Below are 71,026 nucleotides of genomic sequence, written 5' to 3'. Positions count from 1 at the left end.
CTGCTTAGGTTCACATTGCACACCCGGGACTTGTCAATACAACAGCCACATTGTTTGGCACTTGAGAAGCTGCACTGGAGCAGGGGGCACTTTTCGATTTAACTGATGACCTTCTGGTAACAATCCCGCCACTGGAGTAACAATCTAAACTTGAGATGGCATAGAGTCTGCTTGTACAGAAATGATTTGCTGATTAACTGGTTCCAACTATCTCTTCATAAACTGAATATCTTTCAGATTTGTGACGGCTGGTTGGACAAATCAAACTATTTCAAGATTTTGTGGAATTGTGGACACTGTAACTACTTTATGACATTTAATAGACTAATTGAGTCACTGAATAATAATCAGCAGATTATTTTTATATACACAGATATGATTTCATAATGAAGTAATTGTTTGTTGTAGCCCCAGGGATACACAACCACACACAGACCAATGTCATTCAAAAAGCATTCCCTATAACAGAACAAGATGTTTATACCATGCACCACTGTTTGAAACTATACTTAGTTTCTGACAGGTTACTTTTCCACAGAATGATAAGCATTCTTCTAAAATAAATGCACAAACAACTCTAAAACCAACCAACAGAGCAAAACCATGGTTATCTATCACTGTAAGATGTAGGCTGAAAATGAAATACAGTAAACGTCGATATCTTCGAAAATAAATAGACTGGAAAACAAACCATCTCCCAAAACTTGCTCTACAAGCTCTATAAAATCCTGTATTGAACTGGCCAACATCCAAAGATTACAGTAGACTTTAGGCGTGGTAGTTATCCCACACATTTTGCTGAGTGGATAGATGGGTGTGACTCCAGCAAAATGCCATGCTGGGGGCTAGGGTACATCTATAAAGTTGCAGTAGCTCCTTGGACTATTCTGTCTTGTATCCTGTATTTCAGAACATTGGCATCATGGGAACAAACAGTGGTAGGACTTCTGATGTCATTCTAATCATTACACGTGGGCACACTCAAATTCTCCCAGTGACTGAGACTAAGTCGAGAAAAGCACATTTTGATTGTGATGGCTACAAACATCAGCGATTCTTTAGAGATTATTAAATGACTGGCATGACTTCCGTGAGAATCTATTTTGGGTGAAACAGACTGATACTGTAGATGCAGCGTGTAGGCTTCTCCTAATTACACTGTAGTGCAAAAGATCTGAATCCAGTGGACTCAGTCAGCATAAAATGCCAAGTCACCATGGTAACAGGGGATGCAACGCGGTTTGTAAAGGATGGAGACAATTCACCACGAGCATCAGCGCGGGTATCTATTGCAACTGTTTAAGATGCGGTGATTAAAATACACAGATAATGCTGAACAAACCGGATATCCCATCCCATTTTGTGCAGCACATCCAAAGCCAAAGCTTGGGCTACTATAGGTCACGTCGAAGCTTCTCACATTATGTAACTGCATTGAATTACAGTGGTAGCAATTACCAAACGCTGACGAAATCCAAATTCACACGTGAACATAAAGCTGTAAAAAAAAAAAACCATGATGTTTTATGCCTGAACCCCTTTTTGCGCCTGAAACGTCAAGTACCACCAGCATTAGTCCAAAGTTGCATTACATTTCACAATCCCCCCCCCCCGCGCTTTACAAGAATATCCAGTCATCCATTAATAAATTTTGGAGGGATAAATCTAACAGCGAAACTATAAGTCCACAAGAATAACGGGCTGTAGGGATATAGTGGCGATTTTTCATTCGTGTTAAACAGGAGCGTATCTTAGCCTATAATCCCCCTCTCAGTCCACCCACATGACGACATCTGGCAAAACATCAAACAGGAAGATCTGGGGGCAGCATGGATGGATGTGCGCCTACCTGTCCGCAGGTTGAAGGAGAGTCGGGCTTCAACAAGATATGGGGTATCGCTCTTGGAGCGGAGTCTCCTTATCGGTCTGCGGTCTGTGCTGCTGTCTGGAGTGGTCGCCATCAATTTGAACCAGTGTCCAGTAATGACTGCTGGCCGGCTGGGGCAGACGCAGAACCACGGCCACTCACACACTGGGAGGTAGCTATTGATGGAGGAGGAGGGAATTCACACACATACACTTACAGAGAGAGAGAGAGGGAGAGAGAGAGAGGGAGAGAGAGGGAGAGAGAGAGAGAGAGAGAGAGAGAGGCAGTGGCGGTTCTACATTGAATTACTCCCTGGGCGACACCCCCTCCGAGCGCCCCCCCCCCCAAAAAAAAAGAAAAGATATTTAACACAAACAGCCATGTTTTAACAATATTTATATTATAACAATTTCCAACTTCAACATTGCCAAAAATATTTAGAAATTAAAGTTATCAGAAATTAAATAAATATAATCTATATATATAAAAGCAAAAATATACACAATCACACATAACAACAGCAGAGAATAACAATAATATAGAAACAATATAATTTTATTACTTTAGAATAATAAAGAAAATAAAAGAATAATATACTAAAAAAATATAGAATAAATATTCTGAATAGCACAAATCCATCACACAAATGAAAACACACTAAAGGAAATCGAAGTATAACACTATTTTTAAAAAAACTAACAAACAAAACCTAAAACCTGACCACTTTCATCATTTCATCATTTGAAACTCGCTCTTTATAACACACAGCTCAGAGTGAGTTTCCCCCACAATGCCCGCTGCCCCCCATGTGATGCCGCCCCGGGCAGCTGCCCAGTTCGCCTGTGCCAAAAACTGCCAGTGGAGAGAGGCGTTGGTGGAGCATGGCATGGATACGGTGTGAGGAAAAAAAATCAAGATGGCAAAATATGGAATAAAGTGGGCTGTAACAAACAATAAAAATGAAAAATATAAAACAAATAAATGTAATTTTAAATCCATACATTACTTGTCGACAATCAAATTCAGAATATTAAATTAGGCTACATTTTTAGCTTGATTATAATTAAGTGCTGCCAGTGCTGTACAAGGTTTATGATGTTTATAGCCTAACGAATCAGAGTTAATAATGTGAACGAGTATGATCATATGATTATCAATGATTAGTAAAAATAAATAAATAAATAAAAAATTGTAAGAAAAAAAAGGCAACAAATAGCTTGAACATAGGCAAACAAATAATAATGGAGACAAATAGTTTTACTCTTAATTCAAGCGGTGAGAACGAAGAAGAAAGAAGGGACATAAAATCAAAAAGAGGAGGCAGATTTTGAGACAGATCAGTACAGTTTCTTCTTTCCTGTGACATTTTTCTTCTTATTTATCTATTTATTTATTTATTCATTCATTCATTACTGCCTTTTTCAGTTTAACTCAGATCCGATCTTTAGTGCCCAACATGAAAAAACTTAATAAACAAACCAAATAAACAAACAAAAACAGATTCTCATATATTGGTCTTGGGAGAAGCATCGAGTGCTGCTTTGTCTCTACCTTGAGGAGGAGAATGAATGAATCATCCTGAATGAATCACACTTACAACAAACAGTCTACCACCAGGCGGCTCTCTGAAGCACTTTTTTTTCTCCTAACTGCAGTTTGTGTGCATTTTTCAGAGCAGGTTTTACGACAGAGTGGTACGTTTACGGCCTCTCGTGTTAAATGCAGTCACAGGGGTAAACAAGCAAACTCGGCGTGGCTTTCTTGTTCGAAAAAGGAAATAACATCGAGTGTGGTACGTACTATAATGTTAGTAAGGCAAGTTTATTTAATTATGCACGTAAAGGTCCTGGTTTCTGCTGAAATTACTTTGAGAAAAGTTTGACCGTACGTTAGTTCCTGCTTATGTGACATCGAGCACGGCGAGATTTGGTTCTTAGCTAACTTAGCTCACGACGTTACAAACAGTGTTATGCTAACGTTGTATATTTTAGTACTTTGTAAGGAACTGTGCAACATGTCAGCTAAAGTGAGCTACTTGTACTTTAAAAATGTTCTCCCTTTGGACGTTAAGTGGCTGGTTGTTTATCTCCAACATAATCAACAGCCCATGCAGTGACTGCAAGTTCGCTGTACCTTAAGAAAACATGCAGAATTTGTACAACTCTTTGACATGCCCGGGCAGCTTGTAAAACCAGTTTTGACACATTTAGATTTGTGTATGTTCAGCCTTGTGGGGTTCGCCCAGTTGCTTTTTTGTTTTCAAATTTATTTTATACGTATTTCTTTGCTTATCAGTGATAAAAATACAGGCTATCACAGTTGTTGTTTTAGGGTATCATTGCTCTGATTGCAAACAATTGGAGTTGTGCAACAATTGATTTTCTTTTCATGTTGTCCTTTGTGTTTTTCCTCTTTTCATCTTTTGAAACAGTGGTGACAATGCTTCTTCAGAGTCGAGCTGTGTTTGCCTTTGGTCTTCGGATGTGCTCCACCCATGTGACCAAAGGACCTTTGATAGACATAGCAAGACCCAGCTCAGGTAAAATGAAGGGTACTCGAGGTATGCAGTGTATAATGTTGGTTTGCTTATTTCAGGTCAGGTCAATACAAGCTCTGTATTAAACAATGGATTAACAAACAAGTAGACTGATTGCTCAAACTAATATCTACTTGAGACTCATGCATTGTCTCATAGTAATAGTTATGTCACAGAAAGTCCTTTTTAAAATGTCAATACACTTATAAAGCACTTGATTATTGGTTGCTTTTCCTTTTATTTTCCCAGATTTGTCTGAATTTCGCACGGTCTTTTCCAAAGCCAAGCACATAGTTATCATCACAGGTGCAGGTGTGAGTGCAGAGAGTGGAGTACCGACCTTCAGGGGAGAAAATGAGAAGTGGAGGAAGTGGCAGTCCCAGGTAATTTATATACAAAAAAGCAACACACAGGCATACTTGTATGTGACTATATTATTTATTTATTTTTTGTTTTTTTTATTTAGGTCAAAGTCTTGTGTTTGGTCTGATTTCCAGCTGCGGTTCAGAGTTGTTGCTGTGGAGTGGGTGTATTTTATGTTTACATCACAGCTCAGTGGATTTATCTCAGCAGCAACAACCGCAAGAGAAATGGTGTTTGTTACATAATCTGAATTCATGTCGTGGGCTGCAGCAGGATTTACCTTTAGGAAAGATTCAAGAGTTTTACTTAATTCAAAAAATATAATCTCCTTTCTTAATTGAGGTGCTTAAACTTCTTGCCTCTGAAAATGAGACTTTTGATTGTTATGTTCTTAGAATTTGAGCTTTGACCTCAAACATTCATATGTCGATGCATCTTCAGGACCTGGCTACTCCAGAGGCCTTCTCTCGCACCCCTTCTCGGGTTTGGGAGTTCTACCATTACAGGAGGGAGCTGGCATTGAACAAGAAGCCCAGTGCTGCCCATCTGGCTATAGCAGAGTGTGAGGCCCGGCTGAGGAAGCAGGGACGTTCCGTGGTTGTCATCACCCAGTGCACAGATGACCTTCACCGCCAGGCTGGGTCCAAACACGTACTCAAGATTCATGGTATGAGGCAGACTTGGCCCAAATCTAAAAACTACAATGTGTCAGATTGAAATTGTGAAACTTCAATCTGACACATTGTAGTTTTTAGATACTTTTTTTTTTTTTTTAAGTTTTGAATTAGAAAAAATCCAGAGGATTCTCTACAATGTTTGATAAAATGTAAGTAAGCAAGTAAGTGAAATCCTGAAGTTGCTTCTCAGTGCTTCCTGGAAACTATGACAGCATCATAATATGAACATGGTGAGCGGAAACATTTTGTGATTCATAGTTTTTGGTCTCTCAGACAAACATCCCATGAGCCCACAAAATCACTAATTTAAGGTCAGTGGACTAACTGAAAAAAGTGTCCTGTGATGACATCAGTTCAAGTGTTGATTCAAGTGTTTTATTCTTAAACAGACAGTTTTGTCTGGCTTTTCTGTTTCTTAACTGTTGGATTAAGGCTGGATTAAGGCATCTGTACATAGTTCTTTCTATGTTGATGTGAACCCACTGAATTGAAAGCAGGGTCCTGGCACCTTATTGTAGTCTCCATTATTTTATTTCAGTTTGAATAAAATGTGTAACTGTCCCAGTACTTACAGTCTGGAGTGTACGTAAAAGTCAGGACCGTCATTGAAGGGGGAGACATTTTCTGTGACTCTAGTGGGCCTAAATGAAAACCAGCTGTGTTTTCTGTGCATGACTGCAGGCAGCCTGATGGAGACACGCTGTGTGAGTTGTGGACATGTGACCGTGAACAAGCATAGCCCCATTTGTGCTGCCCTAAAGGACAAAGGGTAAGAGCCAGCACCTCTGGAGTATACACACACACTGATAAACATGCAGGATTTGTAGCCTGATCTCTTCAGGTTGACCCCTGTTTGGATGAAGTGCTATTTAGCCCACTGTGTTTTTTTTTCTGTGGATGCACAGTTCACCTGACCCAGATGTTGCTGATGCCCAGATTCCAGTGGATAAACTGCCAAGGTGGGATTAATGTCGCTTTATATTAATAACGTTGAGGGTCAGACTTGCTAAGCTTTCTGTGTTGCTCCTCAGATGCAAACTGTGCCTGAATTTTTCCTTTATTAAACAGGCGCACTGGCCTGAAAACACAGTTTATGTGCCCTCTTAAATGTGTTCTACATGTCAGCACTGTCTCTCTCTCTCTCTCTCTCTCTCTCTCTCTTCTCTCTTTTTTGTGTGCAGGTTTTACATAGACGATTCTCTGTTTATAAAGGGCAGATGTAGTTATGTTAAAAAGGAAGATAGTGGTGGGAAAGAACAACATGAATCTCATTAAATGCTAACTCAGTACTTAAACTGTGGAATCTCTGTATGCTACCGGCTGCACTCTTTAGACTCTTAAGACTATTTTGAGTGCAGTTACTTTGATGTTCTTGTGAGACATTAGTTGTACTAACCACCATCCCCACCCTCCACCTGCTCTGCTTTGAGCTTCTGTTGGACCTGCTGCTCCTTCCTGATCAGTTCTGTCCCAGCTCTCCCTCACCACCTGTTGCACTGGCTTATATATAAGTTGTTAAAAGCAATGCTGCAAATCTTAAGTCACCCTGGTTCTTTTTCATTCCTTGTTTGAAGTTCATTTTAGTGACTGTTGCATTCGGGATATGAAATGTAGCATCCACGTATGGTAATTTCTTTCTGAGCTTAATAATATCAGACAAATCCCACCATTGAACTGTGCCAGGAGGAACATGGCGTTCCTCCCTGGATTTGAGTCTCATGTTAAAATCAATAGTGAAGTCATGGCTTCCACTTGGGGGCAGTGGTGTGCTATGAATATTTAAAATTTCCTCTCAGACTTTTTGCTAGCAAGCATTCCTATAAAAAAAAAAAAGAGTTGCACATTGAGGAATTGAGTTTAAATTGAAATGCACATATTGTCAACAGCAACACTGAGAGTGCATGCAAGGAACACATATACCTTATACCCTATACACAAATACTTATAACTTTGAACTATAAAGAGCAATAGAAAAGTGCTTTTTATGGTAAACACAATTAATTATGTAAGGACTGTTTGGTGCTGCTGTATCAAGGTGTGAAGACAGTGACTGCCATGGACTGCTAAGGCCCAACGTGGTGTTTTTTGGAGAAACTCTGGACTCCCATATCCTGACCAAAGTGGAAAAAGAGATGGAAATCTGTGACCTCTGTCTGGTGGTGAGTTATCATCATTTTTGCATACATACATGTCACATTCTCCTCTTGTGTAATATTATTATATAACACAATATTTGTTCAGAATCTCTCAAGGACTGGAACTGAAATGCAACACTGTACTTTAGATTTCACGTTGACGCTGGTGTCATTGTGTGTGCTTTACCTATAGGTGGGAACGTCTTCAATTGTTTACCCAGCAGCCATGTTTGGCCCCCGGGTTGCATCCAGAGGCGTCCCAGTGGCAGAGTTCAACACACAAACAACACCAAAAACTGAATACTTCACGTAAGTCAGCCAAGAAACTGCATGCATGTTGAAAAAATTAAAATATTATTAAATAATAAGTGAAACCAGAGCAGTGGATAATAATGCATGTGTGTATTGATATTTAATGCCATCCACTGGCATCATGGGCAATACCCTGGCCCCTTCACAATATTTGTCAACCTTGAAACAGTTGCCCACTCAAAAACTCCAACGCAAGGGGTGTTAACCTTGTAAACCTTGAATCAGTCGCCCAATCAAACTCAAAGAGTGACCTTGTACCCGTTAACCTAAAATTCTGACCTTCAGTGTCTCCTTGTTTTTCTGTGTGTGTCATGTGGCACAGGTACCATTTCCAGGGTCCATGTGGAACTACACTGCCTCCAGCCTTGGCACGACATGAGTCAGAGGCTATTTACTGACTTTATAGACAGCAGTCGGTGGCTTGTTCTATAGTCTAATGCAATCCAAAGCTGTGGGGTTTCGCAGTATTTTTTCCATATCTTTGCCTTAAAATCAGTTTAGCTGTTAATGCTCGGTAGAGGGAGAGCTGTAAATAATTTAGCATTTCGCTAGACTTCAAGATGGATCTTTTAATACTTGAATATAGAGCTCACTATACTGGAAATGAGATTTTGAATGTTTTACATATTTGCTGCTTAGAGTTAAGCAGGAACTATGCAGCTCGATATAAGAAAGGGAATGCACTATGTATGTAAATCTTTGCATAGGAAAACATTTCCTCAGTCCTCAGAGATCGCTGTTCTTCTTTACATATTAGATGCTGGGGTGGGATTGTTATATTTTAGATATACTGCGCTCTAAAATGTTTCTGTAGAACAGAACAACATATTACTCCTTGTGCCAATGGACCACCAAATGAACAGATGTACAGACCATAACATAATCTTGTGCCTTTCAGAACTGTTTACACAACCTTGACCAAATGCTCAGTTTGTTTTCGACCAAGGACAGAAAAGGTGGAGAGAGGGAAAATGTCTTTTCAACCCTATCTTGAATCAGCATTATTTCATTCTCATGCTCTTAGACTGTTTTGTATGAGGAAAGTTACATGTCATGGATTATTCATGACACACTTGATACATTTTTACACATTTTCAGTGTTTGTTTTCAAAGAAATATATGTGTTCAATTACTGTAGATGGAAATTGTCTAAAAAATGAAATCAACCATATAATATTTAACATGATCTGTTTTTTTTAACAACTTTTTGCCCATAAGCATCACGCACAATTTCTTATGATGTATTCTCTTAGAACTGCCAATGCAATGAAACAGAACATAATAATTAAAACACTACATGTACGTTTGTTCTTTTTGTGTCATTGTCCGCAGCGGAAAAAAGCGTCAATGGCTTTTTTTTTTTTCTTTTTTTTTTTTTGGAGATACAGTGGAGTGGACTGTATTGCATGTACCCAAAATGAACAGTAGATGCCAGCATGTAGCTTTCTATCCCAGATGTAGCCTTTACTGTAAGATATACTGTAACTGGGGATATACTCTGAGAGGGACACAGGAAACAACCTCGTATCCACTCAGATTATGGAGGAGGAGTAATACCATCAGTGAACTCAGAGTTGTCACAGTTGAGCCGAGCAGAGTAAACAGTTTAAGGCTCAGTCATAATGCCACTGAAATGGAAACAGTTTGAGGTGGAGAGGTGGTTAACAAATCAGCTGGGCCAAGGTGGTCTCTCTTGGCCCAGCTGATATGTTAACAGGGATCTTGAGAAATCTTGTGTGTATTAACCACTGTTATTTCTGTGTTTATGTTGTTTTTTAGTTTTTGATGATTGCTTGAACAGAAAAATACCTTTCATGGCTGGAGTGTTATTTATTCTATTCTCGTTTTATTTTTTAGGTTGAGTTCTAATGCAATGTTTCCTAGCTTTTTTGGCTTACGACTACATAAACTGAAGCAAAGTCAACATTGCTTTACGTGTTTACCAGCTGTGACTATGCAAAGAGGGACTTGTTTTTTGCAGTCCTACAGAATTTATCCAATGATTAACAGGGAAAATGGCAAAGATTATAAGAGTCTTAAAATGTTTTGATGCAGAAATATGTTTTTGTTTCCTTTCCTCTCCTGTTAATCATCCTATGGCCTCTCAGACTTGCCCCAGTTTTAAGAAACACTGGCCAAGTGCATCCTAGAGGCACAAGCTCCAACTCCTTAAAGGTGTTTATCTTCATTGATTGACTGGGCTAACATGGTTAAGTCATTCAGTGGAAATGAGAGAGACAGAGGGCCAGGAGTCATACAAATTAGCTGGGGAAGGTTATGTTCATTAGACACTGTTATGATAATGCAATGATAGTCATAAAGGAGTTATCTCGAGAGAGCTTACCCATGTGAGAGAGGCACACACATACACACAGACACACAGGTCCATAATTCATCTTCGGTGTCTCAAGGGAGTCGCTTGGGGTTAGTTCATTTCATGCCCACTGTAGTTTCATCACTCCCATTATAATTTTTTTAGTCCATACAGTATAGCAAGACCACACAACAAAACCAGGGACACACTGCAGTTGGTCCATGTTTGGTGAAACAGCACATGTGCTGGGAAAGTACTTTCCTCTCAAGGGTTATTTGGTCTCCACTGTGGCGCCTCACCATTTGCGTTCTTTGCTCTGCAATTAGCATCCAAATCAAATCCTTCTGTCTCCCATAAAGTATCTCCACCTGTTAATGTATATCATCATCATTGCCGTGATTAGATTTCCTCATTTCCTCTTCTATTACCGCTGCCTCCCTTCAAGGAGAGGTAAGGCCAAGTCTCACTTGTCATCAGGAGAAAAAGTACATGGAGGGGCACTTAAGAGAAATCTTTGCCGTCTGATACAGTCATTTCTGCAGCTGATGTGAACAAGGCTGCCAACTCCACTCCTGCAGCTCATTCATGGATGTAGTAGGGTGGGATGAAAATAGTGAAAGTGGAAAGGTCCTTGTCTGACCCAAAAGCCTTTGGGTTAATAGAGTCATCATCACTGGTAGCAGCTCTACAAATATCGCTCTCTCGTCTCTTTGAATGAGGAGGTAGATTGACCGGGTGTTTGTGTGTGAGTGTGTAGGCATATATTGGTTTTGGTGTGAGTGTCTGTGTGTGAGAGACTGACTCTGAGTTATTTTGTTGGAGTCTCTGTGTTTGGGAAAAGTCAGAGAGTGGTCTTTTATTGCCAGCTGGATAAGTGTGCATTTGTGTGACTGTGTGTACGTGTACTTGCACCAGGGGGAAGAATCTGTCTCTCTGTGAAGTGTGTGTGCATGTGTGTGCCCCTGTGTGTTTGTGTGTGTTTGTGTTGTATGTGTATTGGTGTGATTTTCCTTTCTGTATGCAGACTGGCAGAAGTGTCAGACCAAACCAGGTCAGGCTGAGTGAGGAGCCGTGAACATTACACAGATACACATACTGTAGCTTTACAGTTACACAGAGCTTGTTTAGCATGTCTGTTTGGCATGGCTCATTCTGTCATGTCAGGAGTACAGTATCTCTATTTCAAAATGGCCAAATTAAAAAAAAAAAATTAAGTATCTACTGTTTGAAAAAGTGTCACAATATTAACTAGAGCAAGTTTGAAAGAAATATCTACATTTTAAAGTGTAGATAACACATGGCATAAAAAGCTAAAGGGACTCATTACATTGCTGCCAGATGATGAGAAGACGGCTGCTCTAGATTGGATTAGATTTAGATTAGATTAGATTATTAGATTCAATTGTGTTGTCGTTACACAAAGTACAGGTATTGAGAAAACAAAATGCAGTTAGGCATCTAACCAGAATGGCACAATAGGGCTAGAAAACATCCTATAGTTTTTTTTTTTCATTGGTCAGTCAGTTAAGATACTGTTTCCAAACGAAGCAAAGGGAAGAATTATCTGATTGTTTGGACGTGTTGGACGTGATCAGTGACTGGTGCTTGCATAAGTAAACTGTATTCTTTCAGAACAAATTTGGGTTCAGAGTCAGCCCTGGTTGACTCAACTGATCAGGTTCAATATGAACAATGGACCTTAAGAAGGCATTCGACACAATAAATCATTCAGTGTAATGTAATAAACTGGAGGATTTTTGGTTTGATAATTAGTTCATGCCTAAGTAACCATAATAACAAGGCCCTTACTCTTCCTAATACATGTGAATGGTTTGAATCATGCAGTTTATTCGTCAGCTTTTTCTGCAGTCAGATGATCTGGCTTTGTTACTGAGCTTGAAATATGTCTTTGACATGGACAACACAGCCAACACACACACAGTCATTGCAACCAACACATACTAATCTCCTCACGGTCCCCTCTTCCTAACCTTTCCCTGAACTCTGTGTTTAACTTGGAACTTGGCTGTGACGATGAAGGTTTACAGTTAATCCCTCATTTGCCATGAGAACCTCTGTGGCAACATCACTTATCACCCTCCCCACACCAATCTTAGAAAGACCCACCTGTCCCTACCCCACAATACATTTCTGTTGCTTTATCTTTGCTCTTCTGTGGTGATGAAAGCTTGATATTCTCACAATGGGATGAGCAACAAACAAGATGTGAGGAAAAGCCAGTTTCATATACTGAGGTGTCTATCCACAACCTACAGAACATCCCCGATTTATGCTGATCCTGGTGCTTCCAGGTAGTCTGATTGGAAGGGACTTGTTGTTTGAGAAAGGCTGAGATAGGGGCTCAGGTGCAAGCTAATCTGCTCTAACCCTGCACTAATTAGGATCAAGGCTAGCTGCCACTTTCTCGTGGTTATTGATCACCGGCCCCACCTCGCTCAAAGAAGTATTTTTGCTCCTATGAGAACAACAGCACAAGGCTCACACAAGGGGAAGCTCTCCCCTCCTTGCCTGCTGAATCTTGTTTGTGTCTTTGAAATTCAATATCCAGTTCCTATTCAACATCAGGCATTTCCAAGTGTTGTTGAGTCTCATCTGTTAAGCCTCCAATCAGCTTGCTCTGTTTTCGTCTGTTTCCTAGATCGGTACTCTTTAACCGACCTCATCTGACCCACTCAATATTCATTGTCTAGGATGTCTATTGACCAGCATCACAGGTATTTCTATCTGCCTCTAGCTCTCACTATCTCTGATTTCTACCACCATTACTTTCTCACTTTAACCTAAAATCGGCTTTGCTATGACAAACACTGTTTCCTAAGCTATATAATTTCTTGATAGTTGCTATTAGCCCTCCAAGAAGAGCTTTATGGATATATTTTGCATTTTTGTTGTCTATATTTACATTTTAATTGATCATTTAGGTTAAATAGTTGCTTTTGTAAGGACATGTAAATTACAGTTGAGTTTGTTAGTGAAACATTTGTTAGAGAACATAAGTCTTGCATTCATTGATTCTTTTGGGCTCTTGCACACAGTACAACAAGTAAAAGCAACCCTGACATCACTTTACAAGGGTGATATGGTCAACATGTCATCAAACAGTTGCCCATATACACTTCAAGCAGGTATAAAGTGACATTAGCATTAATTTGGAACTGTGTTTCTAGCCACTTGATGAATGTAAGTCACATTGAGTGAGAAAAATTTGACTTTGCATGCTTACGCTGCATACTTGTACACACACACATTTTTCCTGTGTAATGAAGTATTACCATTAGTTTGTACTCTAAATTGTTAGCCTTCTGTTTGTCAGGCTGCTGGTGCTTCTTGCCCCTGTAGGATTTTAAAGAGATGCTACTGTCTTCCCAGATGTCATCAAATATTTTGGCCCAAGCTGTAATAAATGATAATTTAGTTTAAATCTGGATTTAATAATACTTACCACTCTTCAGCCAGGTTTCATGTTCTAGTGGAGCTAATTTCAGTGCCTACATAGTTGTAGTTACTGCAGTGTTTTGCATTATCACATATGTAAGTGAACAGATTTTTTTGGAGACCTCTCTCTCCCTCTCTGTCTCCCTCTCTGTTTGTCTCTCTTTCTGTCTGTCTCTCTCAGCTACCTCATGTGCAGCGCACTGAGCACTTTAAGCACTCAAATTCAGTGGAGCACGTGATACTTTGGAAGACAGCCATTGTGGGAGGGGACAAGGCACATGTACTGGACTCAAACACACAGACACAGATACACACTCACACATTGCCTCTCCCAGATTACTTGAACTATCAGAAGCTCTAAGAGGATTTCACCATGGGAGGGTGCTGCACTTGAATCTCATGCACCTGATGGCTATTGATCCACCCTAAGCTTGCACACAGACACACATGCAAGACAGGCACAGTTGTTACTTTTTGTCATTGTAAACAAGCTTGTGACCTTGCTTTTTTTGTTTTTCAGTGTTCAGTGTTGGTTCTAGTTGGTTCTAGGAAGTTCTAGTCTGTGAACAGTAGTCTGCTCCTTTGGATTCAGGAGCTACAGCACATACAGTGCAAATAGCATAGCTCCAATCCGTGTAAGTGACAAGAGTGAGCTGTTGGACAGGAGGCATCCAAACAGTAATCCACACCTGTCACTTTCTTTACACAATCCCCTTTCCATCATAGCATGCAATTGAAATAAATGTGTCCTTAAACAGTATACTCTAGCTGTTGGGTTTATTAGCAATGCTAATGAGAGTGGAAGATTCGAAGGGTGGTGTTGTCTTTAATGGAGGAGACACTGAACAAGTGTGTTAATTGTATTATTTCACTATTATGCAAGTTTCCCCTTGTTCAGTAACCTTGGACATTTTATTAATATATTCTGGTTGTACAAAATTGGTTCATTTGCATTTATTTCTGAAGATATTCTGAATTATGTACTTGAAATTCAGGGGTGCCAATAATTTTGAGCAGGACTGCATGTAGGCTGATAAGCAAAAGGCCGCAATCAGCAAGCTGGCATGTGAGAAAACAGGATAATATCCCTTATACTGTTTAAGGAAAAGAAGAGACTGACTAGGTTGTTATAACAGAAGCTCTCTAGAGAGGACACTGAAAGCAGCAACAACTGGCTGATAACATGCGTTAACGTGCCATCAATTTTCTACCTGAGAATGAGTCTGACAAATACTCGTTGTCTCTCAACTAACAAACTTGTCAACTGTTGGACCAAGATTTAGTTTTCTACAGTTTTTAGAACAACAGATGAATTACATTTGAACCATGGATTCATAGCTATTTATCTGTTGTAACCATACAGTCGATGTGTTTTGGAGAGGGGACCAATCATTCTCTGTGCTGAATGAAGGATAAGCTTGTGGATTTTTTTTTTCTCCTGAGTCCAGTTTTGATTTGGTAATTATGTGTGCATTATGTTTTCAGCCCTGACAAATGGGGTTCTGCAGGTTCCTGCTCAAGGCTGGATTTGGACTCATTTCTTTTAAGTTTATGAGAAAAATAGCTGACTTGTGGCCACATTTGATTTATGCTTTCTATTCTACTTCATAAGTAAAGGAAAAGAAACAGATTTATCACCGTGTTATGAAAGTAATATAACAAAATATCATGCATATTCTCAAAGAGTTCTCCATCTTTTGCAGCTGGTATGTTTTTTTTGTCCTTCCAAGAGGTAGCCGTTCCTCTGAGGGAAGCAGGAGCCACACACCTGACTGACAATCATGAGAAAAGGTGTGTTTTTTTTTCCTTAGCACATTTTAATTAAAGCTGACATTAGCTAATTCACAACATGCATTGCAAGTCTCTCTTGGGTCTCTCTTGGCTGTTTCATTTGCTGGTGTTGAGCAATGCTTTTAACCACATCTGGACACTGGTGGGACTCTCCGGATGGTGGGCTATCATTACAGATGATCACTTGATGACAGCAAATGTAAAGCACTATTTAGATGGAGGAAGCAGCTCTGAACATTCTTTTTGATTTGCTCTTTTTTTTTCTTTTTCATTCATTTGCTTTTTATCCTCATGTCCCCCTCTTGGACCAAACCACTGGTGTGTGAGCCAGCTGTTTCCAGATTCAGAAATATCCTGCTGGTTGGAGAATTAAAGGCTGTGGAAATCTTTTTGAAGCATTTTTTTGAGAGGGAAAACAGAGTGACATTTCTCACTGCTCTGTTTACACGAGAAGGCAAATGTGAGACATGCACCAAAGGCTCTATTTGAAACAAATTTGGTTGCTAAGATCCCCTATATGCTCTAGATGAGCTGTTGGAAAGATGCTATACAACTGACGTTGTGGAGACATTTTTAATTGCTTCAGAGAGCTTGGGCTTTTGAGTCATCAAGCTGATATTCAAATAACAGTTTTACAATGTAAGTATATGAGATACATAATCAGCTGTTTTACATCATTTCAGATGCTCAGCTGTTTCATGTCTTTCCATCTGAGAGGTTTTTTTGTGTGATGAAAGATCAAGAGACAGAAATAGAAAGACAGACACAGAGGAAGTGAAGATGATTTTTTAGTAGAGAGGCACGCAGCAGGAAGCAGGCTGCTGTCTCCTTGTCCAATGCCCTTGGAGTGCCGCTTTGTGGTGCGAACTCCCATAAGACCTCTCTTTGTTCTCCGAAGATGAGGGCTGGCAGAGTGTGACCGTGCACTTACACCTGAAGCCATCAAAAGCAGAGGGAATAACACTTTTATACCATACGATGCCTCTGCTCTTATCCCCCAGTGTTCCCAGGCCACAAACAGGCCAAGAGGTCCTGGTGGAAAGGCTGCACAGCTTCACACAAAATGCAAAGAAACCAGCTGACAGTCAACAGCAGTCCTAAAAAATATAAATAAATAAAAAGTACAAATCTGCATGTGCAGATACATAAATGGCATTTTGAATGTCAGATTTTCATCTTGTTTGAATGCACAGTTTGACATTTGCATCAAAGGAATGCGAGATGTCTGAGATGTCTTACAAAACTGAAAACCACAGCGCTAATTATTGAGATTAATTTAGGAGCTGTTACACAAGAAATATTGAAATATTGATTAAGGCGACGACAGAAAATCAATGCCAGATTAATTACACCCTGGACTGTAAATGACAACACTGTTTTGCTTCATTTCCATATCACCTTTGTGAGAGCCTTGCTGCACTATCTCTGTCAATGACAAGCAAACTACAATAACACATCGTTTGTGTGTCAGCTAATAAAATCCAGTGATAAGTGACAAGAGTTAAAAAAATATCTTGTAGATAAGACAGAAAACCAGCCTAAAAGCAATGTGTCCTATATCCTGTGTCCCACATCTTTCTCTCAGAGGAGCAGGGATAGATAACATAGAGGAGTGAGACTGGCAGGCAGACGAGAGGGAAAGGTAAGGGCCACTGCTGTGGACACATAGAGCAACAGAGCTGTATCCTGACAAATCATTTAGTGTGACAGCAAGCAAGTGATGATCAATTAATAGATTTTTTTTCTGTTAAACTCCACCTCCACTCAAATGCCTTTGATTATTCTTACTTCACTTGGATGTTTGAGCTTCACTGTGCAGACTGATGTATGTGCAGAGTCTGACACTGGATGATGTTTTTTAAATTAATTTTCTCTGTGCTCACCTTTAATCTGAGTGTGTATGAGAATGATTTTGTGACATTGCAACTGGTCTGGAAGTCAATTGTGGTCCAACATGCAACTTAAACAAGTGCAATGTGGAAACTTGTTTAGATTTAGGATTTTTCAGTGAAGGAAAAGGAGTAGATGTAATTTCAATGATTTTTAGGTAGTATAACTTTTTTATTTTCTGGAAAAAAATATATGAGACACAGAGACCAGAGTTTGTTTGGTGCTACATTTTTGTTTGATAATTGTATTTGAGCTATTTGTACTCAGAGAAACTATTTATGATTAATATCTTGCATGTTCACATGTACCCCCCCACCCCCCATGAAACACTTCCTTCTCTGCTTCTCCGCCGACAGGCTGATCTTTTACAAAGCACTGCTTCTTTTTTGTTGTCTCAGAATTTGGTAGAGTGCCAGATACTTTACATCCCTTACTATTTTCACTACACCCCATCTATTTCTCTGTCTTTGTTTACCTGTCACACTCTATAGCAGAGTTAAATCAGTGAAAGCTAGAATACTAACAGCTGAGAGAGAGAGAGAGAAAAGGAGAGAGGGAGCCAGGGAGGGAAACAGAAGGCATGTGAGTGTCCTGGTAGCATGGCAGAGTGCTGGACTTTGGCATGGGCCATCCATCTGTCACTTTCTTACACCCTCCCTGGCACTGACGGGTCATGGCAACGGCAGCCTGTGACGGATGACTAATCTTCCCCTGGTAATGAATGAGACACCACCCTCTGAATGCCAAGAGGGTGCTGATGGTAAGGGTGGCTGCCTCATTGGCAACATAGAAATCATATGATGAATGGTATGCAAGCATGCTATTCCATGTCTGTGCCAGCCAAAGAGGCTATGTAGCTGCCAGATTAGAAGAATCTCTAGTGAGAATTTCATGAATCACGGTCTGACAAACACTGCTGTGCAGCACATCTATTAATTTCGCCTCTTTCCCTCTCCTCCTCTGTGTTAATACACTTGTGTGAGAGAAAGGGACAGGAAAAGGAAGGGCATAAATGAATCACTATTTGTAAAAAATTAGATTGCGCAGGGTGTAATGATGGAAACATGTCATGTGTAGGTGGAAAAGAAGGGGACATTGCTATAATGGATGATGCACGCACTGTCCTGTTAGATTGGTGAGGGACGCTCTGCAGCCGCACCAGTCAAATCGTCTTGACTGTGTGTTGAGTAGCTGAGACCTGTCTTATCTTCACCTCATAATGCGCAGGCGTGATCCTATCTGAGCCCAGCAAAAAGCTGTTACCATCTGAACTAGACGTCGTGTGCGCTGCTCTTCATGTGGCGCTCAAGCGAATGCTAAATATTTTTATTTTATTTATTTATTTTGATAAATATATTTTACAGATCGTGTGCAAAGCAAGCTAGGACATGAATGTTTCATTGGTGGCTGATCTCGCCGAACAACACAATCCAACCTGTGGATAGTGTGGAGCGCGTCTGTGGCCACCGGCCAGTCTCCGCTATCTGGGACGCTCTGCCTCCAGCCTGCTGTGCGCGTCTTTTACCCGTTGGCTCCGGTCTGTGTCGGCGTGGGATCCGGTGTTCCGTTCAACCTAAGCTGTGAGCAGGTATTCAGTTTATGAATGGCACTGACATGGAGGAAATACCGTTTCAGAAAGTCAAAACCAGGCGGAAGAGAAGTCACTGCCCACCGGGTGTCCCTTTGACCACCATCGTGTGTGAGGACGAGTTCGACTGCAAGGAGCTCGAGTCCCTCTTCCAGAACTACAACCTGAAACTGGAGCAGACGTCCACTCTCAAAGCCCTGGCCGTGCTCATCTTCATGTCCTCGACACTGGCCGTGGTGGAGTTGCTGTCCGGCCCCAGCCTCACCATCTCCAAGGGGTCCCATCCGGTCCACTGTGTCATCTTCGTCTCCCTGTTCATCGTAACTAATGTCAAGTACCTGCAAGTGACTCAGCTCCAACAGATTGTTAACCTGACGCTGCTCTTCTGCTTCACCTTCTCCTTCCTCTGCTGTCCCTTCTCCCTGGGCGCAATGGGGATGGAGCCCCCGACGTCCCCGGAGCAAGGGATGTGGCAGCTCATCCTGGTCACCTTCGTCGCCTACGCGCTCCTACCTGTGCGGACACTCTTGGCCGTTGTGGTTGGAATAATGGTGTCCATCTCGCATTTGATAGTGACCGCCACTTCTGTCACAGTGAAAACGCAGAAACTGTGGAGAACGGTACGTACATACATTTATACTTTTCCCATCGCCTGTAATCATCATCATCATCATAATTCAACATCATCTACATAAAAATACAGTGTTATAAATCTAACATGGGCCCTTGCAGTGAAACAGACTATTTGGACTTCAGTTCAGCACCAAGGACAGCTCCATGTGGTTAGACTTGATAGGATTTGCTCAGGCTTTGATCAAATTTGACTAAAGTATAATTCTGCCACGACCTGTTTTGGTTACAAAAATGACAAGTTAGTTCATGTCAACTTAGCCACTGGGACAAATTGTAAAAAAAAAAGTCATAAAGGAGAATTGTAGATTTAGAAGCTTGGTCTGAACATCTGGTTGCATTTGGTGGACAAACACAAAGAAACTGTGAATTTCAGCTTGAATACTTGAATACTACTAAATATAAAAACAGTGATTTAAAATAGCTCATTTACTGAGTTTGATAAGTAATAGTGAAGTACTCTATAGGCCATAGCTGTGAAGCTGCATATCTGTAGGCTCAGAAAAAGAAAACAAACCAGGAAGGGGGGGGGGGGTAAATACACAAAGTATTCTGTCTGCCCATGACTGATTCCCCTGGGATATGATTCAGCCCTAAAGGAGGCTGGGACCAGAAGTAGGGCAAATCGGAGGGGCACACACACACACATGCTCCACACCACACTGTATGCTTCACTTATGAAAAAGAGGGCAAAGTCATGCATGTCATTTGAGAGCTGAAATGGAAATTGGTACACCACTCTCTGTACATTTATATCTTTGTACCTTTTTCTGTCACAGTGAAACACACACACATACACACACGTACACACTCACATTTCTGACTGTCATCAGGTGTGAGGAAAGAAGATATGTCACATCAGTCAAACCCTCCAGGGGTAATGGAACATTTCTGCCTCCGTGCAACACATGACATGAAGATTGTGCATTTCTTGGAAGCGAAATTGAGATTTGATCAGTTCATCAGACCCTCAGATGATGGCAGCGTATTTGCCGAGGAGATTGTTTTCCTGTACGCAGGCTATGAGATACCTGCGTAGCCATGTGAAGGACAGTGTTAGCTGTACTACCAGAGATAGCTAATCCATTAAGCTTAGAGATGAGCTGTGTGGCATGACCCTGCACAGCCCAGGCTTGCACCAACCACCCACCTAGGTCCCAGGCACTCAGCCTACAGTAGCGTCTGCTTTCATGGCTCAATCTATCTGAAATATCTTATTACTGAGGTGAGTGTGGAATATAACTTGAAAAAAAAAAGATTATTACAAGCTCCCTATGCAGCTGTGAGTCTTGTTGTCATGTTCTGTAATAAATGAACATGTTTTAAATGTTGTCTCTCAGGAACATAGTCTCTGTTATTTTCAGTACCACATTTTATTCATACATCAAAGAGTTGTAAGTTATAAAATGTTATTTGGCACTAGTCTACAACAATGAATGTCTAGACCAAGCTTAAACACTGAACACATTTTGTATTTGATCCCCAGCATATTTACATCATACACATCCAAGAACTACAATTATAGTAGCCAGTCTCAGAGAGTTTGCCTTTTATATTGCTGTCCATTAACATCAAGTACAATAGTGATAGCATGCATATTAAATGAAAAGCCTGTATGTTCAGGTGTTAGAATATACTTATAGAATATACTTGTTAGAGCAGGCACACATCACCACCATAAAGCACCTTCAAAATAATTGTTTTGCAAAATAAAAGTTAACGTGAGGCTTGTAATTTCCTCACCGTGTAAAACTATAAGGATCAGTCTTACTAACCGTCAATGGTTGAGATAGCTGCTAGAGTGAGTACAGTGCAATAAGGTCAATTGCTATCTGAAGGCAAATTGGGGTTACCACCGCAGATAAGCTCAGGAGTGAGTGTTTTACACCACTTAACCCATTTACGTACTGGAGGCTACAAAGTAACTTGAGCGCCATTTGAACATGTTGATGCTTGCCAGTACTTCTGCCAAGCACAAAGACTGACTGCTGCTGCCAAAAACAGCCTTTTCAAGACAATCTATTATTCATTGGACTGGAAAACATGCCTGTCTGTGGTGTCAGATGTTTGTTAACTATGAGAAATCGTGTGTATATCATATGACAGTGTATTTATGATGCTCACTAAAACATAAATGCCCTGAAATGGCACTATGTTTTTTATGAGCAAAGCCTAATTTGTTATAGCTTTTCTTGAGGTCAAATACTCTGCAGAAAACAATAATGATGAATGACCTAAGGTGCGAAGAGAATGAATTCCTTTATTTTTATGAATATATAATTATTGCCCAGAGTGACAGTTTTCCTATGTGCTAGAGGTGAATATAGGACCTTGTTTGGTTTGTGTACAAAGTCATAGCCAGCCAACCTAGGTCAAGTAGAAAAAAAAAAAAAGAAAAGCTCTCTATTCTTTGTGTCCTGCACAAGGTTGAAGCAGTCATGCTGCTGTGCATTTGATGTGATGGATGAACCAGTGCACAGATTCTCAAAAGTTTTAATGTCACAGACGCCCAAATTAGAGAAGCACTATGTCCCACCATTCTCTCACCTGTCTCCATATGTGAGAATGTTTGCCGGGCTTAATTTACTTTTGATATATTTTCCACCGTACACATAAGGGTCAAAGAGGTAAAAGTAAAATCTGTGATGAGAATACTTATACATAGCCACATACAGGGAATACTCCAAAAGTATTACTTTAAAATGGGATAGTTTATAGTGAATTCATTCAGTTAAATTCAGATTAATTTATCTCGAAGACTGTATTCAGGCAGGTTTCAAGCAATTGTACGCAGCAGTACACAGAACAAAAGATACACACACAATAGATGGGAAAAGAAAGAAAAAAACTTGAGCAAAGTTAACCACAAAGCTAAAAACAATTAAAGACTATAAATATAAAAAAATACGTGGAATTGGTAATAAATACATTAACAAGTAAATATAAATATCTTAAAAAAGAACAGCTAAAAGACAAACGAGGTACTGAGGTTGTACGTTCACAGCAGCTCTTCATGATTTTCTTATACTGCATGTTTTTTTATTTTATTTTTTACAACTGTACTAAAGAATTTAAACCATGTATCACGTTTTTCCCTGTTTGCAGTTGGTTGCCAACACAGTGCTGTTCACCAGTGTCAACTTGTCAGGGTTGTTTGTGCGCATCCTGACAGAACGAGCCCAGAGGAAGGCCTTCCTGCAGGCTCGCAACTGCATTGAAGAGAGACTCCGCATGGAGGACGAGAACGAGAAGCAGGTACAGGCACCCGTACACTGCTGAAACAATGGGTAAAATTAGATGTGTGTCTATGTTTTTTTTTCTTCTTCCACCCCCCGCCCTCTTGTGCTGTGAGTCATTTCGACACATTATTCCCTTCTGTTAGATTTCATACCTTTTTGTCTAGCACATTTCATTTGCTACTAACACTTTGCCCTATAATAACTTTGCTGTGTTTGACTGTATAAATGTATATTTAAACTTATTTTATCTTTCCTCTCTCTTTCTCCCTCTCTCTCCTGACCACACATATGTGCACATACACACATACACACACACACACTCAGGAGCGCCTGCTAATGAGTCTGTTGCCCAGGAACGTAGCTATGGAGATGAAAGAGGATTTCCTCAAGCCCCCAGAACGGATCTTTCACAAAATCTACATCCAGCGCCATGACAATGTCAGGTAGGATCCTCACATCAGCCCCACACAACCATAAACCAGCCACTGTGATATTTAAACTCCTGCTTTTAACAATGGCATTTGAAAATATTCTATAATAAATGATGTCTCAGTGCATTACAGTGCATGCTAAAAAGAAGCTGAATAACTGGACCAAACATGTCCTTTGGAGAGCACACTGAAGGCTACACAATATAGTGTAATCTGATCCAACAGTATCCTAAAACATTAACACTGCCACAGGCTGCAAAAACTGAAATATTTAATTCTTCACACTACCCGCTGTCTCACTTGTTTATTATCAGTCCTGATAAAGCTGAAACCTTGGCAAAGATATCTGTTTAGTATGGGTGGCAAATTTTGGAGCAATGACAGAGTTGTGCTAAATGGGCTACAAGGAACTAATCCAACACCTACTGATGTCAAGGTCAAAATCTGATCATAATTTTGCTGTGCTAAGGCTAATATGCCAGTGGTGCATATGCCAACTTCTGGGCTATCATATCCCAGCAGTACCCAGTGGGATGGTGGTGGTGGGGGGCGGTTTGGGGATTAGGGTTACTTCTGGGGAAATAGAAAGGCAGATTAAGCAACACTAAGTGAGGAGGAGATTCCTCTGGTATTCACACAGTGTCCTGCATGGTTGTCAAGCTTGCAATTGTTTGCGAATGATGTGCTCTACCTTTAAATCATTACTTTTTGCCACAGATTAATGGCTGGTGAATCCCAGATTAACTAAAATGTGTCAAATACAAATAGGTCTGCACAAACTGGCAAATGACTTATCTCAGAGTGGGTATTGTGAAGTTTCAAGCTGTATGAGGCAAATTAATAGACATTTTCTCTGTGTGCCTCTACCCCAGTGTTGCCCTTTGAGAAGTTACAGCGTCTGCTTTTCAGAAGACTGTAGCTATAATACAATGTCAAAACTACAGTTTAGGTTACAGAACACATTACTGGAAAATTACTGGAAAATTGGCACTGGGCAGCAAATCCCCACCTAAGTATTCAGATCCTTTGCATATGAAAAATATAAAACCACAATGAGAGAGGGAGTTCATTTTTACTATGTCATATAGTACTGAGTAGTTTAACCCAACTGATTGTGAAATCTTAATCTGCAAAATAAATACAACTGTCAGATAAATGTAGTGGTGTAAAAAGTACAATGTTGGCCTCAAAAGTAAAATGTTGAAGTATGAACTTCATCAAATGGAAATGGCAAAGAACAAATACCTCAAAATTTTTGTACAGTGCTCGGTTACAGTCCATCAGGGCAAATCTGCATCTCGCTCCTGCACTTCTTTTCCTCCTGACTCCTGCAGCTGTACTTAGCTGTGACCTTTTAACCCTTTGTCAGAAAAATGTAAACAGTACATCTGAAAACATGACGCTCGCTGCTCCACCCTCTGCAGTCTCTAAGTCAGATTGCATTAGTTCTTCCTCTCATCGCCCCTTTTAGTCTGTGTCTCTTACTGTATTGTTAAATCTCCCTTATCATGCTCCAACATTTCCTTGTTTCCTTTTCTTATCTTCTCCTCTTCCTCCTTTCCTCTGTGTTCTCAGAGCAGCAGGGAGGCTTGAGCAGGAGAGTTTGCTTAGCCCCAGGATTAAGTTGCTACAGGGGATTAAATGCAATGGAGACTAAATTCTGGTTGCATAACGTTTTGTGTGTGTGTGTGTGTGTGTGTGTGTGTGTGTGTGTGTGTGTGTGTGTGTGTGTGTGTGTGTGTGTGTGTGTGTGTGTGTGTGTGTGTGTGTGTGTGTGTGTGTGTGTGTGTGTGTGTGTGTGTGTGTGTGCGCGCACGCGCTGTGGTTAAATATGGACACATCTCAGTGGAGCTCTGCTGATTGCTTTTGTGCCTTGAACTCCTTCACAGAGCTCCACCCTTTGAGCGTGATCTAGACTGGATGCAGACCTGATTTATGTGATTTGGGTGGACTGTAATTAGAAAGTAAACAGTGTGCTGCACAATTTACTCAGTTTTCTTTGTTTTGCTCTCAGACTGTGGGCAGTGTTTGATCTGATTAAAATCCAGCCTGGGGAATATTGTAGTAATCAGTCACAAAAAAAAAGAATATGAGTCCGAAGTGACAAACCTAAAGTTTGTTTAACATGCCATGTGTAATATTAGAGCCCCATACTGACATAAACTTTCAGGAGTTAATGTAAAGTCACTGACATAAAGGTATAATAAAAAAACAGGAGTGATTTCTGTAAAGAAATTGAAATAAAATTGTTTCTCAATTTATCTAGTCACCTCTAATGAATTCGTATTTTTGTTATTTATATGACTAATAATGCAAAAACACTGATGAATTATGAGCGTGCACTCTTTAATATCACACTGCTCTTTTAATTAAAGAGCTTTCAGATTTATCATCGCTTTATGATTTAACACCCTCTTGAATACGACATGCATTTTCACTGCTCTTTATGATTGTTTTTTTTTAAATCCGCAAGCATTTCCATCATGTCTATTTATATCATTTCAATCCACCCCCACACACACAGTAAATATGCACTAAATGCTGGTTAAAGACACATTTCCACCAGTGAAAACATTCACTTTACTAAGGAGATATAATGTTGCTCAGTTGACAAATACATATAATATAGGACGCTTTTAAAGACTTTGCAAGAAGTTGCGTTGAATAATTCTTAGAAAATCAGCTGATGGGGAGAATGTGACTTCCTACATTGAATGAGTTCTCAAAAGTCAAAGTTTCATTCTCTCTAAAGAAATATGTTGTAAGTACTGCACTCTCTTCTGTGTTACCCTCTGTATTGGTCAGCACATCCACTGCCCACATACTGTAGCTCCGGAGGGACCCATCCAGAGTTAACCCTTCAGTTGCTATGTTGCTTGCGTCTTCCACTATGTGATTACATTTAAATCACATCTACCAAAATAGCTACAGTAATGCCTCCCACAGAGGGAAATAAGAGATTAGCAGAGTTGGAGGAATAACTTTCCTCTAATATGTGCCGTTGGAGAGGAAATGATGGATGAGGGTGCGAGGGAGGTCGAATTAGACAATATTAGATACTAGAAAAGTTTCAGTTTCCACAGGAATAATCATGTTTGTATTACGTGGCTCGTTCATGTGAACTGTAGCACTTTATCTGCTGTAGATGATGAGCTGAGTCAGAGGCTTGAGTTGGGAATGATGTTTTGACCTTGAACAGAGAGTATGGTGCAGTATAGTAGGTTTTGTCAAGGCACATTGTGAGGCTAGAGTAACTTATAGCTGTTGCCAAGAGTGCCGAGTTGTTTGTTTTGAAGATTTTGCCGGAGGACATTCAAAATCAGATACAGTAGTTCCCAGATGAAATCTACAGTCTGCAACCTCTATGCTTTTCAATGGTCCGACTCATAAATGCACGATGCCTTTGAAGGTCTGAGTTTACTCAATGAAAATGATTCTCAACACAGCTGCAAATTCTGTGTCAAATATCTACCCACACAAGTAGGCACAGCAACCTACCTACACAAAGTCCACACTAGTTTATTTAAAGTCTTAGTGACTGTAAATGCAGCTTGAAATTTATGCACTTGTGCGTTAAAATAGAATTTGAACCATGTTATGCAGACATATATTAAAAGTATGCTGTGTAGTAAAAAGTGAGCCCTAGATGTTTGTGATATTAACTGCATGTTCAGCACACACCCTGCACTCATATTTGTATTTGTCTTTATGATTTAGTTTACCTGTCCCAGCACACGTGGACATGGGTACTAGTTACTGAACAAGCACATGTGTTCTCCTATTTCATGCACACCTCTGGATTTATGTTCCCTTCTGATGTGCCATGTGGAACAAGTTGCTCCTGTTGGTAACACACTTAATCATAAAGATATTAATGAGCTGAATATGCAGTGGCTAACACAAAGATACAACTAACACAAACATATGATAATGTTGTTCTTCTTTTGAATGTACCAGCATCTTTTGACCCACTTTACATGCTGATTGCTAAAATGGTGCAGTGCAGTGTTTACAGACTATACCACCACAATGACTTGACAGTAGATCTTTTTCTAAAGCTGGGACTGAGGAATCGTGTACAAGTTTTTCTGCCAAGTGATCTGATTTGAACAACTCTACTGTTAAAACATGCGTCTTCAATGGCACACTAGAAAGCTGACCTGGGCTTTGAATGGGACCATGCACCATGGTGTGCATGTGGCTGAAATGAGGTAAACACAGCCAAAAATAACTGAGTGAGGCGAAGTTCACATTAGGTTACGAGACATTGGGACCATGCACTCAGTGGGGTGCTCTCTGCGGAACGTCATAGATGGTTTACGCTTCATGCACAGCCACACGCACAGTAGGAGCCGAAGTCATACTTTCCTCAAGACAGAAAAATGTATTTAGGAAATGTTATTATATTATTTTACCTAAATCCTCCAACAAAAGCATGACCAGACTTTGCCTTTTTGGGAGAAGTGGATGTGAAAGTTTTAGAGACAATTTATTTAGATAGCAGACATTTGACTGCTTGCTCAGGGATATTAAATGATTTGCATTGTTAGTCACAAGAAAAACTTCTCTAATAACTTTCTCTAATAAATGCCAGCCTATGTAAAAACACATAAACGAGTGTTCATGAGTGCAAACTTTCTCTCTTCACTCAACTGCTCTTCAGTTAAAGAAGAGTTCAGTTAAAGACTGAAATTCTGACCAAAAAAGCAGTAGTGATTCACATCTTTAAACAAAACAGAGACAGTTCATTGATCATCCTCACGCCCACCATCATTATACTTGTATAATGATGTTAGGTGTAGTAGGTTGTGAATGATTGTTACAGGTGGGCAGTGAAATGATGATTAATTTAACAATCAGGTTTTCTAAGTTTACATGTCAGTCCTTTTAAGAGAATTGCAAGGTGCTAGAGACTTACGGATTAAGTTTCTAATCAGCAATTTAATTTTTAAGAAGGTTTATTCAAAACTAATCACAGGGAAAACTGACGCCGTTTCAGCTTTTGAATCCAGAGCAGTCAAGAAAGAAAATGTGATGTGTTAGTTTAAGGGATTAAATAAGTGGGCATGTGTTTTGTAGGCTTATCAGTCAAAAATCAATTTGTTTTTTTATCCAGCTCTTTGGTCTATTTTTGGGTAATTCCCTGCACAAATTAAAGCTACTTCAAATGTATCCATACACCTACTAGGTGTTTTATCTGAAATACATTATGCTGCATAGTTCAGCATAGTTCAGTCAGACTTTCAGTGAATTAAACTTTAAATGTTTACACTAACACAGTATTTAACGTTCCAAATATTTGTCACTCGCAGATGGTTGCCGATTAAAACGTTCACACAAATTGAATCCATTGCCCCTCATTACGGTGACATCTGTGAGACAACAAAATGACATTTAGCAGCTCCCCCTTAGAGATCCAGCACTCTGTCACATTGTGAAAATTCCAGCCCACATGAAGACAGCAGCCTGCCATCAGTGCGAGAGTCGCAGACATGCAAGTTGTTCAGGACAGTCAGAGTTTGATGACTAATCCCCTTCACACCCTCTGTTGCCTCAGAGCACTCAGGGCAAATCCTTCACGGGAAAAGTTCCTGCTCTGCTCTGATGCAGACTGATAATGAGTCGTCTCTAAGGGGCATGAGGACCATATTAAGATACCAGAGTTTTCAATACTGGTAACTGTTGTCAAGCTATAGTGAAACGTGACCAATAAGATAATAAGCACAAATCACATCTGGGCTTAGTGTATGTAAAAAAAAGTGAAAATAATGTCTGCCAAAGCAAAGTTAGAAGCTGAGCTGAAGTTTGAATTGTTCATTCTTTTTGTGTAGGAAGGAAATATTATCAAAAATGATGCTGCGGCTATTGTGCAGAATTTTACATTTGTCAGAAGAGAACCATTTTTGGACATATTTGTGGATTTAGACATCTGGGGCGGCGTTGCTAGGAGATGCCCTGTCAGTTTCTGTGCTGTACTAGCAACTGGAGCATACCATATCCCTGTAGTCCATGAATGTTGATCCAAGACAGTTTTTTCCCCGTTTAAATTTTTTGCTTTAAAATGTCTGACCCATCGTGCTGTTCCCACTCGTGTTAGTTGTCTGTCCTTGTCAGGGCAAAAAATGAACAAAACTTTGTCTTCTTTTTGGTAAAAATATCTTCTTCTTTTTGGTAATGAAAGTTTTGACCACATGTGGGCATGAAAAAAAAATATCTGTGTCATATACTCTGAATTACTTTTGAGTTCAATTTTAAACCTCAAGCACTTTTAGTTCTATGTACCAATTGTCTGAAGGGAATACAAGTTCACGTGGAGATGGTGACAGCACCTTGATGGCTGCATTATATCCTAAAACGGCTTTTCTCCAGCTCCAAACAGGACATGTCTCCACCTTGATCCCCGTGAGAATGCTCTCGCTTCTATTTTGAGTCGCTCAGCTTGACTGTGCTGCTGGCCAGTTAGAGAATAGAACAGGCTCTCTCTCTCTCTCTCTCTCTCTCTCTCTCTCTCTCTCTCTCTCTCTCTCTCTCTCTCTCTCTCTCTCTCTTTTTTTTTTGCTGCAGGTCATTAATTTGAATGTTTTATTAGTTTGCTTCAAACACATTGTCCAAAGAGAATGTTCAAATTGACTTTGCCATCCTAAATATCATTTTAAACAAATTCCTGAGAGCTAATCTGATCAGGCACCCAATAATCTTGTTTCGTTGATACAGTATAACATGCTGCTATAAATAACTTGCATTGACTCAGTCGCTTCTTTTCTCTCTCTGTTACAGCATCCTGTTTGCAGATATAGTGGGTTTCACCAGCCTGGCCTCCCAGTGTACAGCCCAGGAACTGGTTAAACTACTAAATGAGCTGTTTGGAAAGTTTGATGAGCTTGCCACGGTAAGTCAGTTATCGTTCCTTGGACAAATACAGTCACTGTTGGCATAAAAAGCTGCTCTTTTTCTCTGAGTGTACACAAACTTTAACACAGCAAGGTTTTGTGTGTGTGTGTGTGTTCTGTTTTGGCCACAGGCTGCTGGCATGTGCCACTGTTGTACCAGCTTAGCATGATGTCACAGTGAATACTGGAAGCCCATATGATGCTTAATATGATTACCCAGTGCTTCATTTGAGGAAGAGTTGACAGACCTCTTTAATCTAGGCCAGATTTACCCTGGGCTAAACCTCGTCTCCACTCTGGTTGTGTGAATGAACTGAATGAAGGCGGCCACTGAGTTGCACTTGTCCCAATCTCTCTCAGTTGGCATGTGGAAAAGATTTCAGCTCCCCCATCTGTCAATATTTCACTCTTTGTGATTTCAGGGATGAAAATCCGCTCAACTTTTGCTGTGACTTTGACCGTTGCTGTCAAACTAGTCGCTTTGAAATGTGACGCTGTCAACGCTGGTGTAACAAAATCTTCTTGGCATGCTTTTACTTTAAGACAAATTAATCAGTATAAACGTACCCCTAAAAAAAAAAAGTATTGTTATTGTTCCGTCTCCTGTGGTGTCACTTTGGCTGACACATGCAATATATTTGTTTGGTGAGAAGGTTGAGGCCCTGAGCCCCTGCAGATCACCCTGCCACAGCCTTATCTACATGTAATCTGGCCTCTATTACTTACACTAGGCACATGCCCTTGTCAAATCCATTAATCCATAGGATTACAACTAACCCTTTTTTTGCTTTCATAGAAGGTTTTACTTGGCCGTGTTAAGAGGTTCTATTTTTATCTTGTTTGTTTACACTGCACAAAATTAGAACTGACAAAAAAAGAGAGTGTCTCTCATTCGACTTGTTACTGTCAAATAAATGTCATTGCCTTTCCAGTTAATCTTGGATCAGTTGCTTTACCTGGCTCTTGCTGTTTTGTATGTCAGCTGCAGTCTGTCGTTATCTTACAGAAAGTTACATTTTACCCTGAGATGCGAATAGCCAAAAAACAAGATGATTCTATGCGTTAGTGATGGCAACAAGTCAGTGCACTTTAATTCAAGCTTTTTTTCTCTCTTTCTCTACATTTCAAAGACCCTACATTTAATTTAGCTTCGGATGATACATTTTCACTTTCATTACCCAAAGTCATTTAGCTAGAAGAAACGCTCTCTTGAGCTATGTCAATTTTCTTGCTGTTGTGATTTGAGCTGTCTCATTCTTTTAGTTACAACTGAATAGATTGGACCGATGTCCGCTTGGCTGCTAGCTGGGAGCCTCGTATTACTCTGAAAGGCTGTCCCCAGCCATGAAACATGTCATCAAATGTTCTAGCCTTGCCCTGACCCAAAGCCCCACTCATTCTGATCCACTTTGGCAGGAAGTGGCAGTGCCAGTGACTCATAGTTGTGGTCACTGTGGGCACGCAGACTCTTTTCGTTCCATACGAAGAGCGGGCGATGCCACATGGCCACTGGTTATCATCTCATAATACCATTCCAGCACCATCCCCACACCACCTGTCCACTCTTTGGACTTGTCAAGCTGCATGGGAAGTGGGCCAGGAACGCAGTGTTCTCCTAAAGTGCTGCTGATGTAGTAGACCAAGTCTCCTCTCCTCTTCTCTCCTGAAGCTATTAGGCACAGTTTTTAATATAAATGATGATAAGACAGCAAATATGAACCTAGCTATCTCAGAAAGCTTTCATTCACCCTGTCTGATGACAGTCTCATCTCCGTTTTTACCTAATGATATCAGCTTCTGAATTTCATACATGATCACTTAATGTAATCTTAGGCAGTTATAGACATTTCTGTATTTGCACATTTAGAACCAGTTTGCCACTTTTCAACATAATATCCATTATTAGTCGTTTCTAATGCTCACAAAAGGAATGTGCTATTTCTGTTTACCCAACCTGTGTCAAAGAGAGAAGTACATGTGCTTCATTAATCTTTAATTTTAATTAATCATTAATTTTTAGAAATGAAATCCTTCTCTGAACTCAGGATCTCACCAAATTTACATCCGGTATCACAGAAAACAATAGTCTTGCCTTCTTGGACTGTGCCGTATCAAGTAGAAGGGGGGGGGGCGTTGCTTGAAAATTGAAGTTTACAGGCAACCCACTCACACTGATCAGTATTTGTTGTTTGATTCCCACCACCCACAAGAACACAAGCTGGGAGTAATTATAACTCTTCACCACCAGGCTGAGAATCTGCCGACCACCGCTGAGACTGAAGACAAGGGGCGCAAACATCTCAAGCTCTGAAACCTTATCACTACCCAAACTTGGTCCTCTTTGAAACAGTGTGTGAACATAACACCAGACTGACACACAAAGCAGACACAGTGATTATTCTATTCATGGCCGAAGTGTCCAAGTTTACTGTAGCAACATGAAGTTTTCTCTGTCAGTAGGATTTTTTTCATTTGGTAGCTTAAATTTAACTTAAGTTTTAGAAGAGGGAGAAGCATTTTAAAGTGGATGATAACTAGCACATAAATGGACACACCAACCGATCATCTCCAGGCCCCCTCACTCTATAAACACTTCCTCTCTCTGGCTGAGTTTCCAACAGTCTGTCCGGAACTTGAAACAACAGTTTCTGTTTTGAGAGAGACTCTGTGATTAATTGATGGTTGTTGTGATGCTATATAACATTAATAGCTCCGGACTGGATGCACTTTTGTGCCTGTATGCATGTATGCATGTGTGTGTGTGTGTGTGTGTCATTGCTGTTTCCATGGCAGAGATTCACAAAGCTTTTCATTCTTGTCTCTCTTTTCTCTCCTCTCGCAACACCTCCCTGCATCACAGCTTTCAGACTCCTCCGCTCCTTGTCTCTCAGCTTTTTGATTGACATGCAGCAGCCTACTTCCCTCAACTGTGTCTTTTATGCCCTGTGGTTCTCTGCACTCTCTTCCTCTCTCATGTTTCCATTTTTAGGATAGCTCAATGATGTATCTATCTACTGTTTCTTACTTCCTCGAACAAGTCAGAGTTCCCTTTTTACACATACATGACTGTGAAATCTCTTGTTTTTTTCCCCACTATTTTTAAAAGATTAGCAAATCACCCAAGCAGCATATCTGACATTCAGTTGTCAGAACTATTATCCCCTGTTTAAACATTACACTGTAAGTACTCAATTTACTGGGAGAACTGACAAAGCAAATACTCATCTAGTCATAAGTAACCTTAGATGCAATTTCAGTCATTTGTGAGGAAGCTATTTCTTGTAAAGATTCCCAAAACAGTGGAAGAGATTGATTTTATAATTATATTCCCAAGGAAAGTGTTATTTTGCCCAAAAAAAAGAGAAGAAAACAGAAAAAGTTATTTTTGAATCTGTTTAAAAAACCTTATAGATAATTTGTATTTCTGCAGGTTTACATAATAAAAAATCTCATGCCAAGAAAAATGTAGGACAAAAGTAGTACCACTGGTTAAGAAAAAAAAAAGTATTATATTTAGATTAAGCACAAAGAGTGTTCACTGCCCACACTGTGATAGCTGCCTGCCAGAAAACTAAAGTCTGGGTGTAAACACAACTCAAATAACCCTGTTTGGGTTTGTCTCATGAGCAGTTGCAAGGATCACTGTCAAGTCCCTCAGATGCTCGTGTGCTAAAAACTGTGGACTGGAGCAAAAACCCAAACCAAACAAACTAGCTTAGTTTTTTGATAGAGGGGTAAAAAAAAGAAAAGATTTTGGACATGAGGTAAAATTTAGATTTTTTTTTTTTTTTTGCATCATTCCAAAAAACAAAACAAAACAAAATAAAACAAAACTGGTTGCTCGTTGCTTCCATTTGTGAAAAATAAATAAATTGTTATTATAAATTTGTTATTTGTCATATCTGTTAAATATATCTACATGAATAGGTTAACTTCACAGAACACCCGTTTGCTCCTACCCACCAGGTTGAGGTGGGTGGAGGAAGTGTTGATTTATTATTCATTTATTGTTGCACATAAATTACTGTGCATTAATTCAATTCAATAAGAGAAGCCCAACAGAAGCCCATTGCAATGAATCACTGTCTGCCCATATTGATGAAATGAAATCCTTCAACAAACCGGCAGATTGGAAAAATGTTAGTTTTTGCCAAACATATGTAATAACCTGATAGAAAATGAATAAAATAGCATGATTGCTTTTAATTAGAATGAGGAAAAATTGTTTTCAGCTGGGTTGTGCTACTCTACAATGTATGAGCCAACAAGGGCGCAGATTCAGAGACAGAGAGTGGCAAGCACACATTCTGCCTCGTGTCCTTTCAGCTTCCCAAAGTTGCAGGAGTGGAGGGGCCTAATCTTTAGCCCCATCAATAATGTGTACACAGCGCTGATCTTTGTCTTTGTATCAAAGACTGCCTCTCTGTCCTTTGGAGACTTGTAGGAAATGAACTGCTGCTGCTCTCAGCTGGTTCATCTTTTCCTTCGTAATAATTTACTGAATGTTCCCCTTCCCTGCATTTGTCTCTTTGTTTTTGTTTTTTTTTTTTTGTTTGTTTTGCTCTCTTTGTCTGTGTGTACCGAAGCATTTGCTAATTTGCATCCCCGCAAGCATATGCAGCAGTTACCGTATGTAAGGTGCCTGGTAATAAAACTACACAACACTTTTGAGGGTTCTGCTCTCAGTATATTCTGACCTCCCTGAAAACATGACATAAATCATCCAAAACAGTGCTCTTAAAAATATTCTTTCTTGTGCTTCCTTTCTAATGGAAACTGAAATAGATGTCACAGTCGGGTTCAAGTCCGTACTACACTGTACCCATCTTTCTTCTGATGACCACCCAGATTGCCCACAGTGCCTCAGTCACATGACAGTGGTAATCCTGCTTGGGTCTGAATCAGGCCTCCTAAGCCCTCACAGTGCAGATTAGCACAGGAAAAGTACAGAGTAGGAGACTCTGTAAGTACCAGGGCTTTCCCTGCTTCCTGTAGCTTCAGCCATGCCATGTAGCTCCATCTGTCACCACTCCACTATGACCTGAGTTACCACAAAGAGAAATCATTGGCTCCCAACAAAAAAGTTTTTATTGAAGAAATGAAAATAAGAAAGACTTATAGAGGATAGCATTGAAATGAATAGGGAACCTTCTGAATCAGTGAATATATTAATATTCAGCTCAAGATACCAAATTTCAGTTTTTAAGTAGTCTTGTCTTTTGAGATCCATATGGGACTCACACCTTGCTACATTAGATTACATCCATTCTAAGATGTCTATTTGAAATAGAGCTGTCTGCACAGAGGTCACAGAGAAAAGGAGTCTTGCCTCATCTTGAGTATGATGGAGTGAAGTAACTCAAAAAAGCAGCTCCCTTCAAAAAGAAGCTCCCTATTTTCAGTGTTTCAGTTTTCAATTACAGAAAAAAAACAGCTTTGAAGTAAGGTATTTTGTTGTTAATTTTAGCACCCAGCTCATTCCACTGACCATAAAGTCAGTTTTAATTTCTTTTATTTTAAGAAAGGATTAAATAACTGTTTGATCTCCAGTAGGGAAATTAAGTATTACAGGACCACAAGAAACCAGGGAGATAAGAGCAAAATACATATAGATAGAAAAATATACTGTATGCAAATACATCTAATGTGGAAAAACAGATGTGCATAAATGTTCAATGGAGCAGTTTTCTCACATCACAGAGCAAGGTATCATGGTAAATGTATATGACACACACACACATGATATTCATATGTGTATAATTATATGTGGTGTAGCTTTTTGTATCTCAAATAATTTTGAATCCTCATTTGAGATCAAATAGTTCCTACTTCAAATTTTAAATTCAATATTCAGGACAACATTTTAACAGAACACATCTCTCTCAAGCCAAAACTATATAGAGCTACTCAACAGTTTATACTTCTCTCCGTATAGGTTCATTCATTGCTGCTGAGTGCTCTTTCCTTTGTACCTTTGTGTCCAAGAATATATTTTACATGAACAGCACATATGCCTCTTTGGCACTGAGCACTCAGAAAGCATGACCACTGCATGTAAAACTGCACGATAGTAGTAGCGGATAGTTGTCGCTAACAATCCCTAACTGTCTGTCTTCTCTGAAACTCACATGGCTCGCATGTTAAAAATAGAGCATCCGTCTTGTCTTGTGCCCACCGATGTGCATAATTATGAGTCTTTGTGCTCTTCACATGCATGGCCAGCGATCCCATTACCTCCATGGAAACAATAAAGGGTTATGAGAAGGCGTCCACAGTAACCCGGTCTCCCTGGTAAAATGAATGTCTGTTGCTCATATCCTCTAATAATGGGTTGTATTTGTAAGCCGCCTTTTCATGCCACCGCGTATTGTCCCTAAAAAGTGAATGTGACTCACCTTATTCCCTAAAGTGAGACTGATCTGTTGATTTAGGGCTGAATTGTGGGAACCATTTCTGTGTTGGTGTAAATTCAAAATCCCAAGAGTTTGGGATAATGAACATGTAAAAACAAATATTAATCCACATGCACATTCACAGCATATATGCTTTATTTTATCTGTCTTATCTGACTTTCACATTGATTTGTATACTGATTTATTTGGCTTCATGGGTGCCTCCCATACATGGAGTCCATCTCAGTTCATCCTTCACTTATGTATGGCTGTCAGCCTTTGTAGATAAGGTTGGGTACATCCATGTAGCAGCAGTGATAAAAAGCCAGCTTTATGTTGCCTCCACCCTGTCTGATTTGAACTATATGCCCGCTTGGCAGGTGATCTCATTTGGATTTCCTCATGTTTTAGCACACTTGCACAAAACACTAATTTGATCCAGGGCCACCTATGAGTAGTCAACATTTTATCCTGTAAAACTGCTTTTCCAATGTAAACAGTAGTGGGATGTCTGGTTGCAATACTTTCACTCTAAGAAGAAGAAAGAGAAACAGGTCAATATTTTTTGTGAAATACACAAATTCACATTTTTTGCCAGCACCTGCTTAGCTTAGCTTAGCTTAATATAAAGTTTGGAAAATATTGTTATGAAAAGGTGGACAGGATCCCATTTGACACTAATACACATGAACAGGAGCTGTTGTGTTCATGGGAACTTAAAGCTTAACCAGAGGACTTGCTACCCTGAGTTGAATTAGGATTTTTTTTTTAATACTGATTTTGATGAGAGAACTGTTTTGTTCCAATTGCAATTTCTTTTAATCTCAGCCATCACCAGTGTAATTTGCCTAAAATGCTGAGGGCTGACATATTTTCACGCATCATAAACATTACAGTGTTATGATAAAAGTTTTACAATTTAAAGTAAAACCCTCTAAGTTTAAAAAGTCATCACTCCTCCACCATTAACTCAATCAACCTTGGGAAGTGCAGCAATGGATAGCTCGAAGCTATACTCACAAATTACACTGATGGATATGGACCTGTGTAATGGATAACCTATAATTAAATGTTCGAACACCACTGGTCTCAGACATCTCTTTTGCATCTTTGATTAAACGGGAGGAATGCTGCCTTTTTTGCACTCTGTTGTGAACAATTACTAAACTCAACATGATGACTAAAGGTTCATTTTTCATACGTAAAGAGGGCAGAACCACTATAGCACCAGTCTGAATTTAATAAAATTATGAGGTAAAGATGGATTTTTTTTTTACTGATTGGCTTGTAGTGGCTCATCATTCATGCAGGATGACATGGAACCACTGTTTTTCTCTCTTCACTCTTGTCTTTTTGACTGACAGGAGAATCACTGTCGCAGGATTAAGATCCTGGGGGATTGTTACTACTGTGTGTCTGGACTGACCCAACCCAAGACTGACCATGCCCACTGCTGTGTAGAGATGGGTCTGGACATGATTGACACCATAACGTGAGTGGTCCCATTTGTCGATGTAATGAAATAACATTGATTTTTCCAAGTGTAAATGAATGAAATCATCACTATCAGTCTAATAGAATATGCTTCCAAACATGCACTGCAGTAGCTGGAAGAAAGTGTAATCTTTATTTTATTTAATAACCAGTGTTTAACTGAGTCCATGATGAGAGATCTCCTTCAAGTAGGGCAAACTGCAGCCTGATTAGCCATGTGTGCTGTGAGTGAATTCTAACACTGAACATTTGAGAGCACAGAACCACAGTTGGCCGAGAGAAAAGGTTTTAATGGAGAAAAAAGTGTTTGTTTTCCTCTCATTCCCCTGCAAAGTTTGGAAGTGGAAAAAAGGACCAAAAGAAAGTGAGAGATTGAGATGCATCACAGGATTAAATCGGATAGTTTCATGACTCGACTTGAGGTCTGTTAATTAAGAGTAAACTTTTTCTTCAACTCTGATTTAAAAAAAAAAAAAAAGCTCAACTTAGCAGTCTCTTTTGTTCTTCAGTCTATTTTGGTATGTTAAGTAGCAAAGTAGAGCACTTTTGAACAACTTGTGCTTCCTGTCCACTTCCTGTCAGATTGCCACGTCTCTTTACAAAGAGTGCTAGTTACAGATTGTACATTATTCTGAATTTAGGGTGTGTTGGTCACCTGTGTCTAACCTCAGTCATTATACACACAGTTTTACTGATTTAAATGTTTGTCTGTACATCTACTCAGGCAAATTTATCAGTAATATATATATATGTCTTTGTTAATTTTCAGTTTTTTTGTACATCTTCTGTGCTGCCTTATTTCTTTCTAATTATAGAAATAGAAATAGATTTAGCTTTAGATACCAACATGAACTCACCCCAGCATTTGTGTTCTTCCCCTGTAGGTCAGTAGCAGAGGCCACAGAAGTTAACCTGAACATGCGCGTGGGCTTGCATACAGGTCGGGTGCTCTGCGGAGTGCTGGGCCTCAGAAAATGGCAATACGATGTTTGGTCCAACGATGTGACCCTGGCCAATGTGATGGAGGCTGGAGGACTACCCGGGTCAGTACTAGACATTTTAAATTCATGCAAGCCTCAGCAACTATGGACAGCAGTTTTCTTTGACTATTCTACAGCGGTGCCTTGTGAATATAGTGTATCTGTCTTTTTTTTTCTTTATTACAATGCCCACTAGCTTCCACAAAATAATTGCTAATGTTTTGCTAATAGCAAAAAAAAAAAAAAATCACCAATTTAAAAATAACACAGAACCAATGGAACAACGGATCTTATTTTACCCATGTGGATTTTTCAAATGTTATCCAATACTTATGAGACTTATTAGCCTTTTTCTGATGCGAGTGGTTTAAATATTGGTAATTATCAATAAACAAGGCAATCTGCAGTGGAAACGAGTACACTCACCTCAAACATACAGTCCAATTTTTTGTTGTTTACAGAAAAAAAAAATGTCAGAACTGATCATGAGCCAAATGATGCTTTTCACAGCATATTAAATGGAATAACTGAAAAACAGTAGTTGGTCTTTGTATATACTCATATTTGCAAAATCCCATCAGGAGCAGTTTTCCAGGCCTTATTTTGACAGTCCCCTGTAACACTTGACTCCTCTGCAGATGACCTGCAGAGAACTGTTTGTGCCAAATGCATCTAATGGCATCAGCTGCAGTGGCTATGAGACTAGTTGTGCTGTGTGTTATGCCTGCCCTGTCTGTGCCACAGGAAAGTCCACATCACCAGATCTACACTGGAGTGCCTAAATGGAGACTATGAGGTGGAGCCTGGAAATGGTCATGAAAGGAACGCCTTCCTCCAAAAACATGAAATTGAAACCTTCTTTATAGTGCCATCTCACCGACGGAAGGTATCGTATTGTTATTCTGTACTGAGGAACAGATATTCTAAACACTGCATGTATTTCTTTTAGGAAAATAAGTAAGATGACATAAATCAGATATATGTTAAGATGAGACTTCCTATTAGCCCTTGCCCTAGCTGAACCTTTTAATACCTAGACAGTGTCCTCTACACATTAGCAAAGCTTCTGCAGGTCGTGTGCTAATCCATATTAATGGACCTGTGTGGTAAATCAGAGTAGGCGAGGTTGAAAAAGTAGGCTTATCTTGACCAGTCTTTACCTCTGTGCCAATATGTACAATGAAACCATCCTTCAAATAGAAATATAGTGTGACTACAGCATCCAGCAACATATGATGGAGCTTGCACACATTTGTTGTTGAGCTAATCTCACTTCCAGCCTGTAATGGATTGGACTGGGCTATAAAGAGAAAGAAAAAAAAACAGCCCGTGGCATCTATCAACTCCAATCTGCACTGTCCGACAAACTTACAGAGATATGTGTGTGTGTCAGTGCTTACACATAAACACGCACATCTCCAACAGATGTGCCACAAGCAGCTGGAGAGGGAATTTCAGTCTTGTTTCTGTATACACCAGGCCTCCTCTTCCTCTTCCTCTTCCTCCTCTCCTCTCCTCTCCTCACTCCTGCCTCTCCTCTCCTCTCCTCACTCCTGCCTCTCCTCTCATCATAATTTCTTGCAGCAGGTTTCATGTTATGCAAGATAAGGCTTGCACATAGGTTACATGGGTCCTTATGTGAACCTGTAACGTCCCAGTTGCGTGTATTTTTCTTTGATATGCGAGAGACTTTGCTAATCCTCTTAATAGAGCTGATGGTTAGACTTCATCAAAGGCATGGCTCAGAGAAAGATGTGCCCTGACTAAGCTGTGCTGGATAGGCTGCTACTCTCCCTGCTATAGTGTCTTTAATTACTCCTACTTAGGGACACACTTCCACACTTTGTGTACTGAACAAAACATAAATTTCTTACTACAGATGACACACAGACATTTCCACAAAACCCTTTAACAAATAATTAATCTTGATCATGTTTTTTAAAATAGTATTATAACAGAGAAATGAAGCCGGAAGAGTAATAAACTAATAAAGTCACGTAAGGGGATTGACCTGCCGTATTTGAACCACTTTCCAGTTAAAGTCCTGAACCTGATAATAATGATTGCATGCGTGTGTGTGCATGAGCATGTGTGCACGTGCATACTGTCCAATGCCTGTGCATGAGTTATAGACCCTTACATAATATATATTACTGTGTGGGATATCATGACTTAATCCTTGTTCCCATTTCTTATCTGGTGACAGATATTCCCAGGATTGATTCTTTCGGATATAAAGCCCGCCAAAAAGATGAAGTTCAAAACTGTGTGCTACTTACTAGTGCAGCTTATGCACTGCAGGAAGATGTTCAAGGCTGAGATTCCCTTCTCCAATGTCATGAACTGCGAGGACGGTGATAAGGTATAAACTCTCAGTGTCTGTGTTGACGTTTCTGTTTGTTCGTGCTGTGATTTAAAGAAATAGAGACTGAAAGTAAGAAGTGGTGTTTCTTCATGTGAACTCATGGACATACAGTAGATATTAACAAGAAAAAGTCCTGTATCCATTACTCTTATACCTATATACTTTGTTCATTAAACATTGTACATTATTAGCAGAAATCTTTGAAGTAAAGTCAAACCATATTGTTGCATGTCAGGAGTTATACAAGATCTTTATGTTATAAGTTATCTGAATTTGCTGACCGCAGTTTAGGAGAAAATAATTCAGAATACCCAGTAATTCGAAAAGGCTTCAAAAGCTTGTTGTTGCAGCTGGATTTCTTAGTCAGTTAATAAATATATGGCTTTCAGGGGACGTGTACTATATCATAAGAGGGTGGGAGGTGATGGTGAGATATGTTCAGGGTGTACGATCCCATCAGCTATAATGACCTCAGCATGTTGCTCCTGCCAGAGAGCAACATGCCATTTCCCTCTCATATACTCTCACTGACACTGGCAATCTGGTTAAATGTCAGAGAGCGTATTTGACCTTGTGGGCCTGGAAAGAATTCCTGTGGCCTGGCAGCTGTACAATTCTTGCACCAGCTGTTTTAATCCAGATTTGCAGGTGTGTGTACGTCTCTGTGTGCTTGCGCTATGTATTCATTACATTGTGGGAACATAAAACAGGCTCACACCTTTCACATACAGGGACTCAATTCCCCCCAACCAAAAAAATAGTCCCCCCACACGATCAATCATTTATACGACTAAAATTAGGGATGTAAAGCATATAGGAGTTATGGTTAAAGTCAGGACAAACATCTGGGGGAATTAATTCATGTCAAAACAATGTCCTCATAAGTATAGTAATACAGGTGTGTGTGCATGTGTGAAGCACACCCAGTTTTGGATAGAATCACATCAAGAGGGTGTTACATATGTGTCAAGAGCTGTTTTGATGGAATTTTAAACATCTGATTAAGCACCGTCTTCCCGCTTTTATTATGTTGCCCTCAGATGCTGCATCTAGTAGATATTTTCCTCACACTACATATTTGTGTCTCCCCTTATGCCTGCATTACCAGTAATGACAACACCCTCACAGCATAGACAGAAAGCAAATTAGTATAAAACAGACAAATGGAAAAAGGAAAAGGGGTGACATGTTAAGTTATACATACACCTTCCACTGAATGGTAATTTCACATTCAGACCACACACTCTTCATCCATGTGAAATGAAATATGCATTCGAGGCACGACTGGGGAGCAATATGAGGGACAGGGGATGAATGAATAGGATTTTTTGGTGCAGCAGACATGTCTGCCTGATGCGTCCTGTGCTACGCTGAGCACAATATAGAACATAAGGGGAAGTCAGTGTCTGCAGGCCACCGTGTTGCTGCCGTATAAACGACACAAAACGATAATGTGAGAGAAGCACAGGGAAATAAGGGATAGAAATGGGCAGAGGAGAAAGAAGAAGGACTAGGTGGATGGAGGGAAGACAAAAGTGAAAAAAAGGAGAAAGTAAGCAGGAAAAGATGAAGCAGGGACGTAAAGAAGGAATTGGGGAAGAATATGTTAAGTGGGGAAGAAAGTGAGAAAGAATATATGGAAGCAGGGAAGAAAGGATGTAAAGCACACATGGAAACAGGAAAGGAAAGAAGGAAAACAAGGAAGAATATATGGGAGCAAGGAAGGGACTAAGAATATATGGAAATAAGGAAGGAAAGAGGGAAGGAAGAAAGGAAGAATATATGGAAGCAGGGAAGGAAGTAAGGAAGAGGGAAAGGATGTAAGGAAGACTATGCTGAAGAGGGGAAGGATAGAAGGGAGAAAGGAAAAATATACTGAAGCAGGGTGATAAAGCAGGAAATATGGAAGAACAGACTGGGGAAGGAAAGGACAGAAAAAAGAAAGAAAAAGAAAAAGAAAGGAAGAAAGAAATCAAGAAAGTCAGTCAGCTTTACGCATTCATGTCATGTCATGAGCTCATGAATACTCTGGTGATCCTTGCTCACCCTTTGCACCCCTACTATGCTCATTGAGCTACACAGTTCATCCAGAATGCTCACTTACATGTACCCACACCCACCTACACACACACACACACACACATGCACGCACATGCTGTATACACACAAACATCCATACTGCCATGTTAACTCTCTGCCTTTGCTTCAGTGCCCAGTGTTTTGCAAAACTGCTCACTTTGGCTGCCGAAGACACTTAGTCACAGCGGGGTGCATTCAGTAATGAAGTAAAGTGTGAAGGCAATATCCTGATTTGAAAGTATAATCAGCTGCCTGTGTTTATTGTTGACTCTTGTTCACCCTTGTTCCTAATATGATAATACTCCTTCTACTGCAGAGCAAACAGGCTATTTATCACACTGTTGTTTTTCAAGTTCTACATTTTCAGTGAAAACTTCCTTTTCGTCCCACCAGCGGAGGGCCATGCGGACGGCTCCACAGAAGCTGAGGAATCGTTCTAACACTAACCAGGCTAACGTGATCCAGAGCAGCCCGAGAACCCGGGTCAACCGCTACATCGGACGCCTGATCGAGGCCCGCCAGACCGAGTCGGACACGGCAGACCTCAACGTCCTCACACTCATGTATAAGTGCTCTGAGCGCGAACAGAGGGTGAGACAGTGCAGACACAGACAGTCCTGTATCTGTGCAGTGAGATATTTTGGATGAAGCCTCTGAATGAACGCTGTTGTGTAATGTTTGTCACTCACTCCCATCTGATCTCTGGTATCACACAGTACCACCAGGTTCCTGATGAGTACTTCACAAGCGCAGTGGTCCTCTCTCTGATCCTAGCTGCCTTGTTTGGCCTTGTCTACCTTCTCATCATACCACAGTATGTACAGTGGATTCTGTTGTTTGTCCTTTCTTCTCTTTCCATTTACCTCTTTAATTGACACATTCACTTACTTAGATCCTTGATTTTCTAACAAACCCTGCCATCTTCCTCTCTCCCTTTTTTTCCACTCAGGGGCACAGTGATACTAGTCCTTCTCGTCTTCTGCATCTGTTTCTTAGTAGCTTGTATCATGTACCTGCATATCACTAGAGTACAGGTAAATAAAGGTGCTTTCTTATCCTCACCTGACCTGAGTAAATGGCAAATGTCATTCTTTTATTATTTTATTATTCACTTTTTATTCCTGCATCAACTTTTACTACTGACATTTCCGTCTTCCTTGATTTGGTTCTTAACAGAGTTAGCAAGTTTAACTTTTTTTTTGCTGACCAAAGGGAAATATTCAAATGTATTTTATAAATCCTTGCAATAATAATTTAATACTCAGTGGCTTCAAGATTACTTTCTAAACCCCTATAATGAATTTAATTTCAGATGGCCAGTCTATTAATTTCAGCTTTTGTTGAGGTTGATAGTCATCCTCAAAGCTCCTGACCACATGAGTTTGAAAGTTTTTTTTTTTTTTACAGTTTTATAGATTCTCTCTATCTATTGCCTGTTCTTTTCTCACCTTACTAACCTCTTTATGCCCCCAGTCTCATTGTTTGATTTCAAGGTTTTTTCCTTATACTATTTTTACACCTATTAATGCTTTATCCTATTGTAATCTTGCCTTTTGTGAACTTATGTGGTATTTTATATGTACAGTATAAATATGTTTTTCTGTGAAATACAAGTGAATGTTCCTCATGCTGTCTATTCGTCTATATTTTCCTTCTTTTGTCTCTCAGTGTTTTCCAGGGTGCCTGACCATTCAGATTCGCACTGCTCTCTGTATTCTCATAGTGCTCTTAATCTACGCTGTGGCCCAGGCCTGTGTGGTAAGTGGGAAAGGCAACAGTAAAAATGTCATCTGCCACAAATGACCCACCTTACTGGCCAACCAGTAAGAAAAATGTTGCCATGTTTAGAGCTGTAATTGTAGGAATGCTTTTTATTCCCCACTTTCACATCCTATCATCTTTGTGCTCATGTATCTTCCTGTTTGTCTCTGACAGGTGGGCTGTATGCCCTGGTTGTGGGGTAGTGCCAACACCAACAGCTCCATTGTCATCATTGATGTGGACAGCGGCGCCAACCACACCATGGCGGAGCTGCCTTGTGATGGAGCCCGCTACGCCTTTCTTTCCTGCGTGGTGGGCACCCTCACCCTGGCACTTTTCCTGCGGGTCTCCTGGCTGCCAAAGATGGCGCTAATGCTCCTTCTGGGGGTGCTGTATGTCACCGTGTTGGAGCTCAGCGGCTTTCGCAAGACTGCAGGGTGAGGATCACAGCACAACATGACACACACAACCAGGCAAAAGACTTCAACTTGTTTGCACTTTTTATTTCTGTCATTTCCTGAAGTTGCACGACACTGGCACACACACATCCCATGAGAGCTTAAAGTGAGAGCCCTCCGATCCAGTTACAATCGTGCATCATTCAAGTATGGGAGGCAGTGATTGGCCGTGAATGTCAAGTATCGGTTTTGTGTGCATGTGATGCACAGAAGGAACAGATAACCAGGAGTTTAGAAGAGCATTTACAGTACATGTGCTGAGATGTATGTGTGTGGAGGAGTCTTTGCTTGTTTTCAGCCCACATACTCTTTCATTTTCTACCCTTTGAAGCAGCACATGTGCTCATTAGTTCCAAATCAGAAGCCTGAAAGGACAATGTGGGCTGGATGATGGGAGCGTGTTAGCTGTTTCAGCCCAGTGCTGAGGGCCCAGGCCAATTTTATTGGAGCCCAGATCATAACTGTGCCCCTGAAAAATGATTATGTTGGATATGGAAAGGTTATTAAGATAAAGGATCTCTTGAAAAACTCATTTTGTTTAGATAGTCATACATCAGTAAATGATATAATGCTGCATGGTCCAAAATTTCAAGCACATTTAAGATCCTTAATTCATGAGTTTAATTAAATTTTGTTTTCATCTTGGCCCTTTAAAAAATCATTGTTTTCACAATTTTAGAAGGAAAATTTTTTACTTATGATTGCTCTTGACACTGTGGGGGGTCCATTCTACCCGCCTGTGTAGTCTTCTGTGTGGTCCAATCCAGTGCTGACTTATATGTTGGTCTCTTCCACAGTGGGGGGTCCTTCCACATCCGGGGCTATGAGCCCATCCTGTCTCTGTTGCTCTTTGTCAGTGCCCTGGCCCTCCACTCCAGGCAACTTGACCTCAAACTACGCCTGGACTTCTTATGGGCTGTGCAGGTCAGGAAGTGTGTGACTCTATGTGTCCGTGTATTTGACAAAGGCTGGGGAGTTAGAAAGGTTTAAATCTCGTTATCATAATGTAAATTTTTATGTTTAAAGTGCGCTGTAGAAATGCTGCCATTACAGCTTTGATATATGTAAACTGTTGGGTTATGTATTGAGGCTTTGTATTTTTAGGCTGCCAGCTGTCTGTTCTTTGGCAAAAACAAGGGTAAGAAGCTTGTTTTTGCTTGGTTTCGTTTGGCATCAGAAGTGTAAAAAAGGACTGTTTTGCATAGTGGGACTGAGGTGTTGAAGCAAAAGCTGAATTTTAAGCTATTTAACCCTTTAACCAGCAACATTAATCGTGTAAATTGCCCAAGTCTGTTGAAAATCCAACTATGGCACAGACATTGGTTCATGTTGTGAGGTTCATAAGGGTTTTTACTGACCCCATGTGGTGAAAATGTGGAATAATCTGCAGTTCTCATGTCTGTATCTGTATATTTTGTGTGCGGTCTATGCTGTCAGGCGGAGGAGGAAAGAGACGGCATGGAGAAAGTCAAGCTGGACAACAGGAGGATTCTCTTCAACCTCCTGCCCGCACACGTGGCTCAACACTTCCTTATGTCAAACCCCAGGAACATGGTGAGCCTCGCTAATAGACAGGCAGGCAGACAGGCAGAAAAACAGGTAGATAAAAAGGCAGAAAGCAAAAATGAAAACAAGAAGAACACCAGAACACATAAGAGGACATATTTTATACTGCTGTACTGTTTGTTTTATTTTTCCCTTTAGGATCTGTACTATCAGTCCTACGCACAAGTAGGTGTCCTGTTTGCCTCCATCCCAAACTTCAACGATTTCTACATCGAGCTGGATGGGAACAACATGGGAGTGGAGTGCCTCAGACTCTTGAATGAGATCATTGCTGACTTTGATGAGGTAAAATTCTGGTTTTCTTTTTCTTGACTTTGAACATACCCTTCTGAGGACATTCGGTTTGGTTGGCACTATAGCTTTGTGTGTTTATTTGAATGCATGTTTTGCAGCTCATGGATAAGGAGTGCTACAAAGACATAGAGAAAATCAAAACCATTGGCAGTACATACATGGCAGCTGTGGGCCTCGTCCCCACCATTGGTACCAAGGTGACATGTCTTTTATGTTTCTGTGTGTGTTTCCATTTGCCCATGTGTAAACGGTACATAGTACATTGTAATAAAGAGAACAGGTACTAACTCTTTAATGTATTTCCACTCTTTAGGCCAAAAAATCTGTTTACGACCATCTTAGCACAATAGCAGACTACGCCATTGAGATGTTTGACGTTCTGGATGAAATCAACTATCAGTCGTACAATGAGTTCGTCCTGAGAGTGGGTACGTCTAACCGCGTATTGAACTGTTTACAAAATCACAAATTAAATCAAAATGTGGCAATGAGGAACCTCAGTTTGACATTGTCTTGTATTTGTTTAACATTTTTATGTGTTTGAACAGGCATCAATGTTGGTCCAGTGGTTGCAGGGGTGATCGGGGCACGGCGACCTCAGTATGACATTTGGGGAAACACAGTGAATGTGGCCAGTCGGATGGACAGCACTGGAGTACCTGGAAAGATACAGGTACCCAAAGCATCTGTACAATGTTTGTAGGAAAAAAATGAATTAAAAAACTTCAAAACTACAACTTCATGATGATAAAAACTCGAAAATATTACAAATATGCGATAAGTGAAGATAAAGTGAAATTGAAAGTTCTTCATCAGTAATAAAATACTGCATAATTCTCTTACCCACCCCCATGTCTGCAGTTCCCACGGCTCAGATTCTTGCCAGATTCACTGACCAAATGCAAAAAATATAACCCTAAAATACTGCAGATTGAAATTTAAAAAGATTGATTTAAAATAAATATTCAGTAAAATAAATGTTTCAAAAGTAGATCATGGAAATTAAAAATAGTTGAGGAACAATAAATGCCCACAAGATATCATAATTAACATTACAGTTTTGGGAAATACACTTTCTTCCTTTCAAAGGAGAGAAAATCAAAATCCATCAATCCCAAAATTTCCACGTTTGTGTACTAAATACAGAGCTGGAATCACAGGCTTGGCATAAAAACTAGAAGCAGGGGGAGACAGCTCGCTTGGCTCTGTCCGAAGATTAAAAATACACCTACCAACATCTCTAAAGCTCAGAGTTGGAGCTACTTCTAGATGAATGGGAATCTATATTTCTCTGTCTCTATTATTCAGGTGACCGAAGAGGTCTATCGCCTACTGAATACCAACTATGACCTGGTGTGTCGTGGCAAAGTCAGTGTTAAGGGTAAAGGTGAGATGCTGACCTATTTCCTGGAAGGGAAGGTTCAGGGCGTGGGCACCGCAACCACTTCTTCAGTGGTGCGTTCCGCCAGCTTGGCGCGTCGGATCCACTCCTGTGGGAAGACTAGCGTCCCAACCAATCTGGGCAGCGTCTCCTCTGCCGCCAGCCTGACTGCTCATGCCAGCATGGGCAGCAACATTCAGATGAACACTGCCAACAGCAGCAACAGCCAAACAACATGCCTGCCCTCATCCTGCGTGCCCGCAGTGGGCGAGGAGGACGAGGAGGAGGGCATAGAGGTGACAGAGATTGAGATTGAGGCTGTGGCAGCTGTTGCAGATGTAGCAGTGTAGGGAGAAAGATAGGACTTTAAACCAAGCTGAAAAAAGGAAAGAAAACCCTGGTTGGATTCCTAGAGAAGACAGGGCTGTCCAGGTATTTCCTATAAATCCTGAGCTACTGGAAAAACCCAGAATATGCTCATTCAGGATGTGAACTTCCGGAGAAATGACACGGTGATAAGGACAATCACACTTGCTTTTAGGGATTTTTAACTGCTTTCCACTCTTGGAAGACAAATGTGGTGTGAAGAAAGAAAGATACCTGGAATCTCAAATCCTCTTTTAACATCTCTATACCAGATAATTAGATTTGTTGTGTTCCTGGGTTCTCTCAGATCCAGGTATAATGTGCATCCTCATTTTATATGTACTGCATATTCCGTGTGCAAGGGATATGTGCATTGATATCCAGAATAAGACTGATCATGCTATTGCTTTTGCACTGTCTTTCTGATTATGCCAAGGATACATTGCATTATTTCCAGTGTAAAATGGTGTTGTTTCTTTTTGGTGTATGTGAGCATGCATGTGTGTACTTGTGAGTGTGTGTATGCATGTGTGGTTAATTCTGAATTGTAACGAAACAGCACAAAATCCTTTTTTTATACTCAGAGCTCACTGGATGAAATAGGCTTTTTCTGAGGCATATTTATGGTTAATAGTGCATGACTTTTTAAGAGTTGACAGCCATAGCAACTCCTGTTGAACGAAAACCAAAGTACTGAGCTTTCAATAGATCTTTAGTTTGACTGCATATATTGCCTCACCTTACAAGAGAAGAGAAAAGGTGTGGCTGTAGGTTGAACATATTTGGCGCATGTTACTCTCTTTCAGTCATCGGTAGATTTGAAGTGTCTTTTTTGAACACAAAATAAGGGTTCCTGAATACCTGATGTTCTTACATTGCCCTGATTCATGATGGTTTATTGTAATGTGGCACGTGTTAACTATACAAAAAGTCAGCGGTGGCTTTGATACTGAATCTGCAGTAAAGGTCAATGAAAGGAACAGAGGAAGGTGTGTAAACCTAAAGAGCAATTCTACTAGTTGGATGTGTGCTGCTATGGAAACTAGTTAATGCCAAAACTGGACCAGTCGCAAAGTATTGATGACAAATATGTCACACAAAGGACCAACACACATCTAAGAATGGTGCAAACATACATATAGTCATCCAAAATAGTCAAGGAAGGCCTTTATCTACACAGAGGATTGCACAACCATGACTTAAGCACATACAATGAGCACACAACTTCTACAAATGCACAACCCACTCTTTTACTTCACGGCCTCCACACATGACCCATATACATTCATACATTTTCTCGGTGCAGTGTCTGGCTGCTGTCGTCTTTCAGGCGTACATTACTGTACCCCAGCTTTTCGCTGTATTGAAGCTACATTTTGAGTTTTCCTCAGAAACTATAAGCTTTAGCACGTCTCTCAGATACAGTCTCAGAAATGTGAGGCGCTTCAGATATCTTCAGATATCATCTTTATCAGCATATAAAACTTTTACTTGATCTGCAAAAGTGTAAATAAGTCATGTTTCAAGTTTTTTGCCTTACTCAATAAGCTTACAGTGATCGCAACCTGCCTTTTTAGATATATTCACTTTGATATGCAGATCATACTTTTTGTAAATAGCCAAAAGCTGTAAACTATGTTGTATCTTGTACAGTGTAAAGTTGGGTTATTGAATATTTTGTAATAAAGACAATGTTGGTGTATAAAATATCAGAGTATGGCTATGAATGTCAATATAAGTGTAAACATTTTTGGCCAACAACGTATATAATTCCAATTAATATTTCCACAGCCCACAGCCAGACAAATGTCACCATGTCATAAACACTGAGCAGGGGCCAAAATTGTTTTCCCAGCACTGATGTAGAGTTTGTCAGGGGTCACTAAGTGCAGAAGCTAGGTCAACAAATTCCTGGCAGCTCACCCATTCAGTAAAATACAATATTGGAATTAATTTTGCTTTAGGATAAAATAGAATGAATACTGGTTAGTTATCTATAATTTGCTGTGCACTGTGATGTTGATGTATCCCTGAGGAGATCTTACTTTACAGAAAGGAGGTAAAAAAAAAAAAAAATGCAGCTGTTGTTATCACCGTCATGGTCAAACCCCCTAACTCCAAACTAAAGTTGACATTAAGCAATGAAGGGAATCCAAGGTAAATGTTGGTTCACAAACAACCCTCCCCCTCTGTGTCATCAGGGCTAAAAAGGGTCACGATGAGTAAATTAGGTCGAATTACATTTACAATAGAGAGATTTCAACAACCAAGAAAACAACAGAAAATGCTTTAATGCTTATGGATCTTTAATTTTAATATAATGTCCAAGGAAGTCTCCTATGTAATGTGGTTGTTAAGAGAAAACAGAGACAAAGTTCTGAGACAGTTTTTTTTAATTTTTGTTATTTGTGTTGATTTTGTGAGAAATGATGATGCCCAGAGGAATTTCAATCAAGTTTTCATTCATTATTCACCAGAGCCACCAGAGCTACATTATACAAGTGTTTTCACCAGCAAAGTACAAGTCACTGAGACAAATGAACTGCATTTCATGAAATGGTTGCTTCCCTTTAAAATTAATTGTGCCATTTTAAAAGCTGTTCCTAAATTGATACAACACAGAGATTTGATATTGTAGAGGCCTTGGTTCAGATAACATGTACTTTTTGTCACTTCAGGGGACAAAAAGTACATCACCTGCCTGTTACCTGCCTGTAGTTAAGTTTCCACACCTGATGTGAATAATCAGCTAATGAAAACCTGAAACTGCAGGAGCTTCACACATCAGAAAAACTCAGTCATCCAGCTAAATGGACATTCAGCAGCATATTGTAAGTTTTAATCCAAAGATATATATATCATTTTATGGAAATTCAACAGTAAATGAACTTGTCATTTTAATTCTTTCTATATTTCAAAATAACATGAATGTAAAAAAAATGGAACAGAGGTCGCAGCTGGAGCCCATCCAGGAAGAGTCAGAGCAAGAAGATGAAATCAGAGGAAGCAAAATAGGAGAAGGAGAGGAGGATTTTCAAATTCAAGTAGGTGTGGAGGCAGAGGAGGTAATGGCAGAAGATGAGAATGAAGGAGAGGAAAGAGAAGAGGAAGAAGAAGAAGAAGAAGAAGAAGAAGAAGAAGAAGAAGAAGAAGACACTCTGCTGAGGGTTATGAGACCCAGGCGAAAGTCTTGTTCCCGCAGCCGAGAGAGTTTTCTTCAAATGCGATCTACTAACGATCACCAGGAAAAAATGGAGAACTTGTCAGAGCCAGACTGGAGCACAAATGCAGTGGATTTAGGTGATGAAGCTACACCACATGGGCAACTAAAGTTAGGACTTGAGAAGAGGTCCAGCAGTCGGGAGCTGAGAATAAACGTAAGCATTTTTGTCACATTTTACACTCAATTTATATACTTGGCAACACGCAACTCAGATGGGAAAAAAAGTGTAGACCTATTGTTTTAAGGTCTCCAAGATCAGACAGCAAAAACACATACCACCTAAGGCATCGGTGCAGAAGAAGACAAACAGGAAAACCAGGGAAAAGCTCAAGACGTTGACACCGGTTGTGAGAATTAATTTTAAGCAAAGACGATTTAACCGATTTTAAATTATAGATATATATGACTCGTGAAGTTGTTTTTCTTTTTTATAAATGTCACACAAAAATATTTTCAAGGTGGATCAGTTTCCTCAGTGGCTGGTGGACCTGATGGTCAACATCGAAGAGGCAACAACATACCAGCTGGTGGTTGAGTAACTCTCATCATCACAGGCCTCACGAGGTGAGCATGGAACACGCTGGGCACATCAGGCACTGACCACATTAGTGAATCCAGAATGTAGAACGCTCTCCTCACGAAACATGCCATATTAAGGGTTGGCACTGCCAAAGAGTGAAGTCCATGTGCACCGTGCAAGTCAGTGTCAGTGAACAAACAACAAGTACGTTAGGTACAATCAGAGTACAGTAAGGCATATTGGTTTCATAATATGAGTTCACTGCATGATGAAAATGTGTGTTTCATCACTGTCATCACATTGTGGATAAAGTTAGCTTTTTCTGTCATATTAAATACATGGATTTTTATGTTATCTTTATTTAATTACAGTTTTGGGTATATGTGATTTGTTTGCTAACCCCACGGTGTCCTCCCCATACATCAAACTTACATTACCTGTAGCCAATAAACCAGTATATTTCAGTTGGTAATAATGAAAACGTCAGCCAAAACAGGTCTGAGGCTGCTCCTATCAGCTTCAACTTGAAACCACTTACCTTTTTCCAAGTCGGTGTTCTTTGATTTAGATACCCCCTGTAAAATGCTGCATGAGAGGCCAAAGCTCTCTCTGCGAGGGCAAACAAACACGTAGCCAGTCGTGTATTTAACTTTGAAAAAGCAATAGGGAAGAGGTTATCTTTGTGGGGATCAACTTGTCTTTAGCATTTTGTTTGTTGGCAGCAAAGTTGGGTCTTTATTTAAATAAGATTTATTTTCATAAAGTAAATGGACATTTGAGAGGTGAAAATATTAAACCTGTTTTGGGAGAATTTGTTCATGCTCTTCTCATGCTTTATCACTATACACATAAAAGCCAGGAGTATTTCCAAATGCACTTCAGTCATTTAATTGAAGTACTCATTCTGCAGAAAAAATGGCTGATGTGAGAGCTATTGTTACACAGTACATTATATCACTGAATTATTTTTATTGATGTATTTACAATAGGTGTGAGCAGTATTATAATGTCGTAGATGTTCAAGGTGGAGCTAATCTGAACTTTTTTGTATGTTGATCTTTGGTTTGTGACAATACATCACATTTTATAGGCTCATTATTGGTTTTGTTCATAAGATGCTATGCTACAACTGTAACTACAGGTGTCAAATACAATATTTGTGTCTCAGATGTAGTGAAGTAAAAGTATAAAGCAGTGAAAAACAATTTAAGTAGTCAAGTAGAGTACTGTAAATGCTATATTTTTCAGTATGCGATTAACCCAAATCCTCCCTACCAACAGCATCCAGGACCTTGACTGACCTTGCATGAAGATTTATCTCCATCATTTCATCCTCGTGCACCTGCCGGCGTTTATGGGCACTCGTGCTGTGATAATGTTCATGACAAGAAAAATACTGTAGTAATTGTAATTAATCCTGATCACTTTATTGATCTTTTTTGGTTGAACTATTATTTCTTTGTTGTTCAGCAATACATTTTCAATTAGTGCGCTGAGATAACAGGACTCCTTTGGTCATTAAAAAAAAGTATGATAATAATCTTACAAAATAAATAGCCTGGGGTCATGTATAGTCCACAGCATGAGTAGTGCTGGTGTGTATAGCACACAGTGTCTGCCGAGGTATTTGGCATTTGCCACAGATAGTTATGAAAAATACTACACCAAGGAAACGACCAGTTACACCTGTCAAACACGTGATTCTAGCAGAGCAATGCATGATGCTAAAGTTATGCAATGTTAAAGGTAAATGATCTTGTTTATCTGTCTGCCTGATAATATATATAAAATGATATACCTTCACCTTACAGACCAAATAAGGTTTTAGTGTCAAAACAGTGTCCAAGCACAATATCAGTCATCATTACTTAACAAAATTAATATTTGACAACAGTAATTACAGTGGGTTTTTCTAATCACCAGTCATTATCTCACAGCCTATAACTCCTTGGGTTATCCAAGGGTTATTATTGTGGATGTTTTTTGTTTTTTTTTCACAGCTTTGTTTATGTATTTCTCCAAAAAGAAGTTTTCATGTGTTTGTTTTCATAACCTCAAAGGTAAAGACAAAGATCAGTAATTTGGTTGTGCGAAAACAGGGTTGTTTTGATGTACAGTCACTTTATGTTCTAAAGTCAATATTGACTACAGACCTTGTGAGCCTGAATCTACGCACGTCAAGCAGGGTCAACCACCATTCACAAGAGCTTTGTCAAAAATATTTTTTTATATTTGTGATCGCCATGTCAATCATTAACATCTCTGGAGGTCAGACTTCCATTTAAATACTGCTGGTTTGGAGAAGTCACTTTAGAGAGAAAACTACAGTCACACAGAGCTGTTTGCAGAAGCAAGTCCTAAAGGAAGAACATATTTGTCAGAAGACTGGAGATGCCTGGATTACATGAGAAGCTGACATTTGTAGCAGGAGTGGCCCTGGCTGTCTTAGCTGTGGTGAGGTCGTCCCCAGTGGTGGGACCCGAGCCTATCCGCTGTGCCCCCTGCATGCAGGAGAAACTGAACAACTGTCCTGCCATCCCAGCAGACTGCAAGCAGGTGCTGAGGGAGCCTGGCTGTGGTTGCTGCATGGCCTGCGCTCTGGAGGAAGGGGCATCCTGTGGAGTTCACACAGCCCACTGTGGTGAGGGTCTCCGCTGCACTCCCAGGCCTGGTGAGGCCAGACCTCTTCATGCTCTGACCAGGGGACAGGGGGTCTGCACAGAAGACCTGGGCCAAGGTAATCTCAGTTTTTCGTGGTTTATATAATTACATGTCTTTATTGTTAATATTTAGTTAATTTTTCCTACTTTCACAGTCGTAAAATACTACATGCTTGATTTTAAAGCATTGCAGGAAACCTTAGAACACATGTTACAAAGACCTTGGTTAAAAAAAAAAAAAAAAAAAATTTCAAAAACTTTTTTTTTTTTTTTTTTTTTTACTCATACAGAAGAAACTGAAGGAGTCCCTGACCACGGTTCCCTGCACTACCTGTTGGGTCTTAACCTTCCCTTGGACCACCAAGACACTGCTGAAGGCCATGAGAGCATCAAGGCCAAGGTCAATGCTATCCGCAACAAACTGGTACAACAGGTGAGGAGAAAAACATGGACTCATGGAAATGATTCAATGAAATACACCTCCCTTCCACAAGAGGGAGCACTTGGTTTTAAGGGGCTGAGGTTCCAGTTAGGTAGGGGGGATTTATGTAGTGCTTATGTCTGTGTGTGTGTATTTAGACAGACAGATAGATTGATAGAAAGATGATAGATATACAGATAGATAGATATAGAGATAGATATGTATGGATGCAGTACCGACTGACTCTTTCCTTTTTGCACAGGGCCCCTGTCACATTGAGCTGCACAGCGCCCTGGACATCATAGCCAGCTCCCAGCAGAAACTAGGAGAGAAGTTCACAACTTTCTACGTCCCCAACTGTGACAAGCACGGCTTCTATAAGGCCAAGCAGGTGAGAATTTTAGGATTTCGCATAAGAAAATTAATTCCACCTGTTGACGGAGATACATCTGAAGCAACTGGGTGATTAATTCATGTGGTTTCCCCATCCCTGTTTCTGTCCTTCAGTGTGAGTCATCTCTGGTTGGACCGCCTGCTCGCTGCTGGTGTGTCTCTTCCTGGAATGGGAAGAAGATCGCGGGATCGAGTGACCTGCTTGGTGATTCAGAGTGTCATCAAGAAGTCACACACTGAGGGATGGACGTGTTATCATGTATACACACACACACACACACACACACACACACACAGATTCCTTCCTGTTACAAAACCCCTCATATTAATTTTATTTACATGATGTATGTATCAAGACTTATTTATTCACTACTTGTACATTCTTCCTAGCCTAGATTTGTTTTTTTATGTTTGCTTATTTTTTTCAATTGTAAATATTGTAAGTAGGGCAACACTGCATACATTTTCTGACTAAATAACTCCATTGCTCAAAACCACAAGTCCACAGCTATGCCAAGTCCATTTCAGAGTTTTCAGGATCTTTTTTTTTTTTTTTTTCATTCATTCAAAACCAGAGCTGTGCATGGCACAAAACAACACAGCTGCTCATTCATTCAACATGTTGACATTGTCTGGATGTATCTCCATTGGCGTTTCCTCAATGGGTATTGGGGGAAATACTTAAAGTGCCGCAAGTATGTGCACAGTGGCCAAGCATAAACATATCAGGGCTCGTCCAAGCCACTGTGAGGTTTGGGATGGGTTCTTCTGCATTTGTCTACCTCCACTCATCTCTGCAGGTCCACAGGTTTAGCAGAGGGCTGCAGAGGGCTCTCTCTGCACATTTCTCACCTTTTTATTTGTCTAGACAGTCATTGTGGTCTTTTCTTGACCTATTTATCTTCTATTCTAGTATTTATTATGATTCATTTGTGTCTGTGCTTTTGTTTGCTGTTGAGGTCATGTGCAGTGGACCAAATTGTTTGTGAGTGCTATTTGCCAGGAATGCTGCTATTCCATTATTGGTTTTGTTGAAACAATGTATTTAGTCATCTAATTCTGTGGAAGTGCATCCAAATAAATATTATATTATTTCATCATGATGGGGGTCATTCAAAATTTTTTAATGTATTTTTCCAATTCAGTGTCATTCACACTCCAAAAAATGAAAACTGCAATACAATTGCATCATTTTATTCTGCCTTTATTAAGTAAAAATAGACCTCTGAGGGTTGCATTGTACATGCAAACAGCATATTTACTCAAACCATGGCAAGTGATGAAAATTATCACTGGCTACACAGAGATCAGAGATAATGGTTTGTGGCCTTTATCCCAAAAATTCAGCTTATGCAAAGTGACAACAGAAATGGTAACAACCTCTGTACAGATAACACAAAATGTCCCTCTTTCTTTCTGCAGCTTGAGATCCAGCGTAAAAACTTTATATGCACTGTTGTGTCTGAGCTGCACAGTCCAATCCAACTCTCCGAGAAGGAGGCAACTGCAAAAAGAAATTCATAGTAAGGCACTGAATGCTTACTCTGACAGACGTATTCAGACATACATACATTTTATGGTTGTTATGACCATACACAATGTCTTTATAACAAATCACAAGCATACAAATTATGATTACACATCACATGTGCAATGTCACTTAATTGTGCGTAAATGAAGCGCGCTCTCATCAATGTTTGTGACAAGTACAAATGTCTCTGTATCTTCTAATCAGAATGAGGCCTCTGAGGTAAATTCTTTAAGCATATCCTCTTTTCAGAAGCCATCCAGGTTGGGTTGGAGACAAACAGCTTATAAAGTATCCATCTGTCGCAGAAAAGTACAGACTATATCTGCAACACAGAGGCCTTTTCCTCCTCGCACTCTTCCTCTGTTCCCCTTGCTCTGCCTCAGAAAAAGGTCCCACAGGCAACAGATAGAAATAGCAAACATCCACATATCGGTTGAGCCATCTCTTGACCTCTCTCCCAATATCCTCAGTGTCTCCATTTGTTTACAATTCTTCTTGCTCTCACTCCCACCCTCCCTCCCTTCGTTGTGCTATGCTCCTATTGGCTCTCGGAGTTGTAGTACTGGGCGTCTCCTCGCTCCTTCCCATCAAAACCTGGCAAAGGCTGCCCGTATTTGTCCACACACCAACAGAAGCCACGCTTTCTGCCTTTGGATGGACGGCACTGAAAGTGAAGGAGGGGACAAAGTGAAAGGAGGGAAGAGAAATAGAAGGGGCAAAGCTGCTAAATGTGTAAATCCAGTTGAATATGCAGCATTATGGGTAACAAGCCACTTTACTCAATGAAGTAGAACAGCAATAGTTAAGGGGCATTAATGGTCAGATTGTGCTGAGTCGACGCAGCCTTGGCTATCCAACACACTGTGGTATTTTGAGCTGCTTTTATGGTCTACCTCCTGTTACACACACATATAGAGACCTTTAAGGTAAACAGAAACCTGGTAAAATATTTGCTTAGTCCCGTTTGTGAACAACTGAGAACCAAGATCTATTTTCAGAAGCTGGTGGCCAGTACGAATCATCTGTTGCTGATTATACCCCACAGCTCCAAATTATGGGTACTACAAATGACTTACAGAGTCTGTGGAGCTACCCAAGGGCTGTTATTTTACTGCCAATTTTACTAAAGGTCAACCTCCACTCTAGTAAAACATGCAGCCATTCATTTCAAGGGCTAAAGCAACTGTGCTGCTGCTCCTCAGGGGAGTCAGAGCTGATTGGGGGGGGGGCATCCTTATTTATTTCAATATTTCAGCGGGGGCTTGATCCGGAGTCTGATCTGAAGACAGAAGACAGAAAAGTAGGGGATTTAAAATTCCAGTGACAATATCACAAAATGTATGGTAGAAAAACTAGTAGAACAGTAATCAACAATTTAAGCACAATTTACTTAAGAGAAGTGGATCTGCTTCCAGCATGAAATCTGCTCTGGGTAGTTTATTTTCTCTAAAAAGACATTTACTGTTATTAAGAGCTGTAATAAGATATGTTTTTTTTTTTGTTTTTGTTTTTTTGCTTAAAATCATGCAAACGTCCAAATTAAACTGACCAACATGAAATGTTCTGCCACTCCTTCAGTGCCTGAGGGCTCAGCACGGTACACTATGTCCATTCTACATAAACAAAGACAATGAGCCTGGCGTTGTGAGGCTGGTTATGAGATGATTGCAGGTCAAAGAGAACACTTCCATTAAGCAGGAGGGACCGCTATGTAATAAGAAAAGCTGCCTCAGTGATGCAGTGGCGCAGGAGCCCTAAGTGCCTCCATATGAATGCGTCAGAACCACTCATTTATTACAACCCGATCGTGGGTGAACCATGTGAGTGTGGGGATGGCTGCAGCTCTATTTCTGTGCCTGCTTCTCAAAAGTCCAGCAATTATGGGGCGAGCGCATCGGGTGCCGGTGGCCACCTTGACGTCTGTCTCCCTGGGAGGGTTCCCGTTAAACGGCCATCGTCCCAGCCGTCAACCCCAGTGGGGTTTGGCCCCTGTGGTTCCTGTCTCCAGAGTCAGTGGCTAGGGTCTACCTCACTGGTGTGGTGGTGCAATGATGAGGCTCTAATAACTACCAATGAATACAGGAGGACAGCTACAAATCTGTAATTGGGCAGCAGGAGACCAAGAGTTTGAGTCACTCGACTTCAGCACTGAATCTTTATTAATGTAGCTTGTAAAAAAGGAAGTGCTGGTTTCCTTTTTGTCCTATTAAAAGTAGTTAACAGGCTGAAAGTTAGTTATGAAAGTAGATCTTTAAATAATCTGTAGCCTCTCATGAAATTGATGCATGAATCTGTAATTATCCAGAACACAGTATCAAATGATGGTCCTTTAAATGTGCGGTTTTACCTGCTTTTTCTTATAGAAGCCCTTCTTGTCACAGTTTGGTAGGCGGAAACCTCTGGGGTTGAGAATGTCTGTAATCTTGAGGCTGCTGAGAATGCTCTCAATCTCTCTCCGACAAGGACCCTACAGATGAGGGAACACATAAGAAATTACTCCACTTTCCCCAGTACTTGAATACTTCTTTCCATCTCAAACCTGAAAGCAGTTCACTGACAAATTTGAATGCAGCTAGTGCCGTTAGCACGAGGTATTTCCTTCAGCAGCATGATTTTGACACTAATTTAATGGCTTTGTAAATAAAGACATTAGCAAAGCTGGCTCACGTTGCATCACACAGTGCTCTGCTGTAATACTTAAACAATGGTGGCTGCAAAATGAAAGAGGTGACGGATGAGAAATGAATTCATCTGACGGACTTGTAGGGGCTTAACAGTTTGCCAAAGCTGCTTAGAACTCTTACATTTCACACAAAGGATGGGGGATAAAGTGAATTCAAAGAGCTCAAAGAGGGAGCCAAAAGGCTTGTCCTCAGGTCCAAGTACTCCAGTCACTAATCAAAGCAGCCAGTCAAAGCCCATTACTAGTGTGTGCTCACTTCTCTGTCCAAAGAGAAGATCAAAATAGCAACAGGGCTTCCCAACAGGCACTCACATAGGCCAATCCATCATTCGCTGGCTCTCAGTACACCCGGCACGCGGACGCCTTGTGGCCAAACAACCGCCTGACCCAGGTCAGCCGCAGGGCCACCGTACCCGCTCGCTGCCATGCCATTCTACTGCTCACGATGCCTGCCAACCGTCAGCACCGCTACCCAAAACATTTCATCACCCGCAGGGGGAGAAAAACACCAAAACACAGAGGAAGAGGAGAAAAACATTCCTCCAGTGTGCTCTGAAGACAGAAAAATATTGGTTGTGGTACTTACATACTCAGGCTCCCGTTTCGTCTCTAGAGAGAAGTTTTGTTGGTCTGTGATGAGTGGTCCTGGGAGCTCCTCCATTTTAAAGATCTGGGTTCGCTTCTGTTGCTCCCGTCTCAAGACTTCGGATTTGGCAGAGGGGAAAAAAGGGTGAAGCGGAGGTCTCGGGGGTCCCATGGGTCTGTGGGTGCTGTACGAGATCTGAAGGCCTGAGCCAGTGGAATTCCGCTCCTCGTCCTGAGTGTCAATATTCTCTGCTGAAGTTTGAGGATACCATGTGTTTATTCACAAAACAGTACACTAGGACACTTAATCTTCCATTTAAGGGAGTACTTTTCAGTGTAGATTCTGACATATTAAACTTTTAAAGCTGGAGATCAGTTTGAGGGAACATGAGTATTCCGTTTTTCGGAAGCATTTCCTGAAATGAAGGAAATGAACTGAAATATACCATATGGTTACCATCACATTCCATATGCATATATTCCATACATATTTCTACCTTAAACTCTAAATTCTTTTTGGGGTCACAAGCTAAATCGTTATACTATTTCAGGGCAGGGTTCAAAGTCATCCTAACCTGAAAATCAACATTTAGTCAGTGGTGATTGATTCAGAGTAGTTCACAGTAGAATGGTCCTCATACCATTCTGATGCTGAACTGCAGCTCTTTTTTTTTTTAAACACTATCAAAGTCTAACTAGGGATCAAAAATCTCTCCTGCACTTCAATCTGTCGTTCGCCTCATCCCTCATTTTCACGAATGAAGAAAACTTAATGAGTAGTACCAGTTAGTGATCGCCGCTCTTGGGAAGACTTCAGTTGTGTCACTGAAGAATTGTTTCTCATTTGTTACAAATCCATACACTGACCGTGCATTAGATAAGAGACATCTTACCAGACTGACATAAAAAAAAGATCTAACTACCTCTCCGCGTCCTATCAGCACAACTTTCTTTGTGATCATAACTTGTAGATTCAAGAGGGTAATAAAGCTGTCAAGTCCGTGAAGCACATTAATATGCGTATCCACCGACTTTAAGATATAACGACTAACCTGCAGTAAACAATGATTGCGCACGGGACGCACAGTCCGTGTATTGAAGGTGTATGCACAACATTTACCTGGTAGTTCATTGACTGGAGGTGTTGGTCTGACGGGTAGTTTCTTGTTAGTAGCGTTTGCACAAATCCCCCGGCCCTCCAACAGAGCCTGCAGAGGTTTCGTCTCACCGGTCTGATGCTGACAAGTCAGTCCGGAGCCGCATCTCCCGGTGTACACGCCGCACGGCTGGCCGAAGCTCAACGCGCAAGTCATGCAGCAGCCGCAGCCCGGTTCGCGGACTTTCTCGGCGCAGTCCTTGGGTAAAGGTTTGCACAGAAGCCGCGCTCCAGCATCACACGGCTCGCATCTGATAACCGGTCCGACCGCACCTGACCTCCGGGTGAACGAGGCCAGGACGAAAGTCATGCAAAGTGCGCGAAAACAAGAATCCATTGTGGCTTCTGGGAGCATATATGGTGTCAAAGTGAGGAAGCGCACTGTCCTAATGTCGTGACTCTTCCCTGGGCAGCTTCTCTCTCATTCACATAAAGCCACCGGCCAAAACATCTCAATATATAGACCCCAGTGGCTGTAGTCACACCCCCGAATAGCTTGTGGTCTACTGATGAATTGCCTCGACTCCGTTATTCCTTTTAAACCATCAGAGCAATATGATGGGGCAATATGCAGACCAGTAAGATAACATTTACGGTGTGGTTCTTTAAGATTTATTTTGAATGGAAATAAATTTAAGAAAAATGAGTGGCCAATACATTTTTTTAACTTTACTTTTTATCTTTGCTGAGGGATTGAGTTGAGGTCTGAATAGTCTTCTCATTTTAACATGTAATGCAGAACGTCAGGTTATTAGACACACGTTCTGGGAAATAATCATGCAACCCATGATAAATATCCACAGAAATGTTTTCAATGTGTATCGGGTCTTAGTTTGAAGAGCCCACACGCAGTAGATCCTAGTATCTGCAATGTACGGATTCATTCATAGGGGGCGCCAATGTGTGTGTGTGTGTGTGTGTGTGTGTAAATTTTCAAGGATTCAGTGACATGCAGTAAACTTAGAAAGCCTAAATGGGCTCATCTGCCATTTGTCTCTCTGTTTTTTTTCCTTGTGTGTATGTTTAGTGCTGATGTGTTTATGTACAAATGTGTATGCGTATGTGTTTGCGTATGCGTGTGTCTGATCCAGGGGCGGGCTGGCCATCGGGAGGTTCAGGAGGTTTCCGGAACAGCCGGTCTGTTCCCGGCCGGTGGTCGGAACGTTTTTTTTACACTATAAAGTATAGTATGTCGTTTTTTTCGGGCAAAAAAATTCAACATTTTTTTTGGCCTCAAAATGTCAAAAAACGGCATAGTATAGTTAGGCGTTTTTTTCGGCCAAAAAATGTCAAAATTTTTTTGACCTCAAAATGTCATAAAAAACGTCATAGTATAGTAAGGCGTGTTTTTCGACCAAAAAAAGTCAAAACATTTTTTGACCTCAAAATGTCATAAAAAACGTCATAGTATAGTAAGGCGTCAAAATCGGCCAAAAAAAGTCAAAATTTTTTTGGACCTCAAAATGTCATAAAAAACGTCATAGTATAGTAAGGCGTTTTTTTCGGCCAAAAAAAGTCAAAATTTTTTTGGACCTCAAAATGTCATAAAAAACGTCATAGTATAGTATGGCGTTTTTTTCGACCAAAAAAAGTCAAAAAAATTTTTTTGACCTCAAAATGTCATAAAAAACGTCATAGTATAGTAAGGCATCAAAATCGACCAAAAAAAATCAAAATTTTTTTTGGCCTCAAAATGTCATAAAAAACGTCATAGTATAGTATGGTGTTTTTTTCGGGCAAAAAAAGTCAAAATTTTTTTGGGCCTCAAAATGTCATAAAAAACGTCATAGTATAGTAAGGCGTCAAAATCGGCCAAAAAAAGTCAAAAAATTTTTTGACCTCAAAATGTCATAAAAAAACGTCATAGTATAGTAAGGCGTCAAAATCGGCCAAAAAAAGTCAAAAATTTTTTTGACCTCAAAATGTCATAAAAAACGTCATAGTATAGTAAGGCGTGTTTTTCGACCAAAAAAAGTCAAAAAATTTTTTGACCTCAAAATGTCATAAAAAACGTCATAGTATAGTAAGGCGTCAAAATCGGCCAAAAAAAGTCAAAATTTTTTTGGACCTCAAAATGTCATAAAAAACGTCATAGTATAGTAAGGCGTTTTTTTCGGCCAAAAAAGGTCAAAATTTTTTTGGACCTCAAAATGTCATAAAAAACGTCATAGTATAGTAAGGCGTCAAAATCGGCCAAAAAAAGTCAAAAAATTTTTTGACCTCAAAATGTCATAAAAAAACGTCATAGTATAGTAAGGCGTCAAAATCGGCCAAAAAAAGTCAAAAAATTTTTTGACCTCAAAATGTCATAAAAAACGTCATAGTATAGTAAGGCGTGTTTTTCGACCAAAAAAAGTCAAAAAATTTTTTGACCTCAAAATGTCATAAAAAACGTCATAGTATAGTAAGGCATGTTTTTCGACCAAAAAAAGTCAAAAAATTTTTTGACCTCAAAATGTCATAAAAAACGTCATAGTATAGTAAGGCGTCAAAATCGGCCAAAAAAAGTCAAAAAATTTTTTGACCTCAAAATGTCATAAAAAACGTCATAGTATAGTAAGGCGTGTTTTTCGACCAAAAAAAGTCAAAAAAAATTTTTGACCTCAAAATGTCATAAAAAACGTCATAGTATAGTAAGGCGTCAAAATCGGCCAAAAAAAGTCAAACATTTTTTTGACCTCAAAATGTCATAAAAAACGTCATAGTATAGTAAGGCGTGTTTTTCGACCAAAAAAAGTCAAAAAATTTTTTGACCTCAAAATGTCATAAAAAACGTCATAGTATAGTAAGGCGTCAAAATCGGCCAAAAAAAGTCAAAAATTTTTTTGACCTCAAAATGTCATAAAAAACGTCATAGTATAGTAAGGCGTGTTTTTCGACCAAAAAAAGTCAAAAAAATTTTTGACCTCAAAATGTCATAAAAAACGTCATAGTATAGTAAGGCGTCAAAATCGGCCAAAAAAAGTCAAAAATTTTTTTGACCTCAAAATGTCATAAAAAACGTCATAGTATAGTAAGTCCTGTTTTTCGACCAAAAAAAGTCAAAAAATTTTTTGACCTCAAAATGTCATAAAAAACGTCATAGTATAGTATGGCGTTTTTTTGGGCCAAAAAAAGTCAAAAAATTTTTTGACCTCAAAATGTCATAAAAAACGTCATAGTATAGTAAGGCGTGTTTTTCGACCAAAAAAAGTCAAAAAAAATTTTTGACCTCAAAATGTCATAAAAAACGTCATAGTATAGTAAGGCGTCAAAATCGGCCAAAAAAAGTCAAACATTTTTTTGACCTCAAAATGTCATAAAAAACGTCATAGTATAGTAAGGCGTGTTTTTCGACCAAAAAAAGTCAAAAAATTTTTTGACCTCAAAATGTCATAAAAAACGTCATAGTATAGTAAGGCGTCAAAATCGGCCAAAAAAAGTCAAAAATTTTTTTGACCTCAAAATGTCATAAAAAACGTCATAGTATAGTATGGCGTTTTTTTGGGCCAAAAAAAGTCAAAAAATTTTTTGACCGCAAATTGTCATGAAAAACGTCATAGTATAGTAAGGCGTCAAAATCGGCCAAAAAAAGTCAAAAATTTTTTTGACCTCAAAATGTCATAAAAAACGTCATAGTATAGTAAGTCCTGTTTTTCGACCAAAAAAAGTCAAAAAATTTTTTGACCTCAAAATGTCATAAAAAACGTCATAGTATAGTATGGCGTTTTTTTGGGCCAAAAAAAGTCAAAAAATTTTTTGACCGCAAATTGTCATGAAAAACGTCATAGTATAGTAAGGCGTCAAAATCGGCCAAAAAATGTCAAAAATTTTTTTGACCTCAAAATGTCATAAAAAACGTCATAGTATAGTAAGGCGTCAAAAAATGCCAAAAAAAGTCAAAAATTTTTTTTACCTCAAAATGTCATAAAAAACGTCATACTATAGTAAGGCGTCAAAAAATGCCAAAAAAAGTCAAAATTTTTTTTGACCTCAAAATGTCATAAAAAACGTCATACTATAGAAAGGCGTCAAAAAATGCCAAAAAAAGTCCAAATTTTTTTTGACCTCGAAATGTCATAAAAAACATCATACTATAGTAAGGCGTCAAAATTGTCCAAAAAAGTCCAAATTTTTTTTTGACCTCAAAATGTCATAAAAAACGTCATACTATAGAAATGCGTCAAAAAATGCCAAAAAAAGTCCAAATTTTTTTTGACCTTGAAATGTCATAAAAAACATCATACTATAGTAAGGCGTCAAAATTGTCCAAAAAAGTCCAAATTTTTTTTTGACCTCAAAATGTCATAAAAAACGTCATACTATAGTTAGGTGTCAAAAAATGCCAAAAAAAGTCAAAATTTTTTTTGACCTCAAAATGTCATAAAAAACGTCTTAGTATAGTATGGCGTCAAAATCGGCCAAAAAAAGTCCAAATTTTTTTGACCTCAAAATGTCATAAAAAACGTCATACTATAGAAAGGCGTCAAAAAATGCCAAAAAAAGTCAAAATTTTTTTTGACCTCAAAATGTCATAAAAAACGTCATAGTATAGTATGGCGTTTTTTTCGGCCAAAAAAAGTCAAAATTTTTTTTGACCTCAAAATGTCATAAAAAACATCATAGTATAGTAAGGCGTCAAAATCGGACAAAAAAAGTCAAAATTTTTTTTGACCTCAAAATGTCATAAAAAACGTCATAGTATAGTAAGGCGTCAAAAAATGCCAAAAAAAGTCAAAATTTTTTTTGACCTCAAAATGTCATAAAAAACGTCATACTATAGAAAGGCGTCAAAAAATGCCAAAAAAAGTCCAAATTTTTTTTGACCTCGAAATGTCATAAAAAACATCATACTATAGTAAGGGGTCAAAATTGTCCAAAAAAGTCCAAATTTTTATTTTACCTCAAAATGTCATAAAAAACGTCATACTATAGTTAGGTGTCAAAAAATGCCAAAAAAAGTCAAAAATTTTTTTGGACCTCAAAATGTCATAAAAAACGTCTTAGTATAGTATGGCGTCAAAATCGGCCAAAAAAAGTCCAAATTTTTTTTGACCTCAAAATGTCATAAAAAACGTCATAAAAGGCGTCAAAAAATGCCAAAAAAAGTCAAAATTTTTTTTGACCTCAAAATGTCATAAAAAACGTCATACTATAGTAAGGCGTCAAAAAATACCAAAAAAAGTCAAAAATTTTTTTGACCTCAAAATGTCATAAAAAACGTCATACTATAGAAAGGCGTCAAAAAATGCCAAAAAAAGTCAAAATTTTTTTTGACCTCAAAATGTCATAAAAAACGTCATAGTATAGTATGGCGTCAAAAAATGCCAAAAAAAGTCAAAAATTTTTTTGACCTCAAAATGTCATAAAAAACATCATAGTATAGTAAGGCGTCAAAATCGGACAAAAAAAGTCAAAAATTTTTTTGACCTCAAAATGTCATAAAAAACGTCATAGTATAGTATGGCGTTTTTTTCGGCCAAAAAAAGTCCAAATTTTTTTTGACCTCAAAATGTCATAAAAAACATCATAGTATAGTAAGGCGTCAAAATCGGACAAAAAAAGTCAAAAAATTTTTTGACCTCAAAATGTCATAAAAAACGTCATAGTATAGTATGGCGTTTTTTTTCGGCCAAAAAAAGTCAAAAATTTTTTTGACCTCAAAATGTCATAAAAAACGTCATAGTATAGTAAGGCGTCAAAATCGGCCAAAAAAAGTCAAAAAATTTTTTGACCTCAAAATGTCATAAAAAACGTCATAGTATAGTAAGGCGTCAAAATCGGCCAAAAAAAGTCAAAAATTTTTTTGACCTCAAAATGTCATAAAAAACGTCATAGTATAGTAAGGCGTCAAAATCGGCCAAAAAAAGTCCAAATTTTTTTTCACCTCAAAATGTCATAAAAAACGTCATAGTATAGTAAGGCGTCAAAATCGGCCAAAAAAAGTCAAAAATTTTTTTGACCTCAAAATGTCATAAAAAACGTCATAGTATAGTAAGGCGTGTTTTTCGACCAAAAAAAGTCAAAAAATTTTTTGACCTCAAAATGTCATAAATAACGTCATAGTATAGTAAGGCGTCAAAATCGGCCAAAAAAAGTCAAAAAATTTTTTGACCTCAAAATGTCATAAAAAACGTCATAGTATAGTAAGGCGTGTTTTTCGACCAAAAAAAGTCAAAAAAATTTTTGACCTCAAAATGTCATAAAAAACGTCATAGTATAGTAAGGCGTCAAAATCGGACAAAAAAAGTCAAAATTTTTTTTGACCTCAAAATGTCATAAAAAACGTCATAGTATAGTAAGGCGTTTTTTTCGGCCAAAAAAAGTCCAAATTTTTTTGACCTCAAAATGTCATAAAAAACGTCATAGTATAGTAAGGCGTCAAAATCGGACAAAAAAAGTCCAAATTTTTTTGGACCTCAAAATGTCATAAAAAACGTCATAGTATAGTATGGCGTTTTTTTCGGCCAAAAAAAGTCCAAATTTTTTTGGACCTCAAAATGTCATAAAAAACGTCATAGTATAGTAAGGCGTCAAAATCGGACAAAAAAAGTCAAAATTTTTTTTGACCTCAAAATGTCATAAAAAACGTCATAGTATAGTATGGCGTTTTTTTCGGCCAAAAAAAGTCAAAATTTTTTTGGACCTCAAAATGTCATAAAAAACGTCATAGTATAGTAAGGCGTCAAAATCGGCCAAAAAAAGTCAAAAAAAATTTTGACCTCAAAATGTCATAAAAAACGTCATAATATAGTAAGGCGTCAAAATCGGCCAAAAAAAGTCCAAATTTTTTTTGACCTCGAAATGTCATAAAAAACATCATACTATAGTAAGGCGTCAAAATTGTCCAAAAAAGTCCAAATTTTTTTTTTACCTCAAAATGTCATAAAAAACGTCATACTATAGTTAGGTGTCAAAAAATGCCAAAAAAAAGTCAAAAATTTTTTTGACCTCAAAATGTCATAAAAAACGTCTTAGTATAGTAAGGCGTCAAAATCGGCCAAAAAAAGTCCAAATTTTTTTTTACCTCAAAATGTCATAAAAAACGTCATAGTATAGTATGGCGTCAAAAAATGCCAAAAAAAGTCAAAATTTTTTTTGACCTCAAAATGTCATAAAAAACGTCATAGTATAGTATGGCGTTTTTTTCGGCCAAAAAAAGTCAAAAAATTTTTTGACCTCAAAATGTCATAAAAAACGTCATAGTATAGTAAGGCGTCAAAATCGGCCAAAAAAAGTCAAAAATTTTTTGGACCTCAAAATGTCATAAAAAACATCATAGTATAGTAAGGCGTCAAAATCGGACAAAAAAAGTCAAAAAAATTTTTGACCTCAAAATGTCATAAAAAACGTCATAGTATAGTATGGCATTTTTTTCGGCCAAAAAAAGTCAAACTTTTTTTGGACCTCAAAATGTCATAAAAAACGTCATAGTATAGTAAGGCGTCAAAATCGGACAAAAAAAGTCAAAAAAGTCAAAATTTTTTTGACCTCAAAATGTCATAAAAAACGTCATAGTATAGTATGGCGTTTTTTTCGGCCAAAAAAAGTCCAAATTTTTTTTGACCTCAAAATGTCATAAAAAACGTCATAGTATAGTAAGGCGTCAAAATCGGACAAAAAAAGTCAAAAAATTTTTGACCTCAAAATGTCATAAAAAACGTCATAGTATAGTATGGCATTTTTTTCGGCCAAAAAAAGTCCAACTTTTTTTGGACCTCAAAATGTCATAAAAAACGTCATAGTATAGTAAGGCGTCAAAATCGGCCAAAAAAAGTCAAAAAATTATTTGACCTCAAAATGTCATAAAAAACGTCATAGTATAGTAAGGCGTCAAAATCGGCCAAAAAAAGTCCAAATTTTTTTTGACCTCAAAATGTCATAAAAAACGTCATAGTATAGTAAGGCGTGTTTTTCGACCAAAAAAAGTCAAAAATTTTTTTGACCTCAAAATGTCATAAAAAACGTCATAGTATAGTAAGGCGTCAAAATCGGGAAAAAAAAGTCCAAATTTTTTTGGACCTCAAAATGTCATAAAAAACGTCATAGTATAGTAAGGCGTCAAAATCGGACAAAAAAAGTCAAAATTTTTTTTGACCTCAAAATGTCATAAAAAACGTCATAGTATAGTATGGCGTTTTTTTCGGCCAAAAAAAGTCAAAATTTTTTTTGACCTCAAAATGTCATAAAAAAACGTCATAGTATAGTAAGGCGTCAAAATCGGACAAAAAAAGTCCAAATTTTTTTTGACCTCAAAATGTCATAAAAAACGTCATACTATAGTAAGGCGTCAAAATCGGACAAAAAAAGTAAAAAAATTTTTTGACCTCAAAATGTCATAAAAAACGTCATAGTATAGTAAGGCGTCAAAATCGGACAAAAAAAGTCAAAAATTTTTTTGACCTCAAAATGTCATAAAAAACGTCATAGTATAGTATGGCGTTTTTTTCGGCCAAAAAAAGTCCAAATTTTTTTGGACCTCAAAATGTCATAAAAAACATCATGGTATAGTAAGGCGTCAAAATCGGACAAAAAAAGTCAAAATTTTTTTTGACCTCAAAATGTCATAAAAAACGTCATAGTATAGTATGGCGTTTTTTTCGGCCAAAAAAAGTCAAAA

General features: G+C 39.3%; 4 protein-coding genes across 6 annotated transcripts; 3 read left to right on the top strand and 1 right to left on the bottom strand.

The window, feature by feature from the left end:
* Positions 1–3,548: 3,548 nt before the first annotated feature.
* Positions 3,549–9,192, top strand: LOC121193711 (NAD-dependent protein deacylase sirtuin-5, mitochondrial-like). 2 transcript variants are annotated; one of them, XM_041056157.1, is made up of 9 exons: positions 3,549–3,659; positions 4,299–4,406; positions 4,653–4,786; positions 5,208–5,433; positions 6,125–6,212; positions 6,349–6,402; positions 7,479–7,602; positions 7,772–7,887; positions 8,213–9,192. In XM_041056157.1, exons 2-9 carry the CDS (start codon positions 4,307–4,309, stop codon positions 8,286–8,288), a joined length of 918 nt encoding a protein of 305 aa, XP_040912091.1. In that variant the 5' UTR covers positions 3,549–3,659; positions 4,299–4,306; the 3' UTR covers positions 8,289–9,192. The 2 variants fall into 2 exon arrangements, with proteins under 2 accessions (XP_040912091.1, XP_040912090.1); XM_041056156.1 differs by having other exon boundaries at positions 4,299–4,427.
* Positions 9,193–18,940: 9,748 nt separating this feature from the next.
* Positions 18,941–49,239, top strand: LOC121193597 (adenylate cyclase type 1-like). The gene is made up of 20 exons (XM_041055987.1): positions 18,941–19,549; positions 22,665–22,814; positions 23,123–23,241; positions 30,007–30,118; positions 37,876–38,003; positions 38,890–39,048; positions 39,730–39,871; positions 41,192–41,347; positions 43,823–44,020; positions 44,146–44,243; positions 44,379–44,463; positions 45,098–45,187; positions 45,365–45,627; positions 46,446–46,572; positions 47,086–47,247; positions 47,353–47,499; positions 47,607–47,705; positions 47,822–47,936; positions 48,057–48,181; positions 48,817–49,239. Exons 1-20 carry the CDS (start codon positions 18,941–18,943, stop codon positions 49,237–49,239), a joined length of 3,507 nt encoding a protein of 1,168 aa, XP_040911921.1.
* Positions 49,240–55,329: 6,090 nt separating this feature from the next.
* On the top strand, positions 55,330–57,386 carry LOC121193598 (insulin-like growth factor-binding protein 1). The gene is made up of 4 exons (XM_041055989.1): positions 55,330–55,735; positions 55,949–56,091; positions 56,342–56,470; positions 56,587–57,386. Exons 1-4 carry the CDS (start codon positions 55,390–55,392, stop codon positions 56,710–56,712), a joined length of 744 nt encoding a protein of 247 aa, XP_040911923.1. The 5' UTR covers positions 55,330–55,389; the 3' UTR covers positions 56,713–57,386.
* Positions 57,387–58,531: 1,145 nt separating this feature from the next.
* Positions 58,532–62,856, bottom strand: LOC121193116 (insulin-like growth factor-binding protein 3). 2 transcript variants are annotated; one of them, XM_041055258.1, is made up of 4 exons: positions 62,392–62,856; positions 61,273–61,523; positions 60,351–60,470; positions 58,532–58,667 (listed from the first exon to the last, which is right to left on the bottom strand). In XM_041055258.1, the coding sequence occupies exons 1-4, from the start codon at positions 62,780–62,782 to the stop codon at positions 58,542–58,544; spliced, it is 888 nt and encodes a 295-aa protein (XP_040911192.1). In that variant the 5' UTR covers positions 62,783–62,856; the 3' UTR covers positions 58,532–58,541. The 2 variants fall into 2 exon arrangements, with proteins under 2 accessions (XP_040911192.1, XP_040911193.1); XM_041055259.1 differs by having other exon boundaries at positions 61,273–61,520.
* Between the last annotated feature and the right edge of the window lie 8,170 nt (positions 62,857–71,026).

Source organism: Toxotes jaculatrix, chromosome 14, assembly GCF_017976425.1.
Source record: "Toxotes jaculatrix isolate fToxJac2 chromosome 14, fToxJac2.pri, whole genome shotgun sequence".
NCBI classification, from domain to species: Eukaryota; Metazoa; Chordata; class Actinopteri; family Toxotidae; genus Toxotes; species Toxotes jaculatrix.
The sequence above is the reverse complement of the archived record's forward strand: the minus strand, read 5'-3'. Positions and strand labels throughout refer to the sequence as shown.

Bases quoted from the DNA above. Each gene is read 5' to 3' on its own strand.
- LOC121193711 (XM_041056156.1), top strand. From the start codon at position 4,307: ATGCTTCTTCAGAGTCGAGCTGTGTTTGCCTTTGGTCTTCGGATGTGC. The intron at 6,403-7,478 runs GTGGGATTAATG...TGCTGTATCAAG, and splicing joins CCAGTGGATAAACTGCCAAG to GTGTGAAGACAGTGACTGCC. The intron at 7,603-7,771 runs GTGAGTTATCAT...CTTTACCTATAG, and splicing joins TCTGTGACCTCTGTCTGGTG to GTGGGAACGTCTTCAATTGT.
- LOC121193597 (XM_041055987.1), top strand. From the start codon at position 18,941: ATGAATGGCACTGACATGGAGGAAATACCGTTTCAGAAAGTCAAAACC. The intron at 39,049-39,729 runs GTCAGTACTAGA...TCTGTGCCACAG, and splicing joins GAGGCTGGAGGACTACCCGG to GAAAGTCCACATCACCAGAT. The intron at 44,021-44,145 runs GTGAGACAGTGC...GGTATCACACAG, and splicing joins GCTCTGAGCGCGAACAGAGG to TACCACCAGGTTCCTGATGA.
- LOC121193598 (XM_041055989.1), top strand. From the start codon at position 55,390: ATGCCTGGATTACATGAGAAGCTGACATTTGTAGCAGGAGTGGCCCTG. The intron at 55,736-55,948 runs GTAATCTCAGTT...TTACTCATACAG, and splicing joins CACAGAAGACCTGGGCCAAG to AAGAAACTGAAGGAGTCCCT. The intron at 56,092-56,341 runs GTGAGGAGAAAA...CTTTTTGCACAG, and splicing joins GCAACAAACTGGTACAACAG to GGCCCCTGTCACATTGAGCT.
- LOC121193116 (XM_041055258.1), bottom strand. From the start codon at position 62,782: ATGCTCCCAGAAGCCACAATGGATTCTTGTTTTCGCGCACTTTGCATG. The intron at 61,524-62,391 runs GTAAATGTTGTG...CTCAAACTTCAG, and splicing joins TCCAGTCAATGAACTACCAG to CAGAGAATATTGACACTCAG. The intron at 60,471-61,272 runs GTAAGTACCACA...CCTCATCTGTAG, and splicing joins CGAAACGGGAGCCTGAGTAT to GGTCCTTGTCGGAGAGAGAT.